The sequence below is a fragment of the Benincasa hispida genome, chromosome 3, assembly GCF_009727055.1.
Source record: "Benincasa hispida cultivar B227 chromosome 3, ASM972705v1, whole genome shotgun sequence".
NCBI classification, from domain to species: domain Eukaryota; kingdom Viridiplantae; phylum Streptophyta; class Magnoliopsida; order Cucurbitales; family Cucurbitaceae; genus Benincasa; species Benincasa hispida.
This window is the reverse complement of record NC_052351.1, coordinates 25,319,397-25,391,485: the sequence shown is the minus strand read 5'-3', so window position 1 is coordinate 25,391,485 and position 72,089 is coordinate 25,319,397. Positions and strand designations below refer to the sequence as shown.

At 36.2% G+C, this 72,089-nt stretch overlaps 4 protein-coding genes and 1 pseudogene across 4 annotated transcripts; 3 read left to right on the top strand and 2 right to left on the bottom strand.

Moving 5' to 3' along the window:
- The first annotated feature begins 25,442 nt into the window (after positions 1–25,442).
- Positions 25,443–27,806, top strand: LOC120074549 (cytochrome P450 71AU50-like). The gene is made up of 2 exons (XM_039027705.1): positions 25,443–26,330; positions 27,192–27,806. The coding sequence occupies exons 1-2, from the start codon at positions 25,443–25,445 to the stop codon at positions 27,804–27,806; spliced, it is 1,503 nt and encodes a 500-aa protein (XP_038883633.1).
- Positions 27,807–30,485: 2,679 nt separating this feature from the next.
- On the bottom strand, positions 30,486–32,558 carry LOC120074598 (annotated as a pseudogene).
- Positions 32,559–43,120: 10,562 nt separating this feature from the next.
- Positions 43,121–45,323, top strand: LOC120073797 (pentatricopeptide repeat-containing protein At4g39620, chloroplastic). Its single transcript, XM_039026643.1, has 2 exons — positions 43,121–43,547; positions 43,860–45,323. The coding sequence occupies exons 1-2, from the start codon at positions 43,191–43,193 to the stop codon at positions 45,036–45,038; spliced, it is 1,536 nt and encodes a 511-aa protein (XP_038882571.1). The 5' UTR covers positions 43,121–43,190; the 3' UTR covers positions 45,039–45,323.
- Positions 45,324–45,694: 371 nt separating this feature from the next.
- Positions 45,695–56,921, bottom strand: LOC120073798. The gene is made up of 6 exons (XM_039026644.1): positions 56,503–56,921; positions 56,043–56,381; positions 55,895–55,941; positions 55,663–55,725; positions 46,072–46,204; positions 45,695–45,929 (listed from the first exon to the last, which is right to left on the bottom strand). The coding sequence occupies exons 1-6, from the start codon at positions 56,591–56,593 to the stop codon at positions 45,913–45,915; spliced, it is 690 nt and encodes a 229-aa protein (XP_038882572.1). The 5' UTR covers positions 56,594–56,921; the 3' UTR covers positions 45,695–45,912.
- A 921-nt stretch (positions 56,922–57,842) lies between these two features.
- LOC120074467 (glutathione hydrolase 1-like) lies at positions 57,843–68,039 on the top strand. The gene is made up of 7 exons (XM_039027599.1): positions 57,843–57,987; positions 59,980–60,302; positions 60,743–61,258; positions 66,631–66,866; positions 67,033–67,297; positions 67,398–67,535; positions 67,681–68,039. The coding sequence occupies exons 1-7, from the start codon at positions 57,897–57,899 to the stop codon at positions 67,978–67,980; spliced, it is 1,869 nt and encodes a 622-aa protein (XP_038883527.1). The 5' UTR covers positions 57,843–57,896; the 3' UTR covers positions 67,981–68,039.
- Positions 68,040–72,089: the final 4,050 nt, after the last annotated feature.

Below are 72,089 nucleotides of genomic sequence, written 5' to 3'. Positions count from 1 at the left end.
GACATAATATATCTACAGTGAGGGGAGTGCAACTACTGGCCTTTAGTGAAGTGCCTGGTAGTTAACAAATGGTGGTTAATTAGGTTAAAGAGTTTAGTCTGTTTATCTCGGATCATTGGAGCCCATGATCTGTAGGTCCATGAGGTCCCCCTAATAGCTCATATCGGACTAAGCCTTATAACAATGTGACAAACGAATTTGAAGTGTTCATATTCGATTTTTGGAGAAAAACATTAAATATGTATTGTATATTTAACCTAATATTTAATTGTGAATTAAACATAAAGAGAGAGAAAATATGAGATATTTAAATAAGATTTAAATATCAAGATTATGAATAGAGATTCATATTCATTGGGATTATTGTTGGATTTAATATTTAATTAAATTATTTAATATTAGTTTAATCCTAAATTTGGTTATTAGAATTAATTTTGAAATTAAATCGAATTGGTCAAAATCACATTAAAAGTCAAATTGTTAACTAGGTAAAAAATATAATGAAAGTCAAATTGTTGACTTTTGACTTTTAAAGTCAAAAAGTCAATTTTGTTGATTTTGGACTTTGAGAGTCAAACTTTGACCATTGACCAAGTTAGTGGAAAGATCCAATCAATTATGAGTGGAAAATGCCAACTTTTGCACTGCTAAGTATTGTCTTTATTTGAAAACACTTGCCTCACTAAATCCCATTGAGTTAATGGATTTTTTAGTGCAAATTATCATCAAACTCAAAGTTGCATATTTTGCATGTAATGGTTTTTAAAAGGAAGAGTTTATGATTGTTTAGAACGCTTGGCCATAGTGGAAATTGATGAGATTATGTGATAATCTCATGACAATTTTATCTGAAAGACTTAACCTTTTCATCTCCAAATTAGTCACTCACTGGATTCCACCATCCCGTTCTAAGGTTTTAGAACAGTCAGGAAGACTCCCTGGTGGTCTACGAACCATTCGTGAGGAGAATTGAGCTAATTTGGAGAAGATTCAAAGTCTACACAGATTGTATTTTTACTTCCCCTTTTACTTTATTTAATTGCATGCTTATCATTTGTGATTAACCTAATTAGAAAGCTTTAGATCCGTTTTTCTTCCATTGCACATGTGTTCGTTCCATCAATTGGTATCAGAGCATGCTTAAAGTACTCAATTTTGGTTATTTTTTTACATATGGTGAGTATTGATTCATGTGATGAATTGTTGGGTGTTCTCAAATGGATAATTTCGGTTTTTGTATCCAAATTCTCTCTTGGGTTGTAATTATTATTGTAATTGCCCGGTGAATTATGGGCTTTAATGTGTCATGAAGAGTCTGTAAATTTGCTAGAGTCATTAGAGTCATTTCTAGGTTGTTATTACTTGGATTTGGAAAGTGGACAGCTTCAAATTTGGGTAGAAATTCTCACAGACCCGGATTGACTCCCTACACTCAGTTTTTGACTCGTGACCCGACTCGGAGTGGCGATCCAACCCACGAAATGAAGCACTAACGCGTATAATAGCCCAAACCCGCTCCGACCCGACCCCATTGAGGCCTAACATATGCCAGTCGTCCCGCGTCAGCACCAGCGCTTGCTCTGTCCGCTCTAGCTGTTGACCCGCATGCCCGGTTTGGTGGGCTCAGCTGGGTCCAGATGGTCTGGACCAGTCCGGTTCGACTGGTTTGACCAGTTTTGATTGGTTTTGGGCGGCTTTGCAGTTTTGAAGGCCGGTTCAAGTGTTTTTCAAGTGGTTGGAGCTAGTTCAAAGTGTTGGGAGGCAGTTTGTTTCTACTTATTATTGTAATAAGTGTTGCTTTTAGCTAGCTTAGGATGACAAAACCAGTCCATTTTAGTGTGTTTATTTAATTATGCATTGTGAATGTACGAATTAAATAATTCATCTATTGTGTGCATATTGTATGCCATGTAGATTTAAAACCGCACCATATGATAAGCATGTAGAATGCATTGCAAGAATATTATAAATGTTATAATATATAGTATGCATGTGTAGGATTCCATGGTTTTTTTATATAAGTTTTTATATTAAATGTATGGAATGAATGTTTATATAATTTTTATATAAAAGCATGTTATGGATACAAAGCATGTCTATTATTTTGTAAGTTGTTATAAAATTGGATTAGACATTAAATCCATAACAAAGATAAGTTTCATGCTCACGTAGGTTAAGCACCTATTTTAGTAGTTAAAATAGGTCAACATCTTGTAAAATACGATTTTATGAGCACAGTGAGCGGTGTGAGGTGTTAAAATTAGTTTTTCACCTAGATATCATAGGTTAAATCCAATTATAAATGTTATACTTGGATAAACCACATAGACTTGGATTGTTTAATTAGCCGCAATATTCTTAAGTAAAGATTTACGCAAAAAAAATAGAACACTTCAGTGGGAGATTAATAACATATAGGATATGTTGTTTTTAGCTCTCACATCCCTAAGAGGTCACACCGTGAGATCTGTGCAACACTTCATTTCACCCTGGAAATGACCTCCATTCGAAAAGTGTTTGCATAAATTAATAGCAAGGTGAATAAGGGAAGTAGTTCAATCAAGGCCTCATTTTTTTCTTTCTGCATGTCAAGGATTTTCATATCATCTTGTCGTTTGCTAAAAAGAGCTTGATAAGAAGGATCACTTGACACACGTTAGATATCGTTGTTATCATTTCCTACCAACACATCATACTCTGTAATCTCACATGACAAAGTGTCAAATGAGATGTTACTAACAAGAGTTTTGACATCTTCTTCTGAGTCGCTGTTGTCTTCAGATTCATCATTAGACAGTGTTAGAACATAGCTTTTACTCTATTCTTTAGAAAATTTGGACATTTTGCTTGAAAGTGCCTGAAACGCACTTGAAATATGCATTATTTGCCTCTTATTTAGAAACATTTATATTAGAATTAATGTGTTTCCTAATGTTTTCAAGGAAATTATCATGAAAATAAGTATTAGAAGTCAATTGGACCAAATCGAGAAGAAAAATCAAGAAACCCTAAAGAAGGGCAGCGCAGCACGTAGTGTAGCAGCACTCTCCCATATGCTTCAAACCCAATGGTACGATGTGAACCACGCGCTAGGCAATATCGCGCTCACATTAAATTTAGTGACTCACTCCACTAAATATAGCAAGGGAAGTATGGAGTCGATCCACAAAGAGCTGATTTGGATTTCTCAAATTTGAAACTTATAGAATGTAATCGGGGGGAGGGGGTTTGTGAAAATCGTAAATTGCGCGAAAATTAAAATGCATGGTGTAAATTGAGAGAATTTTCTGTAAAAATATCAATTGAAAAAAAACACTTACCTTGGGTCATTATAGTTTATTCCATTCCCTTTTCAATTCTATCATAGACTAACTCATACAGTTAATATGAGATTTTCCAATTGAAACTTAGCCTACTCGTTTAGAATCCTAACCAATAGTCCATAAAATCAAGTTAAATTAATGAAAAGAGAGAATCCTCCACTAATATATAAATCAACAAGTATTAAGATTAAGGACAATGCTAAGCCAAACAATCGATTTTCATCATCTAATCAATTATTTGAGCGAGAATTATCTAGATTATAAAGTAATACTTATTAAATAGAATCCCAATTTAACTTCACAAACTTATTCATCCTTTCTTCTAGGTGATTATTACCTAATAATTACAAATTAAGGCCAATCAAAGAAATCAACCACGCAAACATAGCCAATTTTTCAGATTATCCCATGCAAGATAGATTGAATAATAAATTCAAGATAAATTCTCATACAAAAACGGAATGGAAATAAACTACAAAATCCAAGCTAAGTACTTATCCTTTAGCCACAAATCATCTTCTACAAGTTCTATGGTGCTCAAAGGGGCAAGAAAAATCAATAATCTGGTCAAATGAGAAGAAAAAATCGAGTAAAAACATAGTGGCATCTGTGTGCTTCGATGTGTGTTACCTAAGCTCAAAGTGACGGTTTATTTATAGAAGTTTTTCATAGGGTTGCAATGCTACTTTGTCTCCGCGCGTCCGCCTTCATGTTCGTAGGCATTGCAACACTGCCCTATTCTTCACAAAATCGTTGGCTACTACCTTTCAGCATTGCAAAACTCCGGCTGGGCAAAATTAAGCAATTTCTTGGCCTACTTTCTCCATTTGTTCAATTTAGCTCCTATCTTGGAAATTTTTATGTTTTTTTTATCCTGAACACTTCATTCAACCTTTTGTACACTTACATCCTATAAAACCATCCATTTAAACACATTAACTAGCTTAACAATCCCAAATTAAATAGAGGAAGATCACACAATTTTAGTGTTATCACTCGAGAGCACCTGTTTTACGATCATCTCAGAGCACCGAAGCATTAGGTGAACATCACTATGCTCAATCAAAGCGTAGTGCTATGTTGCAACAGATGGACGCGAGCGGAGAAGTTTCAAAAGGACAGCTTCATGGTGCTATCCTAGAGCGTCGCAATGCGGACTTTCTTTTCTTTTTGAAAATTTTGTAATTTTTGGAAAGATTTTTATATACATTCTAGGGTTTTTATTCATCCTCAATCTCGAAATTCTAGAGCCCTAAAGTGTGCTTTTGTTGTAAAAAAGAGTAGAGATGTGAAGAAAAATTGTGGAGGCCATTCGAGGTCCCAGGGTCAAGACCAAGGCGTTTTTGGACGAGTCAAAAAGAAGGAGGCTTCAATAGTAGTTTCTCTTCAATTTCCTTTCTTTCTTTACTGTTTATGCATGACATTATGTATGCAAATATGTGGTTGAGAGCTATGAGTGGCTAAAATTTTTAGTTTTAGGGTGTTGATGTTGTTAATTATGAATTTAGGTTAAGTGTTAGTGCTTTCATGGATGATTGTTAAACTTTATGCTTTTCAATGATATTGTGATTACTTCATATTGATTGGCCTTTATACATGTTAGGTTGAATTTTTGATGGATTGAATATTTAACGGGACATATATCGTTGAATCATTATTAATCTCACATAAAATAGTTAGGTTAGTAGTGAAAGTTGATTATGACATTGTTTAATGTCCTGCTTCTTAATTTGATATCAAAAAATTAGTTATCACTTAAGTTGGATGAGAATAGGTTATTCTTGATCTATGTTTCTACACTTAAACATATTGTTTCAACATTATTCCATGAATTTTCTAAAATAGACCTAATGAAGTAATTAATGGATTCAACATCCTAAAATGCTTGAACTTTTGGATTTTCAAAATATTTTAATTGTTTTTCTTATTGCTTTCAAATTATCACAAACTCAACACAGTTTTTTATTCCTTAGCTAAAATTGGCATAATTCTAAATAAATAAGCACAAATTGTTAATTTGATTTCTGTGGACGATACTCAACCTCTTAAACCATTTTAATTACAATAACTTGACCACGTGCACTTGCATGGTTGCATCAAGGTTTTGGCACCGTTATCGAGGATCAAAGATAACAGTTTGCTATTTAATATTCAAGAATTGGAGATATTCTAGGCTAAGACTTATTTTTGTTCCAATGTTGGTTGGTGTTTTCTTTTGTGCACACCCCATGGGCAAAGACACTACTGTTTTGCCTTTTGACTCTAAGATTGAATGTACTTTCAGGAAGAATATAAGAATTGGACAAGAAGCAAGTGAGGAAATATTGAGATTGGTGTCCTAATTCTCCCGGAGTCTCGTAGTTTGTAATCTATACACATTGTTATGAATAAAATAAGAGTTATTTTATTTGGCATTTACTCATATCCAATAAACAAAGCTCTATGGTTAATGTATGTAAACTTAAGCATATATATGAAAGTGAATCATGCCTTAAGTGATAACCTAAAAACGTATGTAGTATAAGGATTAAGGAGGGATACCTGATCTTTGTGACACTATGGATACGACCCGCTTTGTAGAGATTTGCAAGTGTTGTGAACTACTACAGATGGTAGATCCTGACCATTCATCTGGAGACATGCGAGCGGGGGTGTCCTATACAAAGAGTTTGTATAACACCAGACCACGAGATGATTAGCCTATGTATATAATACCGTTCATACTTAAGACTTATATCTCACCTAACGATAGGTGACATGACCTTAATCCTAAGTGTTTTGGGAGTTCCTGCCTTTGAGGGCAGTCCTTTGATTAGTATGGGTGAAAGTGACCAGATTGCCAACACAGCATGCCTAACTTTTTGGGGATTTGTCTGATTTGGGAGCTGGAAACTTATTTATACAAGATGGAATTCACTTCTTCCCCAAAGCAAGGGTAAGTAGATAGATTTCTCTCTTAAGGGCTGATTCCGGGTCTTGAACATAGTGGCCACAACTTCTCTTTGAAAGAGAGGACTTAGCATAGTATGACTATGACTTATATTCATTAGAGGGATCAGTGGTACATAAGAAGTTAGATGTAAGTATAGAGACATAACGATTATTGGCCTAGCTGTACTTACGAGCGATCTATGAAAAGTTATCGCACTTTTGATTGGTTGATATGGACACATAATATATCTGTAGTAAGGAGAGTACAGCTGTCAGTCTATAGTGGAATGCCTGGCAGTTAACGGGTGGTGGATCCCATGACTAAAGAGTTTAGTCAGTTATTCACGTACCATTGGAGCTTCAAGCTACAGGGCCATAAGTTCCCCTTGGTAGCTAAATAGATTCAAGTTGAGAATCAATTCTTAGTGTTGATTTGAAATGTTCAAATTGACAAGAGGAAATTCGATTATATGATATGATCCCATTACCTTCATCTTTATGCTCACACAAAGGCCATTATCTTCTCTTCATTAATTCTCCAAGCATGAGCTGCAAGCTATGCACTTCACCTCTTTGCATGTTCATCTGTAATATATAAAAAAGATTGGAGTCATTTGAGAAGAATTAATACAAAATGTTTAGAGAAAAATTACTGTAAGAAGAAACTGTTTTTCTTATTCGGCTGCTCTAGGTTCTTCATTGTTCTTCACCTTTTCAAGTTGTTCTTGAGTCCCACAACTCTATCTAAAGCTCCAAGAGGATAGTAGGGAAGGCTTTGAGGTAGTTCACGGTGATTTCTAGTGAAAATTGTTGTTGTACACTCAGTTTCTTGGAGAGTTCTTCAAAGGTAAGATCTTAAAACCCTCTTTTTAGAAAAGCATGCTTTAGTTTCTGCCAAAATTCAAATTTGAATGCTTATGGATCCTTGATACTTCCGCTGCATGTTATTTAACTCTTTCAATTGGTATCAGAGCATCTTTTAAGCATTCAATTTGGTCTAATTTGGTGTGGTAGGTGTTTTTCATGAGATGTATGAAACTATAACACTGCTATGGTTTTCTGAGTTTTGGCATCTTAATTCTCTTTAATTTCTCAATTAAATTTCTAATTGGCTCTTGTTTGATGAGCATTTATGTATTAGTAAGAGTCTGTAATTTATTTAGAGTCATTATAGTTGAAATTAAGATGTAATTGAAGAAACAAGCGAAGGAGGTCGAGTTGTGGTTCCAGTTTTTTAAGCTTTTGCTCAAATTTGTTGCTGAGGTCCAATTGCTAAATGATCGTTTAGCTCCAGACATTACACGATGAGAAGAAAAGCTAGACGATCGTTTAGCAATAGGCATTGGTCGTTGTGATGTTGAACGCTAAGCGATCGTGTACCTGTAGGAGCTAAGCGATTCATGAATCTGCTATACGATAACGCTACGCAATTGTTTAGCTTTGTCGTGGGAACTAAACAATACGTTGAATTTGTTAAACGATGGCGCTATACGATCGTTTAGCTACGATGTGTGCTAAACGATGCGATGAAGTGCTATGCGATAGCACTAAGCGATCATTTAGTCACGGAGCTAAGCGGTTGTGTAAATAAATCCTAAGCGACGTGATGATGTTATATACAATGGAGTTAAGTGATCATTTAGCTGCGACAGAAACTAAATGATGACATGAATACGTTGGGCGATGATGTTGAGCAATCGCTTAGTACTATGCGATGGAGCTAAGCGATTGCACGGCGATGGAACTAAGCGATCGTCTAATTCTATGCAATAGAGCTAAATGATCGTTTAGCTTTTAGCAAACACTAAGTGATTATGTACTTCCTCTCAATATAAGGCGATGACACTAGACGATTACCTTCAGCGCTACACGATCTGCCTTAGCAGCACTTTGAGGTTGAACCGAGATCAGCTGGTTCGACCGGCTTGCTCAAGGTCCAATCTGGTTCAGCCTCTAATGGTTTAGTTGGTCTGGTTCAGATTTTGTTGATCCGGTTCAGACTCATACAGCCTGGTTAAAGATGTTTGGGTTCAATTTGGAGCGGTTCGAGCGATTCAAAGACGGTTTTGAAGCTATTTGTAATAGTTAGCCATTTGTTTGCTTGTTTATGCCAAAATGAAAACCATAATAGTTAGTATTTAGTTGTTTATGCATGAGATGTATGTGATAGTTAAATAATTCATGTATATGCATATAGTATGCCATGTAGATTTAAAACCCCACTGTAGGTAGCATGTTACATGCATTGAAAGTATATTATAATTGTTATAATATATAGTATGCATGTTAGAGTTGTCTTTAATATAATAATTATATTAGATACCTTTGTTGAATGTTGTGGATGTTAAGCATGTCTAAATTTTGTAAGTTGTTATAAAATTGATTAGACGTTTAAAATCCATAACAAAGAACAGCTGCATGCTCACTTAGGTTAACAACTAATTTTAATCGTTAAAATAGATTGTTGCCTTATAAAATACGGTTACAAACTCATATCGGTTCATAAACCTGTCTAAGGCTGGGGGTACTTAAGTTGACGATTTACAGAACACCTCCTACCTAGGGATTATGACTGAACAATTAAGAGTTGTTAACTAATTTTATGAGCTTGTGTGAGCGATGTGAGGTAATAAAATGATTTATCACCTAGACAATATAGGTTAAATCCAATTATAAGAGTTATATTTGGAAAAACCACTTAGACTTAGGTTGTATGAAATTAGCTGTCATGCCTACTAAGTATATTACCCAAACATTTAGAACACTGCAGTGGGAGATTAAAAATATATTTGATATATAGTTATTAGCTCTCACGTCCTCAAGAGTTCACATCGTAAGATCCATGCTCGACTTCTTGTTGACTTTACCTCGACTGCTCCATACGGAAAGTGTTTGCATGGGTCAATAACAAGGTGAATAAGGGAAGTGGTTCATAGTAAGTGGGTGAAGGAAATGTGTCAACATTGTCTTACGATCTTCTCCATTAGTTTGAACTGTGAGATTCCTATGTTACACCTGCTGCCGTTTTTATGCGCACTAGCTAGTCGTTAACCGTGTCGATCCCTACGGAGGGTTGTAGCATAGAATTCGGAATAATCCAGGCTTCAGTAAAATGAATAAGGTCTTATAGTTACGTCTTTGATATTGTCTTCTATCTCAAAGGCACATTCATACCATTCTATAAGATCTGAAAATGGCGGGTCACGCTTACAAGAATTGCTAAGTGTTAGTTAAGATCTTGACCGAAAATGATAACCAAAAAGAACTATTGCAATATGAGTTATTCTAGATAATAGTATTTGGTCAAGAACTATCTTGCTTCTGTGAAGGAATTCGTGACTACCCCACGGTAGCACTTGTTCTAAATCACTTAAGTATCCTTGCAAATAAATAAGGATTTATTGGGTACTTTATTAGTTTTACTAAAATGGATTTAGATGCATATTTAATAGAGTTTGTTTAAAATGTTTCAGCAATGTCAAACTCAATCATACAATTGCTTGCTTCTGAAAAATTTAATGGAAAGGGTTACTCGAATTGGAAATCAAATATCAATACAATATTAGTAGTAGATGATTTGAGGTTCGTGTTAACGGAGGAGGGTCCTCCAGTTCTCAGATCAATGGCTACCCGAAATGTTCAGGATGTCTATGATAGGAGGCTGAGGGCAAACAAAAAAGGCCCAGCCTATATCTTGGTGAGTATATCTGATGTACTCAACAAGAAACATGAGGTCATGCCCACAACTAGTGAGATCATGGCATCATTACAGGAGATGTTCAGGCAACCGTCATCGTCTGTTAGACATGAAGCCATCAAATATGTGTATGTAATACGTATGAAAGATGGGAGCAATGTAAGAGAACACATTCTCGACATGATGGTCCATTTTAACATCGCGGAGGCTCACGGGACTATGATGGACGAGATAAGTCAAGTGAGCATGATACTAGAATCTCTTCCAGACAGCTATCTTCTATTCAAGACAAATGCTGTCATGAACAAAATCACTTATAACTTAATGACGTTGTTGAATGAATTTCAAACTTATCAGTCGATGATGAAACTCAAGGAAAACGAAATAAATGTTATTTCCAAATTGAAAAAGTTTTACAAAGGGTCCACGGTTGGTATGAAACCCGTTGATGATAAGAAAGTTGGTCCTTCTTCTTCTGAGATAAAACCATTCAAATGAAGACGAAAGGAAAAGGGAAAAAGAAAATCGCTACGAAGAAAAACAAAAACAAAACTCCCAAGGAAAAATGTTTCCATTGTGGAGAGGTTGGGCATTGGAAGCGTAATTGCCCAAAATATCTGGCTGAAAAGAAAGCAGAAAAGAATAAATAAGGTAAATATGATTTACTAGTTGTTGAAACATGTATAGTGGAAAATTCTCACCTTACCTGGATATTAGATTCAAACGCGGCTAATCATGTTTGTACTTTTTTACAGGAAACTAGTTCTTGGATAAGACTTTCTGAATATGAGATGACATTCAAGGTGGGCATAGGGAAGTCATTTCAGCTGAAGCAGTGGGAGATGTGAAGTTGTTTTTTAGAGATTCTTTTATCTTACTCAAGAATGTGTTCTTTGTACCTAAGATGAAAAGAAATCTGATCTCCATTTCTTGTCTTTTAGAAAATATGTACAGTGTATCTTTTGAATGTAATGAAGTGTTTGTTTATTCAAGAGGTGTTCATATTTGTTCTACTAGGCTTGCAAATTACTTATACATATTACAACTAACGGAAGCAAAAGACATTTTAAATATAGAGATGTTTAAAACGAATGAGACTCGTAATAAAAAACGGAAAATTTCTCCTAACGCCTATCTTTGGTACCTCAGGCTGGGTCACATTGATCTCAACAGAATTGAGAGATTGTTAAAAAACGATCATTTAAATCAGTTAGAAGACAGTTTCCTACCTCCATGTGAATCATGTCTTGAGGGAAAATGACGAAAAGATTTTTTCTGACAAAGGTCTTCGTGCCAAAGAACTTCTTGAACTTATACATTCAGAACTTTGTGGTCCGATGAATGTTAAAGCTCGAGGAGGACATCAGTACTTCGATAGTTTTATTGACAATTACTCTCGATATGGCTTTATTTACTTAATCAGTCACAAGTCTGAAACTCTTGAAAAGTTCAAAGAATTTAAGGCTGAGACTGAAAATCAGTTAAGTAAAAGAATTAAAACACTTCGTTCTGACCGAGATGGTGAGTATATGGATTTGTAATTCCAAAACTATCTAGTAGATCATGAAATTCAATCCCAACTCACAGCACCTGGAACATCACAACAAAACAATGTTGCAGAAAGGAGAAATCGAACCTTGTTGGACATAGTTCAGTCTATGATGAGTTATGCTCAATTACCTCAATCCTTTTGGGGATATGCAGTACAGACTGCAGTTTATATTCTGAACATCGTTCCGTCCAAAAGTGTTTCAGAAACACCATATCAACTGTGGAAAGGACGCAAAGCGAGTTTATGCCATTTTCATATATGGGGTTGTCCAGCACACGTATTGGTACAGAATCCTAAAAAATTGGAAACACGTTCGAAATTATGCCTGTTTGTTGGATATCCCATGGAAACAAAAGGAGGATACTTTTATGATCCCCAAGAAGATAAAGTGTTTGTATCGACAAATGGAACATCCTTGGAAGAGGATCATATTAAAAATCATCTACCTTGCAATAAACTAATATTACAAGAACTATCTAAAGATACTACAGAAAGATCAACAAGAGTGTTGATCAAACTGGTCCATCAACAATGGTTGTTGTCCCGTCACGTCCATCCCAAGAGTTGGGAATGCCTCGTCGTAGTAGGAGGGTTATTCAACAATCTGAACACTACATGATTTAACAGAAACTCAAAACATCATACAAGATGATGGTTTGGAGGATCCATTAACCTTTAAGAAGGCAATGGAAGATGTTGACAGGGAACAATGGATAAAAGCTATGGACAATGAAATTGAGTCTATGTACTTCAACTAAGTCTAGGAACTTGTAGATCAACCACAAGGTGTTACACCTATAGGTTTGATAACTGGCAGAAATGTCAGTTATTATAAGCCTTTTATTTAGAATTATGAGGACTAACAAGTAGAAAATGCGGAGATAATACTTAGAATTTGTGAAAAATTGAGTTTTGCATCAATTAGCACCTAAATCCTCACTAGCCCCAATATTATGCGTTATCCGTGCCAAAGTATCTATTTTTGTAGCTATCGCAGGAATCAAACACATGCGTTGGAAATAAGCAATCGCAGACAAACGCATGCGCTGAAGCCAAGTGACCACAAAGACAAACGCATGCGCTAAAAATCGAGCTATCGCATAAAAGAATGCATGTGGTGATCGCATGCGCCCATCGCATGGAAGTTGCAGTGATCAATCAAATGCAGTGATCAATTGGAGATTGCGACCACGGAGTGACAACCATAATAGAAGAACAATTACAAGATGGGTAGAACGCGTTGATACTTCAGCTGAATCAAGCTCGGACGCGTACCTTGGGAGTATCAACAAGATAAGACGATGTGACATTGCCCATACCGCGACAAAGGCAGCAGTGAGACATAACGCAATCATGATAGTTGTCGGCATTTAAATCCTATAAATAGCCCCTTGGACCTTCATTTCGGGACATCCGAACTTCTGCCTTAAGGTAGAGGTTTGCGATCACAGATGAGAGCATGAGCGAGATTTTCAGTGAGAATTCTTCATCTCCACAAACCAGACCGAGTGACGATCGGAGCTTTCGCCAGAGATAGAGCTCGAGAGAGACATCTCCACCATTCATCCATGGCACCATCGACAGCCTTGACACAGAGTCTTTCATTCTCTTCTAACCTCTATATTGTATTACATTTTAGCTTAAGATATTAAGACATTTTGTAATCAATGTATATCTTGATTCCTTCAATGCCATCTTCTTCATCATCTTTATCTTTATCATCATTTACCTTTAGCGTTTATTTATCAAAGGCGATCGCATACTTAATCGTGTAGCCTAGAGATAGGACGAATGTAGCAACCCACCGAGAGGGGTGCGTTGTGCAAGTATAGTGAATTAATCCTCTTTGCTTGGTGAAAAGTTGTAGCAACGCTTGTCTATGGGTTGTTGCAATGCTTTTCTATAAGTTAAATAGCCACGTCTAACTTCCTGAAAAGGTAAGAGATGGAACGCACTAAAGCAAAGTATGCATTGTTCCTAGAGATAGGCACAATCTTATGCTCGACGTAACCATCTATAGAGATATAGTCATGTGGCTGACCACCAAGACGTGTGTGATGCATTAGTGTGATGAGCTAGGATTACTCGAGCGATTTAAGATAATAAACATTACTATGTGTTGATGGTTGTTGTGTATCTACCTATTCTCATTGCAAGTCTTCAGGAGTAGGAGTAGTGTGTAAATCCATTAAACTTCTTCTTTTTATTTTTTTTATCGCATAAAATGCATTGCTTCACAAGCATTATTGAGTGACAAGTCCCTGTGTTCGACCTCGAATTACTCGAGAAACTTGCGTTCGCGTTATACTTGGCGCGAGCGTAAGAAAACTTGTGATAGGAACGCATGGTCATTGCATACTAGATTAAAGCATCTTCATTTCAACACATGACCTCAGACGCATGGGCGTAAACGCATAGCTTAAGCCATGTCTAACGCATGATTGCATGCACAACCCCATCCCTAATTTTCCTTCCAACAAGGTTGTAAGTGGATCTACAAGAGAAAACGAAACCAAACTAACAAGGTACAGACCTATAAAGCCAGGCTCGTGGCAAAGGGTTTTACCCAAAGAGAAGGAGTTGATTATGAAGAAACTTTTTCTCCTATTGCCTTGATTAAATCAATAAGAATACTTCTTGTCATTGCCACATATTATGACTATGAAATATTGTAAATGGATGTCAAGACAGCTTTTCCGAATGGCTATCTTGATGAAAGTATTTTTATGTCCCAACCCCCGTATGCTTCACACATTCAGTCTTTCTTCTCCCACCCGACTAGAGGGACTGAGAAATTAATAGAGTACAAAACTTATAACGTGGACATAGAAAGTAAAATAACCCTTTCTTCTCTAGCTCTGAGTATCTTTCGTATGAAATTCTACGATGAGGGGTTTGTCGAAAAAGGATAGGAACAGAAAGTCTGTAAGTTTAATCGATCCATTTATGGATTGAAACAAGCGTCCAGATCCTGGAATATAAGATTTGACCGTACGATAAAATCTTATGGTTTTGAATAGAACGTTGACGAACCTTGTGTCTACAAGAAGATAGTAAACAAAACTGTAGCATTCTTAGTTTTATACGTTGATGATATCTTGCTCATCGGGAATGAGACAAGTTTTCTTGCTAACGTAAAGAGATGGTTAGCATCACAGTTCCAAATGAAAGATTTGGATGATGCTCAGTATGTTTTAGGAATACAGATCTTTCGAGTCCGAAAGAATAGAACATTGGCACTGTCTTAGGCATCTTATATTGACAAGATTTTGTCAAGGTATAATACGCAAAATTCCAAGAAAGGTTTATTACCTTTCAAGCATGGAATTCATTTGTCCAAGGAACAATGTCCTAAGACACCTCAAGAGGTTGAGGAGATGAACAGAATTTCATATGCTTCTGCAGTTGGGAGTTTGATGTACGTTATGTTATGTACACCCCCCGACATATGTTTTGCAGTTGGAATTGTCAGCAGGTTCCAATCCAATCCTAGATACGGTCATTGGATCGCTGTCAAAAATATCCCCAAGTATCTTAAGAGAACAAGGGACTATATGCTCATGTATGGACCTAAGGATTTGATCCTTATAGGATACACTTATTCTGATTTTCAGACTAGTGTAGATTCCAGGAAATCTAGCTCAGGATCAGTTTTCACTTTTAACGGAGGAGCTATAGTTTGGAGAAGCATCAAGCAAAGTTGTATCGTTGAATCCACCATGGAAGCAGAATACGTGGTTGTATGCGAAGCTGCTAATGAAGCAGTATGGCTATGTAAATTCTTAGCTGATTTGGAAGTCATTCCAAATATACACCTGCCTATTACACTATATTGTGACAATAGTGGTTCAATTGCTAACTCAAAGGAACCCAAGAGTCAAAGGCATGGAAAACACATTGAAAGAAAGTACCATCTCATCTGGGAGATCGTACATAAAGGAAACGTGCTCGTCACAAAGATAGCCTCTGAAGATAACCTTGCTGATCCATTCACCAAGGCCTTCTCGGCTAAAGTTTTCGAGGGCCACCTAGTTGGACTAGGACTCCGAGTAGTGTAATCTAGGGCAAGTGAGAGAATGTCTATGGTATTATAGATACCCTAGTTTATTGTATTTTTTCTATTATGTATCTCAACATTATATTGTATATATTTGTTCTCACTGGAGTTTTAGTCCAAATGGGAGATTATTGGGAATGTCCTAGAGCTCGCAATTCGTGTTAAACATTCTATTTTATCAATAACAATGACTTGTTGATTTTACATCTTATTATGAAGATCCAATAAACGCATCCTTGAATATAGTCTGAATGTTGTAATTTTATGTAGTGACATAAACAGGATCAAGTTGACAGTATATAGCCTAAATGGTCTAATAAGTATATGGATGAAATTGGATATCTCATCCTGGTAACATTATTGGATGCAGCCCACTCTGTAGTTGTTACAAGAAGTTGTAAGGTGCTACAAACAATATGATCCACAAATCATTTGTGTTAAGACATGAGAGTGGGAGCATCCTATGCAATGAGTTTGCATATAGACTAGACCAAGAAAATAGTCACTTTTCTTTATAACGACCGTTTACTGTTAAAACTGATTATTTCATTTATTATATAACCTAAGTTAACTTGATCTTAATCCAGAGCTAGCTATGAACTCCTGTTTGTTCAAGATTATTCTTTGATCTGAAAACAGTGAGAGTAGTTCAACAGCACTGCTCAAAAAGCTTACCATTTTGGGGATAAGATCGGATGAATAACTCGGGACATAGCCTTGCAAGATGGAATTCACTCTTACCCTATTTAGGGTTAGCAGATAGGTTGTTCTCTTAAGTACTGACTCCAGATCTTGAACAATCAGGGCCCCGCCTTCTCATGATAGAGAAAGAATTTTATTCATAGAGATTATGAATCAGAATTGTTCATTAGAGGATCAGTAGGAACTTAAGGAACAAAACACAGGGGTAAAACGGTATTTTTGACCTAGCTATGATTACGAACAACCTGTGAAGAATCAACTTACTGATTATGGTTATTAAGTGGAGATAATATATCTACAGTGAGGGGAGTTCAACTATGGGCTATAGTGGAGTGTCCCATTAGTTAATGAATAGGGGTTAGATCGGACTAATGAGTGTAGCCAATTAATCTTGAATCGTTTGAGCCCATGATCTATAGGTCCGTGAGGTTCTCCTACTAGCTTGTAAATGGATAAGCTTTAGAGTAGCTTGAGAAATTAATTTGAAACGTTCAAATTAAATGAAACAAGAGAATATATATTTAAATATGATTTAAATATATGAAGATGATTATTGTGAAAAAATTAATTTAATATTTGATAATAAATTAATTATTATTTTAAATTGATTTATATGAAATTAATTTAAGAAAATCATTTTTCAATTAAAATAGTTTTGAAATCATTTTGTGATTTTAAAAAGGAAAATGAAAAATGGAAATTGGTTTTTGCATGTTGTACAAAATGGAGAATGAATTTTTTCCATTATCTTAATCTTCATGCTCACACAAAGGCCATTATCTTCTCTTCATTAGTTCTCTAAGCATGAGCTGCAAGCCATGCACGTCACCTTTTTACATGTTCATTTGCAATATATAAAGAAGATTTGAGTCATTTGAGAAGAATTAATACATAATTTTTTAGAGAAAAATTACTGTGAGAAGAAACTATTTTTCTTGTCCGGCTGCTGTGAGTTCTTCATTGTTCTTCACCTTTTCAAGTTGTTCTTGAGTCTCACAACTCTGTCTAAAGCTCCAAGAGTATAATAGGAAAGGCTTTGAGGTGGTTTACAGTGATTTCTATGAAGATTACTGTTGTACACTCGGTTTCTTGGAGAGTTCTTCAAAGATAAGATCTTAAAACCCTCTTTTTAGAAAAGCATGCTTTAGTTTCTGCCAAAATTAGTGAATTTGAATGCTTATGGATCCTTGATACTTCTGCTGCATGTTATTTAACTCTTTCACGATGTGATGTATGAGATACATCAAGTGGAGGATTAATGTAAATGAGATTTACATTAAGTACCATGAAATAGAAAAAGAACTATGGTTTATATGTTTTATGAGATGAAATATTAAAAGTATAAGGTATAAATATAATATGGTAAGTTGATTATCATATATATTTACAATAATATTAATTATTGGATAATTATATATTTTTTTTCTCTAATAACCAATTGAATAGGAGGTTATTGGTGGTTTCATGGTAACCGTGAGATAAAAGGAAAAATATTTTCCTAAATTTAGTAGTTTTCGAATTGAGATTCGCAAGAGTTGATATTCTTGGAAAGACTCACGGAAAGGCTGTCAAATGGATTAGATTCACTAAATGATAACTGAAGAGAGACAAAACGATCGTGAAGTGACACTACACGATAGTTCACTCAGCTAGCCATTAGCTAAACGATCGCAGAACATTTGTTAAACGATCGGGCATTCATCTATACGTAGACCATTGTCATCTCCCACTTGCTCAATCGTTTACACGATTATTCTTCCTCCGGTCTCTTCCTCTAACCAAGTCCACACAAAGTCTACACTTCTGGATTCTCACACCGAGAATACCAAGGTAGCCATTGTGGTGGTGTCTAAATCAACTCGACTAAGTCAAGGTTTTTGGAGGCCGATCATTGCGTTCGGGGTGTTCGTGTGGTAGTGGTTGATTAATCGTGTTGTATTACGGTCGTAGTGTTCGAGCGTTCGTGAATTGTTATCTAGGAGACTAAATGAGTGTTCGTGATCAAGGGAGGTTGAAGATGAGTCTTCAAAGTTATGATATTCTATCCCTTGATGTTCTTTAAGCATGCTGTAATTTCGTATTGTGCATGACTGGTTAGTTTCCATTTCTTGATTGTAATTGTTAATGTTCAAATACAAATTGAAATTGGAATGATCTTTCAGTTGCTCATAGAAATCCTCATGTCTGATTTCCTTCAGGAAATGACCGAGGAAATGGAGAAAGCAATCAAAGATTACTTCCAACCTACTTTCCCTATAGCTCAACCTGGGATTGTGAATGCATCTATCATTGAAAACAATTTTGAGTTGAAACTATGGTTGATCCAAATGGCTAGGGAAAATGCTCTTAGAGAACGCCCTACTGAAGATCCTCATAAGCATCTTAGATCGTTTCTTGAAACTTTTGGAACATTTAAAATTAATGGAGTTACTAATGATGCTATAAGGCTAAGACAGTTTCCTTTTTCTTTACAAGACTAAGCTAAGGATTGGCTGGAGACGATCCCATTAGAAAGCATTACCAATTCGGATGAGCTAGCTTAAGTATTATTGAACAAATACTTTTCTCCTACCACGTCTTCAAAATTGAGGTAAAAAAATTGTCACTTTCTCAACAACCTGATGAACAATTATTTTAATGTTAGGAAAGACACAAGGATCTTCTTAAGAGGTGCCCACAACATAGATACTCAAACTGGTTGCAAATTAACCTATTTTTTTATGGGTTGAATGGCAACACTAAATCCATCCTCGATGTGACTGTTTGGATATCTATTTTCTCTAAGATTGCTAATGAGGTTTATGCCATTCTAGAGGACATGGCTATTACAAGCTATAATTGGCCAAATGAAAGAGCCTCCACCAACAAAGCAGTTGGAATATATAGAGTTGATGAGGTGTGTGCTATTAAAGCTCAATTGACCACAATTACTAACACTTTAAATGAATTGGCTATAGGTGCTCAAGCATTAAATTCACCATCCATAGCTTCTCAAGTGGCTATAGTTGCTAAAGTTGCTTCTCACCAGACTTTGGACGCATAGGAAACTGAGACAACCAATTATAATCAATTATGTTGATAGAGGACATTGTAGAGGCTAACAACAATTTCCTACTCATTACCATCCAGATTGGAGAAATCATGAGAATTTTTCCTATGCTTATGTGGAACTTCTCTATAGTTTTGTTCTCTCTTTGCTAGGGACTAGCAAATTTTTAAATTTGGGGTGGTGAAACACATTTAAAATGTGTGTTATTTGCCTATTATTTAGAATCGTTTTATTAGATTTAATGTTTTTTTAAGTTTTTTTTATGGAATTATCATGAAAATAAGTATTAAGAGTCGAATGGACCAAACCGAGCCACAATCGGATGAAAAAGAGAAGAAAAATCAAGAAAACCTTAAAAAAGAGTTGTGTAGCGCATGGTGTAGCGACGTTGCCCCATATGCCTCAAACCCGAGAGCATCTATTTGTTGATCATCTTATAGTGTCACTACAATACATTAGAGTGTCGTTGTGCTAGGCCAGCATCCCTACGCTCAATCGGGGTGCAGCAGGGTTTTCTTGAACCTCCATTATGAAATTCCAAAGCCTTAAAGTGTGCTTTTGTTGTAAAAGAGGGTATAAAGTGTAAAGAAAAATTCTTAGAGGTCGTTTGAGTTACTAGGGTGAAGATTAGGCATTCTCTGACAAGTCAAAAAATAAAATCTAGGCATACGGAGTAAATTTTCTTAGTCATCCAATATTTGTCAATAATTTTTCTTGAAGTATTTGTAATGAACTGCAATTGTGTGTTATTGCTATTTACATTTCTTTTTTTTTTTTACATGTACTTGGACATAATTGTTAATGGTACTAATTGTTGTTAATTATTGTATGATAATTAATCAATGATACCAATTATTATTTGATTGTAATCTGATTACTATCTGATACTAATTCTTAATGTTATTGAGTACAATTGATAATGCTTACCGTTTTATTATTATTTGATATTAGTTGTATGATTACTATCTTATCTTGATTGCAAATGATACTTATTTGTCATATGATTATTGTCTAATTGCTATTTGATATTAATAATCATTTCATTGCCGATGATATCGATTACTATCAAATAGCAAAGTTGCTATTTGATTACTATCTAATTGTTTTTTTTATTATTATTATTATTATTTGATATTGATTGTCAATTATGTTTATTGAAATCTGACTGTTTACTTAAAAGATAAGTTATTGATTGCAAATGAGAGAGTCCATGTCGCAATTAGATTAGACATCAGCTTCAATACATCCAAAACAATAATCAACCCATAAATCAAAATCCTTATATAAAACACATTCACAAAGTTGCTGGAGAAAACCATACCCTAATTTTCCTAGGAATAATGCAATGCTAAATCATCAAATTCACAGTTCCATTAAGCATCATCTCCAATTTTAGAACAAACCCCTAAAAAAATATAAGAAAAATCATGAGAAAGATCTAAACAAATCAATGGTCCTTCCCCAAACGGAAAAGAAAGTAAAACAAGAACGAATACTCATATGGGAATTATTATTCTGCCACGATTTTTTTTCCTCTGCAAGACGACTGCATGCAATATCGTCGGACATGGTTGAGTATGTATGAAGAAATTGGAAAGAAAAAAGAAAAAAGAAAAAAATCAGAACAGATCTTCGACCCCTGAATCGGAAATCTCGAATCGACAACGATGGCGAATAGTTTAGAGAGAGAGAAACTCGCATATGAAGAAAAATCAATATTAAATGAGATTCTTTATGTGATCGCAATTGTGAACAAGAGAAATTGTGAATCAAACGAATTATTGAATCGTGATTTTAGGGTTAGTTATTGCAAAATGTTGAAGGAAACACGCAAATGGAAAAACGATGGGTGAGGATCGAAATTAGTAGTTTTTTTAATAATGAGGGTAGTTTTGGAATAAGAAAAATCAAATATCACATCCCTAATCTAAACAACGTGATTTTACGATTTTCTAGATATTTTTCCCTGCAATATTTTAAATTTGATGATAATAGTATATAGGGCTAGTTGTATAAATAGAATTCAAGTCCAAAATAATAGAATATGTAGTACAAGGATAAAATAATTGCAAAACTCATACCTAGCCACCATTTTGTTCGTTTCTTCCCGATTTTCTCAAATTAAAAGCTATCACTGATAGCTTTTATCAATTGCTATCGATGATTTTTGCTATCAGCGATAGCTTTTAATTTGAAAAAAATTAATACAATCTTAAAATATTAGCTTTTAATTTGCTATCAATTATCAGTAGCTATTATTGATTCATTTTCATCCATTGAAATCAATGTTGAAATATTACTACTTAAGGCTATCAATGTCTATCAATGATAGATTTATAAATAGTGATCAACTTTGAAAGAAGACAAACAACTTTGATTATCATAGTATCACTAATAATCTTTTATCATGACTATCATTGATAACAGCTATCAGTTCTTATCACTGATAGACTTTCATCAATTATAATCAACCTTGAAATATTAACACTTAAGGCTATTAATGATATACTTCTATAAGTGGTTTTCACCTTTAAAAGAAACTCGATATATAGATATCACCTAAGTTTTATCACCGATATCACTAACATCACTCATATTGTGGTTATCAGTGATAACTTCTTTCACTCATAACATCACTAATAAGATGCAATCAATGTTCTCACTAATAACATGCTATCAGTGATAGTTCTCTATCACCGATAACGTACTATTAGTGGTAGCTTCTATCACCAATAACATGCTATCGGGTAGCTTCTGAAGACTTTTTTGTCCCTTTCTTGTCCTTCCCAAACATTTGTAAGTCCATTTTCTTTTCGATGATAGCTTCTATCACCGATAAACATGCTATTATAACTTCTAGGCATTCCACTTACATTTTAGTTCGAGATTCAAGTTTATTAATTAAACTCACTAAGTTAGCTATCAATGATAGATTTCTATAAGTGGCTATAACTACGAAAATATAATCAAAGATTAAGCTATCAATGATAGAAAATATTAGTAGCTATCACTGATAAACTTTCATTTGCTATTTATATTTATTATTTGTTATAATAATCAAACTTGATGATTGCCTTGTTGGTGTTAAGTCACTTGTGAATTGAGTACTTTCAAGTCCTGCGTACAGAACTCAGCTTCATAATTCTTGTGAAAAAAGGGGGAAGAAGAAAAAATTCAAATAGAGGAAGAAAAATTTTAAAAATAAGAGAAAGAGAAGAAGCAAAAACTGACAAAAGGAAAGAAAATTAAATAGAAAAAAGGAAGCAAAAACCAGACAAATGAAAGAAAAACTAGGAAAAAAAAAAAGAAAGGGAAGAAGCAAAAAATTGGAGAAAGAAAATAAAATAAAATAATAAAAAAAAATAAGAGAAGAAGCAAAAATTAAAGAAATGGAAGAAAATAAAAATTAAAAAAGGAATAAGAAGGAACCGAATAAAGAAAATAAAAAAAAATAAAAAAAGAATAAGCAAAAAATTGAAGAAAGAAAAGAAAATTTAAAAAAAAGGAAAAAAGAAGAAAAGAGAAGAAAAAATAAAGGAAAGAAAAAGAAAGGGAAAAAGAAGGAAATGAAAGAAAATAAAAAATAAACGAAATAAGTAAAAATCGGATAAACGAAATAATAAAATTAAAAAAAAAAAAAAAGAGAGAGAGAGAGAGAAGAAGCAAAAGTTGAGAAAGAAAATAAAATGAAAAAAAAATAGAGGAAAGAAGAAATATTGAAGAAAATAAAGAAAATAAAATAACTAAAGAAAAATGGTGTAGAACCAAATAAGACAAAGACGAAATTAGAAATTAAAGAAAAATAATATAGTTTTAGATTTTTTTTTTTTTAGAGTTAGTTGTTGCAAAATGTTGAAGGAAACACACAAAAGGAAAAATGATGGGTGAGGATCGAAATTAGTAGTTTTTTAATAGTGAGGGTAGTTTTGGAGTAAGAAAAATCAAATGTCACATCCCTAATCTAAACAACGTGATTTTATGATTTTCTAGATATTTTTCCATATCTGCAATAATTTAAATTTGATGACACTAGTATATAACTTTAGTTTGTTACCTGGTGCAATTTTCTTTTTTAAAAACTAGTTTCCCTAACTCATGTCTTACATTTTTATTTTTATTTTTTTTTAATTTTGAATTTGAGAACCTACATAGTAACACCACCAGGATCTTCCCCCACTATTCTCCGGTAAAAAAAAAAAAAAAAAAAAAAAAAAAAAAAAAACACTCACTTAAACTTCTTTTATTAATTTTTTATTGTATATAAGTTGTTAGAAAATTTTCACAAATAGAAAAAATGTCAAACTATTTATAAAAATAACAAAAAAAATATTGATAGACACTGATAGACTTCTATAGCGTCTATCAATGGCGTCTACTTCTATCAATTTTTATTATTGAGACATTGATAGACTTCTGTCAGCCTCTATAAAAAAATATTAAAATTTTACTATTGTGTATAAATAGTTATCTTTATTTTCTATTTTTTAAAATCTCCCTATTTATTATTGTAGTTTAAACTTTAATTAGCATGAATTATTAAATACCAAATCATGTGAAATAAAAGTTTTTACTTGAAGAAAAAATAAAAGAATCGCTATTATTAAATACCAAATCATGTGAAACAGAAACGATTGAATTAAATAATGTGCAAAATTAATTTAGACTACAAAATTATATCCATACTAGTTTCAAACCTGATTGGTTGCATTACAGAACACGTATACTATCAATAGTCCAAGATCTTATTTATTAACCACAATTGATACAATAAAAATTTTAATAAAACAAGTCACTAACTTTTCATACGCATTACAATAAAGACAGGAAAAAAAAACACTATATTTTACTAAATGATTTGAAATAAACTTATTTGTTAAATTAAGCTCAACTTAACATCTATACTTATAATTTAATTAATAATAGAACGATAAGAATTATTGGTATTATTGAAGAAGATGTGGAATGGAACGTACGATATTTTCAACATTAATTTTGATTTGGGACTTTTGAATAAAATCATCAAATTTGCCGGCCATGTTCAGAAAAGTAAAGATAAAGCCGAGACAAATTTTCATTTTCAATGGAAAGATTTCTTCTTAATTTCTTTAATAAACTATAGATTTTATTACAAATTTGTTTCTTAGGATTAGAAACAAAAATTAGAATTTAGTCTATATGGTTTAAAAGTTAGATGACTCTTTTTAAGTTTTTTTTTTTTTATTTTGTATGGATATAATTAGATTGGGATGTACAAAATCAAAGATGAATGTAATTTAGAATGCATCCAAGTATTACACGAGAAAAATTTTCATTTTCAATGCACATGATTTCTTCTTATTTTTTTAATAAAAATATATTTGTTATACATTTGTATTGGAAAATTAGGTAGAGCATTCTAGTCTACAAGTTGTTGAATTACAACCATCCTTTATGTATTTCATTCAATTATCTAATTATTCTTTAACCCCGTGAAAAGACCCTTCTTACTTTATAATATATATATATATATATATATATAGTTTTACCTTTGTGCGAGTGATTAGTGTTAGATCACAAACATTCGATCACAAGAAAGGACATCATCCATCAATTTATATACCAAACTATAATTTCAAAAAGAGCAATGTTTAGGTGCAACCTACTGCACCTAACCCATGTTTCCTTTTTCTCTACACGTAAAAATTAAAATCATTTTTTAAAAAATATTTACCACATGACAATTTTTTTTTTTGGAGAACTGTTTGGATTGCACAAAGATACATAGCCATCTAAATTTATTCTCCTCCAAAAATACTCATACGCAAAAGAAGAAAAAACCCAAAGAAACACCCCGTCATTCAACTCATCCATTATTGTTAATATTGAAGAAAAAGACGTAAAAAATAAGATAAAGATGTCGTGATAAAATATGACGAAGATTTCCATATGATTTTTTCATATAAAAATAGAAAGAGTTTAATAACGAAGTTTTGTTCTTTACATCCAATTATAGATCTTCTTATTATATATTGGTATTCATATATATCTTTTTTCTATTTTTAAAAAAAAAATATATATCACACAAGCCAACTCATTTATTAAACTCAACACATCATATCTCATTTCAAATCCAAGTCCAACAATAGAGATCTATGGCTTGGATTTTGGTAGTCCTCACTCTTGCACTGCTTCTTCTTGCTTTTCTGATCTCAAAATCATGGCTATTCAAAAACCAAATCAAATCCAAGAAATTAGCTCCTGGGCCAAAAGGGTTTCCCATTCTTGGGAGCCTTCATTTGTTAGGAAAGCTCCCTCACAGAAATCTTCACAGATTATCCCAAAAATATGGACCCATAATGAGCATGAAACTAGGTCTTGTTTCCACAATCATAGTCTCATCCCCACACGCCGCCGAGCTCTTCCTCAAAACCCACGACCTTATTTTTGCAAGCCGCCCCTCTTCCCAAGCCTCAAAGCACATCTCTTATCAACAAAAAAATTTAGTCTTTTCTCCATATGGTCCTTATTGGCGTAACATCCGTAAAATGTGCACTCTTGAATTGCTTAGCAACCTCAAAATTAACTCTTTCATGCCCATGAGAAAGCATGAGCTTGGGTTGATGATTGAGTATCTTAAAGAGGCTGCTCATAACAAAGTTGTTGTGAATCTCAGCTCTAAAGTTACTTCTCTTACGACCGACATCATTTGTTTGATGGCTTTTGGGAAGAAATATGAAGATGAAGAGTTTAATGAGAGAGGGTTTAAGGCTGTGATACAAGAAGGTATGCAATTAGCTGCTGCGCCTAATTTGGGTGATTTTATTCCTGCCATTGCTTGGCTTGATCTTCAAGGATTGACTCGTCAAATGAAATGTGTTCACAAGGTGTATGATGAATTTCTTGAAAAGATTATTAATGAACATCTTGAGGTTAGAGGTGGAAAGAAGACTAAGGATTTTGTTGATGTCATGTTGGACCTTATTGATTCACAACAAACTGAGTATCAAATTGATCGTTCTGCTATTAAAGCTACAATGCTGGTAATTAAGGCTCTATTCAATCTCTCTTTTCAATCATTGTCTCAATCTTTCAACATAGAAGAAATACATATATAATATTAACATAACAAGTGGGTAGGTTTTTAACCTCTGAATGAAATCTGAATTGAATTTAAAGGATGAGTATCTGCTTTAAACGTACTTATTTGAAATTGGAAGAAAAAAATTTAGGTGTCATCTAAATTTCACTGTTTCTATGGAATTCAGATACTTGTCCTACAAAAAAAATGGTTATGTGTTAACATTTAATGTTACATTTTCTCTCATAAAAGACATTTAATTTTACATAAAATAATCTTATCCCTGATTATTGCACTAAAAAACAGTATATTTATTTCTCATCAGTGCAACATGTCTCTTTACAAATAGGATAGAATCTATTGATATTAATGTAGGATCTTTTGATATTTACAAAGGCAAAAACCATGTGAAGGTAGTCTAGTAGTATAAGAAATTTTCTTATATATTCTTAATCATTAACATACTTGTCAAGGTCGGCATCTAAATTATTGTTATCAATTAATTAATTTTATTATTTTGAAACACAATAAAAGCATATACTAAAAACAAGGGGAAAAAGGTCGTACCATGTCCTAAACAGACAATAATCACTATTATGATGGACAAAAGTTGAAAGTAATTAAATGGATACAAATGGTATAATGAACCAAAAATAGGAGCCAAAGTATAAAATTAAGAAATTAAATCCTACATATTAATATTGGAAAAACTTTACTTAATTACCAACAATAGTCTTGTCTTTTATTATTATTATTATTATTATTATTATTATTATTATTATTATTATTGTTATTATTATTATTGTGTCGTGGGTTTTTGTAGGATATGCTTGCAGCAGCGATGGACACTTCAGCTACAACAATTGGATGGGCAATGTCAGAGTTGATTAAACATCCAAATGTAGTGAAAAAATTGCAAGATGAATTAGAAAAAGTGGTGGGTTTACACAGAATGGTTGAAGAATCGGACTTAGGAAGCTTAGAATACTTAGAAATGGTAGTGAAGGAGATTCTGAGACTGTATCCACCAGCTCCATTATTGATTCCACACGAATCTCTTGAGGATTGCACAGTCGATGGCTTCCATATTCCTAAGAAATCAAGAGTTATAGTAAATGCATGGGCTATTGGACGAGACCCAAGTGCTTGGATTGACCCACACAAATTCTTTCCTGAGAGGTTTATTGGTAGCCAAATAGATGTAAAGGGCAAAGATTTTGAATTGATTCCATTTGGAGCTGGCCGTAGAGGGTGTCCTGGAATGCAATTGGGTTTAACGATGGTCCGATTGTTGCTAGCTCAACTTGTTCATTGTTTTGATTGGGAACTTCCAAATGGTATGCTGGCTTCTGAATTGGACATGACTGAGGAGTTTGGATTGACTTGTCCAAGAGCACAGGATCTTATGGTTATTCCTACCTTTCGTCTTAACAATTAAACTGCTATTATAGACTTATCTTCAATGTATATATACGTAAGGAGTGGTAATGGTAAAGATGAGTGGAGACATGCTTTAAATATATGAATGATAAGCAGTTGCAAGAATAACAAGAATTATTTTTAGCCACCTATCTAGAATTTAATATCTTACATGAAATTATTAGTTTTCTTGACACTCAAATATTATAGAATCGGGTAGATTATCTCGTGAGGTTAGTCGAAATGCACGTAAGCTGACCTCCACGCTCACGTATATAAAAAAATTACATGCTCCTAATAACTATTGATAATAAATTTGAGATACTTTTACACCTTCTCTTTAATATCATAAGCCAATATGTTTGGCTCATAATTAGACAATATAATTACTTTGCCTTCAATTAGAGAACATTACCTTTTTTGACAACAATTGTTCTACCAGTTGTTACAAGTTCAAGTTCTCATAATATATAAGAATTTCATTCAAACTCTCTAAACTCTAATTGTTACCCTCTATACTATTAATTTGACTTAAACATTGAATTCTAATGTTGTGGATGTGCGTTTTCTCATCTATGCATGTCATCTGTTCTTGGAATCAATAAATTTTAATGATTTTATATATTCGAGCTTAGTTCCAATTTGACATATATTGATTTGATTAAACTCCACGACCATTTATAAGTTGTGTTATTCATCACTCAAAAATCTACTCTGAAGAAGTTTGACTCAAATAATACCTCAGATTTCACTTTGTTTATAACTAACATTTTGTAACGATCAGCTAGTATATCCTTATAAATACCATCAATTTCAAATTCGAATTACACATAGAATTATCATCATTTCTTAGTTTTCTACAAACAAATCTGTAAACAATCTTCATTAAATAAAAGAATTCAAATTTTCTCATGGACATAGACATTCTTACCGAACCACGTAAACATTGTGTCTCTTTCTTCTTTCCTAATCTTTCTTGTTCAATTGAGTAATTCTTTACTGTAAATTGTGCATCAATCTTTTACATTACAAATCGCATCAAGTAATCAAATAACCGAGTCAATCGTGCATCGATTCATCGTTATTGAGGAAGTCCGAGTACATCATTTTCACCTTCGAGTTGCACCGAGTATCGTTCAAGACCATCGAGTACGATCGAGTATTAACTTTGTTGTCATCGAGTTGCATCGAGGATTTAACAGAGACTAGTCAGACAAAAAGGGAATTCTGATCGAAGATCGAGTAGCAAGCAATCGAGCATCAAGTTTCAAGTATCGAGAATTTGACAGAACTGATTTGAACCATTTCTTCATCTTTTCAACAGTGATCTTAAGTATTTGGACTTGTGAAAGGTTTTCACCCAACATACTCTTTTCTTTTATTTTCTTACTCAATTATTAACCATAATATATACTCTACTAGTATAATCTAAATCATGTAAATCTACTTATTGTTTCTACTTACTTTCTTCTTCTTCTTTTCTTTGAGCAGAGAAACGATAGAAATCATGTAAGGTGGCTAGCTAACTTGGAAAAAAGCGGATATTTTTTAATGAATGTTAAAAGAAAAATAATATATATTTTAGTCTCTTAATCTAGTTTTTATTTGATCTATAAATCAAATAAATGTTACACTTTTAATTCTTTAAATACTATTTTAAATTAGTTCTTAGATTTCACGATATTATTACACTAATTTTACGATTAAATTTTGATTTTCATCTAAATTTCGTCTTTAGGATTTCAAGATTTACCATTTTAATCTCAATCTTTCATCAAATACTCATCTTTCAGCTTTTGAATGTCTATGAATTAACTTCAAAGAATTTAACTACTTATAAGTAAATTAGTTTCCATTAATTTTTCATCATTATTAAAATTTTCACATCATAATTATTTTCAATTAGTTAACTAAAAGTTAACATCAAACACCAAAATGAACAAACATTAGAAAAAATATGACCTTCTTTTTTTTATGTCAAAGACCAGAAGCTATGCGCAAATTCTCATTGGATCTTTGAACTTCTTGATCTTCATTTCTTTAGCGATAGACAACTTGAGGGAGTGAACCCTATGAGATCGATAGACAACCCGTAAAAGAAGTTGAAGAAGGGTTTGGGTTCCGAAGAGCTACCAGAGCAGGGGGTTTTAACAAAAGGATATTCTTAAAGAAAGCCTTCCCCCTTTTTGCCGGCCCCATATGGATTCAGCTTAATAGATTCCGCTTAGGGGTTTATGAGAGATTGATTGATGGACCTAAGCTAAACAACTAAGATTTCAGTTTTGAGGTGAAGAGACAGCCCTCGTTACTCTCGGGTTTGTCGGACTCTTTTAGCTTGAGCGAGTGCAATTTATATCATTCTCAATTTAGGAGTAAATAGGAAAGGGCTTTTTGCCAAGTTTCAGAGGGGGTAGTGGCTATTACACTTTCTTTCTAAAAAGGTTTGAAGAGATCTGACTCTAAGACTAAAACTGTAAAATATTGAAACTTAGGGACCAAAAGAAAACTAAACGACTTAAAACTCAAAAATTAAAAAAAAAAAAAAAAAAAAAAAACCACAATTGTTTATCTCTCTGAATCAAATAAAAATTAAATTCAAAATTTATGGACCAAAAGAGTACTTTTTTGTAATGTTTATCGAAACTATTACGATTTTATTACATAATTAACTTAGTTTAGTATAAGGGAAAATGTAAATTCAAATGTGGAGTCGATAAACAGGAATGACGATAAGATCATGAGCTCTAGGACAAGTCAACCCAAATTCTTCAGTCATGTCCAATTCATCAATTGACATACCATTGGGGAGCTTCCAATCAAAGCAATGCACAAGTTGAGCTATCACCAAACTAACCACAGTCAAACCCAAATGGAATTAATTGAAAATCTCTTCCCTTTACATCCACTTTGCTACCAATAAATCTCTCTGGATAGAACATTTCTGGATCAATCCAAGCACTTGGGTTCCGTCCAATTGCCCATGCATTCACTATTATACGTGATTTTTTTGGAATGAAAAAGTCTTCAACAATGCATTCTTCAATAGATTCATGTGGAACCAACAATGGAGCTGGTGGATACAGCCTAAGGATTTCCTTCATTACCATGTCCAAATATTCCAAGTGAACTAAATCAGATTCTTGCACCATTCTATCCAACCCCACCACATTTTCTATTTCATCTTGCAATTTTTTCATTACATGTGGATGTCTTATGAGCTCAGGAAGTGCCCATCCAATTACTGTTGCTGCAGTGTCCATTGCAGCACCAAGCATATCCTATGAAGAAATAGTACCAATAAGAATATGTAATAAACCAACTCTCATTGAAACACATCCCACAACTTTATGCCATATTTTAAAAAAATTGTTTAAATGCTAGTTTAATCTTTTTACTTTTGTTTTTGTTTTTAGTTCATTCCGTCTTTAAAAGTAACTAATTTGGTAATTCTTTCACTTTCATTTTTTACCATTTGTAAGAGATTAAAATTGACGCTTTTTAAATGTTCAAAGATTAAAATGAATCAAATTTGAAAATATAATGACCTAAATGAAAATTTTGAAAGTACAAAATGAAAATGAACTAAAGTTTAGAGATCACCAAGATGAATCTTTTGAAAGTATAAATTGACCAAAATAAATCAATGTAAAAATACATGTAGAGACAAAATAGTATTTAAACTTAAAAAATAATAATAATAAATTTTCATGTGCAAATTATCACAAATGACTTTAAAAACTGTTTTAAAAAGTATTTTTATGCACTTCCAAAATCATTTTTCAAATAGGCATATTCTATTAAAAGTAAATCAACTTGACCATAGTTTAACGAAGAATTATTAAGATATTTGTCTTTCACTAAGAGATCAGAGGGTTCAAATTCTCACCATTATTATTGCTTTGACGCAGGAACGATCAATTCGATACTCATGAGTATCCACAGAGTCCATTAGATCCAACATGACATCTAAAAAATCTTTAGTTCTTTTTCCACCCATAGAGTTAAGATGTTCATCAATAATCCTCTCAAAGAACCCATCAAACACTTTGCTAACATTTTTCATCCGACGTGTCAACCCTTGGAGATCAAGTCTTGCAATAAAAGGAATAAAATCTCCCAAATTAGGAGCAGCGATTAATTGCATCACCTCTTGCATCATAGCCTTAAAACCTCTATCATCCAACTCTTCGTCTCCAAATTTCCTCCCAAAAACCATCAAACAAGTCATATCTGTGCTGAGTGACACGACTTTAGAACTAAGATTAATAGCAACACCATCATTTGCAGCCTCTTTGAGATGCTCAATCAACAATCCAAGTTCTTCCTTTCTCATGGATTTGAAAGAATTGATCTTGTGGTTACTAAGCAATTCAAGCGTACACATTTTACGTATATTCCTCCAATAAGATCCATATTGAGCAAAAACCAAATTCTTTTGGCCATAAGACAGGAATTTTGAGACCATAGTGAGGGGCCTACTTGCAAAAATAAGGTCATGGGTTTTGAGAAAAAGCTCAGCAGCTGTTGGGGAAGAGACAACAATTGTGTTTACAAGTCCCAATTTCATGTGCATTATGGGACCATATTTTTGAGACAATTGATGAAGATCTCTATGAGGAAACTCTTTTAGCAAATTGAGGCTGCCAATAATAGGAAACCCTTTTGGGCCAGGAGGTAATTTCTTGCCCTTGCTCTTCTTGTTGAATTGCCATGTTTGAAAGAGGTAGTTTGAAAGAAGTAATAGTGCAATTGTGGCCCAAATCCAAGCCATGGCATGTAATTCTTCTTTCAACTGATAATGATGATGGTATTGAAATTAAAATGGGATTTAATGAGCTTTAATTATTATTGATTGACCTATTTTTATAGGTGGTGTTTCTTCAACCTTCAATGATGGTATTATTGTTTGTTGTTTGTTGTTTTGTTTATATTTTAAAGCCACCAAGAATTTTTAAAAATTTGAGTTGTTTTAATATATGCAAAAAGTAATATACAAAATATACAAAACTTGCTATATGCATGGTCTAGGGATTTCAACTAGCGAAGTTTGGTAGGATGGTAGTGTTCAACATTATCAGATGTGAAATTATGAGATTCTCATTTTCATGCTAGTTTTTGCTAGCCTAATATATTTAGGCCCTTTACTATATTAAGTGGGCCTATCTTTTTTTTTTTTTAGCACATTTATTTGATTTCTTGTTCTTATTAGGCCCATTTTCGAGCTATTGTTGAATGAGCTGGAAGAAGGAATTGTTGAAAACGGCAGGACCTTGAACAACAAACAGTAAACTGTCAAGGCACGGTGGTCAAGTGAAGGGCAAAACTTGCAAAATAAAAACTCGTTATAGGCTGAGTCATGGAGCTCTCTCTCTTTAAGATGTTTCGTGGCTCTGCCCAAGTGTGCAAGCAGGTCTGAAAAGTGTCACTTGTCCCCGACACCCTTTCTAAACTCACTGCTCGGAACGCTGAGATGGAAGAGGAGAGGAAAAATGAAGAAATGAATTCCGTGTTACGAACTGCTGAAGGCTTCGCCTTTCATAGGCCTTCAGCGTCGAACTGTAGGGAGCAAGAAGGGCACTCTGCCACAGAACGTGCGCGGACGGAACGGGATGGGCAAACGAAACGCAGACAAACGGACCGTGTCCTCCCGTTTTCCGGTTAAAAAATAAAAAAATAAAATAATATTTCTAATTAAAAATAATCATCACACACACGCCTCGCCATGCCCGACTGGACGGCAACGCACGTGTGGGACGTCCACCGAACCCACATTGGTCTATCTCCTCACTCACTCCAAAACATGGGTACCCCTTAGGGCCCAAACCTAAAATACAATGTTGGAGTACATAAAGGAGACTTCCAACACCAAATTTTTCAATGTGGGATTCTCCAACCAAAAAAGTTGGTTCCCTCTAGTTTTGAAAGTTAAATTTTCACCCAACAATCCCCCACTTGGAAATTTAAACAAAAAGAAAAGAGATGAAAGATTTTCATCGAGCAATTTCATTCTATACAACACTATGCATAAGCAAAGGTGTCTTACGACTTGAACCTTTACATAGTGTAGAAGATTCAGAATATACTAGAGTAACCCTTGGTTTTGAACTCTATCTCTAACAGCATCTCACACCTGTCTCTTATACACATCTAGATGTGTATAAGAGACAGATACAACACTGTGCATAAGCAAAGGTGTCTTACGACTTGAACCTTTACATAGTGTAGAAGATTCAGAATATACTAGAGTAACCCTTGGTTTTGAACTCTATCTCTAACAGCATCTCACACAGAGTGTTATTAGGGTATAGTACAAAAGCCCGTGCTTTTAAGGCCTAGCACGTGAATCCCAATTTAGTGAATGCTCTAGAGAGTTTGCCTAAAAAATCCATAGAAAGCAGCCCTCACTTCCACATTCACACAGGTGAGTCTATCAAGGGTACTTCTGTAGCTAGGTACCCCACTTGTCATCAAGTATAGATCTCATTAAGAACTGAGTTCAACCTTTCTTATGCTTCAGGATATCATGCTCAGACTTTAAGTCATAGGAATAGAACTCTGTGTTTGGTTTAGCATGATTCACTATATATCACTCATGATCAGTTATTACCCATTGAACCTGTTTCTTGAGATCTCCAGTCTACAGGTTGGGTTTTCCTCACTGTGGTTCATCTTTCGATAGGCATGAGTCTCATCCTTTTTGAGGCTCTAAAAACCTTTTCTCTGGTCAATCCTTTCATCAAAGGATCTGCAAAATTTTCATCAGTCCGTATGTAATCCACTCTAACTGCACCAGTAGTGAGAAACTCTCTAATGGTACTGTGCTTACGACGTATTTGACGTCTCTTTCCATTGTAGTAATAATTCTGAACTTTTGTGATTGCTATAGTACTATCACAATGGATCAATATGGCTAGTACCGGCTTTTCCCATAAGGGAATCTCTGATAGCAGACTTCTAAGCCAACCTGCTTCTTCACTAGCTGTCGCTAGTACTATCATTTCTGACTCCATCATAGATTGGGCTAAAATAGTCTATTTCTTGGACTTCCAAGAGACAACTCCGCCAACTATATTAAAGATATAGCCACTTGTAGCCTTTGAATCATCCGAAAGAGAGTTCCAATCAGCATCGTTGAATCCTTCCAGGCAGCAAAAAACTTTTGATAATGTAATCCTAGGTTTTGGTTTTTCTTTAAGTATCTCATGACCCTTTCTATAGCATTCCAATGATCTTTACTAGGTCTGCTCTACAAAGTAATCTTACAGCATAAGCTATGTCAGACCTAGTACAGTCGGCAGCGTATCTAAGACTACCTATGATGCTCGCATACTCAGATTGATTAACATTGTCACCGGTGTTCTTGAACAACTTGACACTAGGGTCATAAGAAGTACAGGCTGGTTTACACTCAAAGTAATTATATTTCTTTAGAATCTTTTCTATATAGTGAGATTGATCCAAAGAAATTCCCTTTTCAGACCTATTTACTTTTATGCCTAAGGTTACACTAGTTTCTCCTAAGTCTTTTATGTCGAAGTTCACACTCAATATTGATTTTACGTCATTTATGACGTGCAAGTTCGACCCAAAGATCAATAAATCATCTACATATAGATACAGGATAGTGCAGAGGTTATTATCAAACTTATAGTAGATGTATTTGTCACTTTCGTTGACCTTGAAACCTTGGATAAGGTTGTCAAATTTTTCATGTCATTGCTTAGGAGCTTGTTTTAGTCCATAGAGAGATTTTTCTAATTTACACACCTTATTTTCTTGACCATGGACAACAAAACCCTCAGGTTGTTCCATGTAAATATCTTCTTCAAGTTCACCGTTTAGGAAAGCGGTTTTTACATCCATCTGATGTACTACGAGGAGGGCAACGAGAGAGAATAGGACGGATAGAGGTAATTCTAGTGACAAGGGAAAAGGTTTCAAAGAAATCTACGTTTTCTCTCTGTCTAAAGCCCTTCGTTACTAACTTGGCTTTAAATTTGTCGACAATCCCATCAGGTCTAAGTTTCCTCCTTAAGATCCATTTGCACCCTATTGCCTTACATCTTGGGGGTAGATCTACTAAGTGCTAAGTTCTATTTGACTCAAGTGAGTCCATCTCATCATTTATGGCTTCTTGCCATAGGTTGGCATCTACTGAGGACAGGGCAGCTCTTAGATCTTTAGGGTCTTCTTCTACACTATAGATCAGGAAGTCATTTCCGAAATCTTTGGCGATTCTAGCTCTTTTGCTTCTTTTAGGTTATGGGTCAGTTTCCTCTCTAGGGTTAGGATTTCTAACTAGGGTTATACCACTTGATAGGATTTCTAACTAGGGTTATACCACTTGATCCAGAGCCCCCACTATTCCTTGATTTAAAAGGAAACCTATCTTCAAAGAAGTCAACATCATTTGACTCAATGATCACTTGGTTCACTAGATCACAAAACCTGTAGTTATATGTAAAAGGGAAATTGAAAGAAAGATTGTGTATATTCTTTTTCTAACGATTATATATATAAACTCGATATACAAATTCTATAAACACGAAATACAAATTCTATAAACACGAAAATGTAATTCTAAAATTGTCTAATCTTGGATAAATTATAAAAATCACTCCTAATGGTTAAAATTTCATCCTTAAATTTTGAATTTTAAAAATAAAGTCTTTAAAATTTTATGCTAGTAAAATTTTGTCCAAGGACAAACATCGGTTAACCACTTTGTGTTTGAAATAGTTGTAGGAGGTGTGGGTTTGTAGTCTGTAGATGAAAAAGTTGGGAAGGGGTAGGTATTTTTTAGGTTAAAGAAAATATAAGGGAGTTAGGGAATGGTTTTGTTGGGAAGTAGAAGGGCAAAGAAGTAATTCTAAATAGTTAAAATTACTTTTGATATTTTCAAAATTACTTGAGAACATGTTTTAATCCTTCAAAATTAGGAGTGTTCAAATAACTTGAGAACCCGAACAACTTGGACTACTCAACCCAAATTATAAAGGTTGGGTTGGGTTTGGTTAAATTTTTTCTATTTTTGTTGGGTTGAATAAATTTTTTTTTAAGTTGACCCTCCTGAATTACATATATACTAATAAAAAAAAATATATTTCTTTTAGGATTCATAAATTTGTGGATATTAAATGTTTTTCTTTCATGAATGTTTGTCTTTGTTTAAAGTTTGTAATAAATATCATGACTATTTGGTATTTAATATTTGAGTTTTATGCGATAGGATTTTCTATTTATAAGTTTTTCCAATAATTATAATAATAACCTGACAATCCAACCCGAGTTTTAAGTGTTAGATTGGGTTGAATTGGAGATCCTATTTGGGTTTTTTAGGTTATCAACCTATCCAACCCAAATGTTATCTGGGTTGCACGTTCTCTGTGGAGTTCAAATAGTTGCCCAATTAAAATTTGTTGTGTGGTTATGACATTTAATTTTACATTTTCTTCCAAAAGAAGACATTTAATTTTACATCAAATAATCTTATCCTTAATTATTGAACTAAGAAACAGTATATTTACTGTTCTATCACTGCAACATGTTCTTAGAAATAAGTTGAGATCTTTGATGTTAATGTGGGGTCCATTAACATTTATGAATATAAAAGGAGAAAGACGGTTATCTGATGGTACTAAAAATTTGCTTAATACTTGTCAAGATAGGCATTTAAATTATTATTTATTAATTAATTAATTTTATTATTTAACATTGTTTGTGGAACACAAAACAAAGCATATACTAAAGCATATACTAAAAACAAGGGGAAAAAAGGCAATACCTTGTCCTAGCAATAATTATTATTAAAAAAATATTGATGATTACACCCCTCTTGTCTGGTGTGGTAAATATTATCGATTATAATGAGAAAGAAGATTTAAATACTACTTTTGTTTATGATTTTTATTTTTATTTTTATTTTTATTTTCTTGACCTTTGTACTGTCAAAGCAGATCATATTTATAATGTCACAAGGATAAGGTAACCAGCTTTATTCATCTACCATAGACCGTTCAAGTTATCAGTTAAACATGATCCACCTGTATTCTCCAATACATGTTTAAGTTACATCTAATAACCTTGGATCTTAGTTTATTAGTTTTTTGGTTAATGCAACTATATGTCAAATAAAATACAACTTATTTTATTAGATAAATAATAAGTTTGTACAAATACAATTACAAACCACAAGACCATGAAATTTAAGGTATCAACCCCAATAATCTTCCATCTGTCCTAAAGCTAGTGGGTGCAAAGTAAAATTACAGGATATAGTACACAAAACAAAACAAAACAAAACTAAGGCATAAATTACACGTCCAGTAAAAATCTCTCATTTGTTATAGACTAGATGAAGCTTGTCTTGTAGACCCATACACTCCAAATGACCCTCAAGCACTTTAGTTTGTGAGAGCTTTTGTAAATGGATCAGCAACATTGTTCTCCAAAGAGAATTTTGTGACAACCATGTCCTCTCAATGAACAATCTCCCATATGAGATGATACTTGCGCACTATGCGTTTGTCACGCTTGTGGCTCCTAGGTTCCCTGATTAGCCACAACACCACTACTATCACAATAAAAGGTGATGGACTTTGAGATGTCTAGAATAACTTCCAGATCAATCAAAAACTTCTTAAGCCATACAGCCTCATTGGTAGCTTCACAAGCCATATTCTGCCTCCATGGTAGAGTTAGCTATGTAACCTTGCTTAGTGTTCCTCCAGACTACAGGTGAGCATTGATCCTGAAGTGGATTTCCTAGAATTCTTATCAGTCTAAAAATAAGAGTCAGCATATCCTATAAGGATTAAATCTTTAGACCCATACACAAGCATGTCGTCCCTCGTTCTCCTAAGATACTTGAGTATAATTTTAACTATTGTCCAGTGATCTAATCTTGGATTTGACTGATATCTACTGATTATCTCTACTGCATAGCAAATGTCAAGTCTAATACATAACATCGCATACATCAGGCTGCCAACAGTCGATGCATAGGGGATCCTTCTCATCTCCTCAACTTTTTGAAGTATCTTAGGACACTGTTCCTTAGACAAGATAATTCCATGCCTGAAAGGTAATAAACCTCTCTTGGAATTTTGCAGCGAACACTTGAGAAGCATCTTGTCAGCGTACGATGTCTGAGACAAGTCCAACGATTTGTTCTTACGATTCCTGAAGATCTGGATCCCAAGAACAAATTGCGCCTTTTCCAAATCTTTCATTTGAAATTGCGCCGCTAACTGCTACTTTACATCAATCAATAGATTTACATCATTCTCAATTAGTAGGATATCGTCTACATGCAATACTAGGAAAGCTACTGAACTGTTGATGATTTTCTTGTAGACACAAGACTCATCAACATTTTGATCAAAGCCATAAGATTTGATCAAAATATCAAACCTTATATTCCAAGAACGAAAAGCTTGTTTCAGTCCATAAATGGACCATTTAAGCTTACAAACCTTTTGTTCTTGACCTTGGGAGATGAATCTCTCTGGTTATTACATAAAGATGGTTTCCTTAAGATTTTCATTTAGAAAGGCAATCTTAACGCCCATTTACCAAATCTCGTAGTCATAATAGGCAATATACAGGAGTATTCGAATAGACTTTAACATGACAACAGGTGAGAAAGTTTCCTCATAGTCAACTCTCTCAACCTGGGTATAATCCTTTGCTACTAATCTAGCCTTAAAGATTTGCACCTTACCATCTGCACCGCTTTTCCTCTTGTAGATCCACTTCCTGTTGGTGTTGATGTCCTAAATCTCGTGGGTCCTATAGTTTGTAATTGTTATGTACAAACAATTTTATTTATTTAACAAGATATAAGATGTTTTATTCGACATTTAGTAGCATGAACCCAGAAACCAATAAACTAACATCTAAGGTTATCATCTGTAGTTTGGAGACTGTTGGGTTTTATGCCCTTAAATTCGTAGATAGTAAATGTTATTAATTTACCACCATCAATAAAGAGTCATGGATGCTCAATCAATAGATGTTATTGTTTGTATTGTTGTTTAATTTGTCTTAATTACCCTAAATTGAATAACTAACATCCAAGGTTGCCTTATGAATCTTGAACAGATTATAGATATACATTAAATTGTGATCAGATAATCTAGACATAGTAATTAAGTTTATTAAATAAAAATATATTATATTAGTCTATAGAGAATCTCAATACTAAAATCAAATAAAATAATTTTTTTTACTCTAAAAAAAACATCAAACGGTTTTTAAAGCTAAAAAATTAGGCATGTAAATTGGACTATTAGGTAGTTGGATGGTAGATTTGGAAGACGGCATCAAACGGGAAAATAGCAATTGAAAAATTTAGAAATTTTTCAAGGAATTTTTAAAATAGATATTTTTCAAAATTATCCTCTCATTTTAGATATTTCCTACAAATTTTTAGTACTTTTTGGACTATTCTAATTTTCGGTTTGGTCAAACTTTTTGCTACATTTGCAAAAGTTAAAAACAGTAGACACAGAAGGAATTTTAGTAATTGTTTTTACTATTTGATTGTATTTATACAAATTATTCTCTCTTAAAGTTAAAATATTTAGAAGCAATTGAGATGAAATGCTTTGAAATCATAAGTGAATAGTGTAAAATTCTTTCCTATGCTTTTAATGACTTCAAATGAAAGGCTTGACTAAATTTGCGTCACTAATCAATTGAATATTCATGAATACATATGAAAATAAAGGAAAATGAGTTATATGTTGGACATCTAAAGACAAACCATGCACTGAACCTAGAGATGAATTATGCGACAAAGCAGTACTTCACAAAGAAAAACGAGAAATTTGAAAGCAAGTCATGCGGTGAAGCTATTTAGTAACGAAAATGAGAGTCAAATACATCTAAGGGGACCACCGACAATTGTAAAATTGAATGTACAAAAGTTACCTGAAGCGTCTGTCATTATCCTGTGTGACAAAAGTGGAGTTGCGTCTAGCTCCATAAATACCACTGCTCAAAGAAGAAAGATATTCATTCTAAGAGGAAGAGTCAATGAGATTTGAGGTCTTCATACACTTCTGGAATTGGATGGAATTACCGGACACACACCACTGTACTGGAGAAGAAGACTCGAAAGAGGATATTCTCCATCCTTCCACCGCAGAGCATAGAATAACATCCATCTTAGATCACGGAGAACATGAGAATGACACTAGCAATCATCATCTCTTCCATTCATCTCCTCATCTATCATTTTTTTTATTTTGTATTATGTTTTCCATTTCTATTCGGTTCATCTTATATTGTAACGAAAATTGCTTACTTTAATATAGATCATGACTTCATCTCCATATTCTTCGACTTTTACTTTTCTTCCCATGAGTAGCTAAATCCTTATTAAGTTGGGATGAGTTAATCCTCATTCCGACAAGATTAATAATTAAGCAAATGTTGATTTGGGTAATGAAACTTTAAATCCAACTTGTGATTTCTTTTCATCATTGGAATCATGATATAACAATTAACTACTCAAGAGAATAAGTGGGATTTCGTTCAACCAAGTAAGTGACGTGTTTAGAGATAAACATTTTTTTACGTTCCAAGTAACATAAGCATGCATCATGGAGATATGCTTATGTGTCTAACTCACCAAGAGGTGGAGTCCGAAAGGTAATGAACATGAACACAAACACAAGTTTATCATTAGGTTCAAAGGTTTAAGAATTGTTTATTCCAACTCCTTTTTCTCATTTGTTCTTCTTTCCTTGATTCACTTATGTGCTACACACTCACCATTACACGTTCATCTCTACACTCTCAACACTTTGCATGCACTTGTTCAGTTTATGCTATACATATCATCACTCACACCACCCTTAATTAATGTACACGCCCCTACAATCATTAGTAAAGAATCATTGACTGAGTTCGTCTCGTGTTCAACCTCAGTTCTTACTAAAACTACCTCCTAACTGGTTTATTTGCATATCCTAATAATTATTGAATACAAAATTAATACATATTCAAAATATTTTGGTCGTTTCTCTCTAATAATTTGTTGGCTCGTTTGTTAAGCGACATAAATTCCTTTAGTTTCTTTAAAATGTAGAACTTGATTCCACTGTAAGGGCAGATTTCCTTTATTTACATTAATTCTACTCTTCGTTGTTGCAAGTTCAATCGAGAATATAAAAATCTCATTCTCATTCTCTGAACTCTTACTTTATATACTAGTAATCTAACGTTTAACGTGGTTGGTGTGTGCACTGTGCAGCTTTCCAAATTAACGAATTTATAGTTGAAGCATGTACAATTCAAATAAGATTTTTATTTCTTTATTATAGCATCATTTTAAAAGTTTTAATTTGACTTTATATATTTTTTTTAACTTTGTTTAAATTTGACTTTATAGATTTAATTAAGCTTTACAATCATATTGATCCTATTTGATAATTAGTTGATTTTTATTTTTTATTTTTAGAAAAAGTATTTGTTTGTTCTCAATTTCTTACCACAGTTTTCATGTTATCTAAGTAAAATTGTTGAATTTTGAGACAAATTTTAAAAACAAAAACAGATTTTTAAAAATTACTTTTTAGTTTTTAAAACTTGACTTAGTTTTTTAAAGCATTAGTAGAAAATAGATGATGAAGCAAAGAAACCGAGAGGAGAAATGGTTGCTTACTGACTTAGTTTATAAAAATCAAATAATTACCCAATAGTATTTTAAAAATGGTGTTTCTCATCACTTAAAAATCTAGTTTTTTTTTTTTTACTCAACTCTTAACCATAATATGGTCAACTAATATCATTACCCAAAAAGAAACCTTTCTAATGAAAGAGAAAAATTGTAAATATGATAATGTTGGAGACTAAATTACAACTTTTAAAATTATAGGAGTTAAATAAAACACTTATTCAAACCTTAATCTTAATTTTAGTTTATAATTAACATTTTCAATAGAAGTATAGTCTCTATTAATGTTGCAAACATATTCACTATGTCTTTTTCTAATTACAGGGAAAATTATTATTTTTTAACCAACTTTAACTTAAATTTATAATTATTAAATTTTATATTTACTTGAAATCAATACATGGATCCGTAGCGCAATGGTAGCGCGTCATTGGGTTCACAATCTTCGTTTTATTTCTGATTTTTTCCTACACGTTTGCTTTAGTAAATTATTATCTTTAACTTATCACTAACTCCAATAAGTGGATCCGTGGCGCAATGGTAACGCGTCTGACTCCAGATCAGAAGGTTGCGTGTTCGATTCACAAGGGGTTCAATTCTTTGTTCTCTTTTTTTCTTCTTTTTCCAACGTCCTTTAACTTCAACGAATTTACAAAACCCACCCCTCCCTTCACTGGATTTTGCTATCCTCTCCCCGTCGAACTCCAAGATAATCTCTACATGCTACATACAATGCCCCTTTCATTTTCTCTGCAATTTTCTCCCATATTCACTCCATCTTCTTCTTCTTCCTCAAATTCCCAACGCTCTCGGCTATGGCTTCCACTCCCTTCGTCTCTGAAGAGAGCCGTTTCGACCCGAGTGGTCTGCATTTCAACTCGACCCAATAGGAAATCTGGGGCTAAGACTGACAGATCGGAGGCTGAAGAACTCGTTCGCGGTATAATTAGAAAGTTCAGCGACAAAGAACCATTGCTCAAGACACTGGACAAGTACGTCCGTGTTATGAGAACTGAGCATTGTTTTCTTCTATTTGAGGAATTGGGGAAAAGGGATAAATGGCTTCAGTGCCTCGAGGTTCGTTTTTCTTCTTTTCAACTCTGAATTTGGGCCTCTGGGTATTGGATTTTCAAAATTGGATAGATGGGTAATGATGAAAATGCTCAAAGGCAGAGTTGATTGAATTTGAAATCGCGGATATGAATTTTCAATTTATGAACATTACACACCTCCTGATAAAATGTAAGAAATTAATGGAATTTTCACTTTAGTTCAAGCTCTATTCAGGGATAGATGAAGAATGGAGAGTCTATATATTTTGGGTGGAATTAAACAAGCAAAGAAAGTGCAGTTCTATTGAATGTTTTATTGGTGTATTTTCATTTTCAGGTCTTCAGATGGATGCAGAAACAACGTTGGTATATTGCTGACAATGGGGTTTATTCTAAACTAATATCTATTATGGGAAAGAAGGGCCAAATTCGGATGGCTATGTGGTTGTTTTCTGAGATGCGAAATAGTGGGTGTCGACCTGATACTTCTGTGTACAATGCACTTATCACAGCACATCTTCATTCTAAGGACAAAGAAAAGGCTTTAGTTAAAGTCCTTTGGTATTTTGAGAAGATGAAAGGGATGGAACGATGTAAGCCAAACATTGTTACTTACAACATTCTTACCAGAGCTTTTGCTCAAGCTGGAAAAGTGGATCAAGTTAATACATTGTTTAAAGATCTTGATGAGAGTATTGTTTCAGCTGATATATATACATATAATGGAGTGATGGATGCATATGGGAAAATTGGGATGATTAAAGAGATGGAATTGATGCTTGCTCGCATGAAAAGCAATCAAATTAAACCAGATATCATATCTTTTAACTTGTTGATTGATTCATATGGGAAGAAACAGTTATTTGACAAGATGGAACAAGTGTTCAAGAGTTTGTTACAATCGAAGGAGAGGCCAACACTGCCTACTTTCAATTCGATGATTACGAACTATGGGAAGGCACGGCTTAGAGAGAAAGCTGAAGAGGTTTTTAGGAAGATGAAGGATATGGGATATGAGCCAAGCTATGTGACTTGTGAAAGTCGAATCATGATGTATGGTCACTGTGACTGTGTTTCTAAGGCTAGAGAAATCTTTGATGGAATGGTTAATTCTGGGAAGGAGGTGAGAGTCTCAACACTCAATGCCATGCTTGATGTTTACTGTATGAATGGTTTGGCCTTGGAAGCCGATTTGCTTTTCGAGAGTGCGAGTAATATGAGGGTGTTTCCAGATTCAACAACATACAAGCTATTGTATAAAGCTTACACCAAAGCTGATATGAAGGAACTTCTGGAGAAGCTCTTGAAGAACATGGACAAAGCTGGCATCATTCCAAATAAGAGATTCTTCCTCGATGCTTTGGGAACGGTTGGATCTTCACCAGTAAAACCAAATCCTGCAAGAACTAAAACAGGTTCAAGAAACTCAGGTAGTAGAGTGGAAAAACCAATATCTTCAAGAACTAGAACGGATTCAGGAAACTTGGGAAGTAGAGTGGAAAAACAAATATCTTGAAGAAGTAGAACAGCTTCAAGAAACTTGGAAAGTAGAGTGGAAACCCATGCTCCAGAGTTAGGCTTAGCTTAAGAATTTTTTGTAGTCAATCTACATTCTTTAGGAGCTTCTTGACTTCTCCCATTGGAATATGGAGAATGGTACGGCAGTTCTACAAAAATTACAGGAATGTTGAGTGTTAAAGAAGCCAAAATTTTATACATATGCGTGTACTTATTTTCCCATGAAATTTTATCAATTTGATCAGGTTACGTACCTCACAAAGTTGGGATGTACAAATAAACATGTAAGACCTTTTTTTTTTTTTTTTTGGGTCTTGTTAGCGATTTGAAACTGCGTGTTTTAGTGATCACAAAAAATCTTTACAAATAAAGACCAGTCAAGAATGACAAGGAATTTGTTGAGATGACTGACTCGAAATTGGGACCAAAATAGAATGTTTTATTTTTTTTTTAAATGATCGTGTCTTTGACATTTTGCTTGTGTCATTATTGGCAAAAATTATCGAAATGATTTTATTGTACATGCTTATAAGATTCTCAACCCTCGACTCTCATTTCTCATTTTTTCACTTTCAATCTTAGCAACTCTTATTATTTATTCTTCACTTTCTTTCAATATAAAGAGAGCAAAAAGCAAGAGCCAAGAACAAAAAATGAGACCAAACGAGTTGTAAGATAAGAAAGAAATAAGAGTAACAAGAATGAGATCCCAATGTGCATACACAATAATTCTTAGTTATACACATGTAAGAGTAGCTTTTAACAAGTACTCAAAAGGTTAGAACATCAGGTAAAACGATGGTCGGGATGATCGCATTTGTTTCACTTCTATTGACAAGCAGTCAAGTGGCCTTGAATCAACAAATCAACCCTCAACCCTCTTCTGATTCTGCACATTATAAATTTACCCATTAGAAAAATGTAGAAGCATCATCTATATATTCCCACCAACTTATTTGCCCTAATCGTTAACATATTTCAAAGTTGGCGTCAAAATACTCTATGTATAGAAATGACATAAATGAACATACCATGGATTGCTTCCATGTTGTCTTCCCTGTAAACACCAAGGGGGGATCCATGGATAGACACAAGCATCTCACCCGGCTTTGGCAGTCTTCGAGTTTTTGGTGTCATCCCAATGGACAATCTTTGGTTATTCACCTGTGGAACAAGAACTAGTAAGCTTATAGTAGAATACACTAAATAGAGGCAAAAACAGCCTTAAGATAGTTTTGTTGAGACAATTCTTCAAACGAGCCTGAGATGTTACTAAATGTAAGCTTTACATGTTTTTTAGTAATAGCCATGCTGATCTTTGTACTTGGGATTCATCTTTGCAGATTCCTTCCATGGGGTCAAGATTTTCCCTAGGATTTTCTAAATCTCTTTCTGTCAATTAATGATTTTTATCCATAACTACAAAAATTATAGTGGTAATGATACTTGAAATGAAACCAGCACTTCCGTCATTCCCTCTACAATCTAGTCTAGTCACACTGCAGTGATTCTTTTTTACGCCCTAAATTATACTTTTAATGATAAATGGTTGACTATTGCCTCCCAAGAACTTTTTTGCCTTAGCCCGAAAATTAAGTTCTCACTACTATTTGATAACATTGACGAATAGATGATGGCAGAGAACATATACAAATATTTACAACTTTTATCGTGATATTGACATCCATAGGATCATTAACACTGAAGACACGAGTAGAAATAAACAAATCCAAAAAGAAGCGCTAAAAGAGAGAAGAAAAAACAAAACTATAATTCAACGTTACATAAACTAGTATTTTCAAACTTCAAATAGCATCCTCCTATTGTAAAACCAAATACTTATTCATAACAAAGTTCAAACCAATACTGTAAAACCTATACTAGTTACAAAGCTCATATCCAATTTACCAACGAGTATACGAAGGAGATGTCTTCATGAGTTCAGCTTGTGAGCCTCAACTATCCTCACTGAAAAAACCATCACCCTGACCCTACTTTGGTTGTCTGAAAATTCGTAGGATATCAAATCCTTGGTAGGTGAGGTGGTCACTATGTGTTGAACTCATTCCTTATAAGTTGTTTGCACTATTTACATTGGACTTTCTTAACCACTAAGCCTAACCAATGGTCAAAATCCCAACTTATGACTGCATGTATCCAAACCTATGAAGCTCAAGATTGAGCCAATAAATTCCAGATAATTGTCTATGATTAGTTTATAGAAATAAGTTAGCTTAGTGTCATGCGGTTAGCGTATGAGTTGACCAACCGTGCGGCACTTGGATGCTCTTACTTGTCTAAGAATGCACCAGGTAAGCCTTAAGAAGAGATTTAGCCTATTCAAGGCACAAAGGAACTCACTTGAGAGGTTTTAAGATGAGTAGGCAAGGGGTCTTGGAGTTTGAGTGAATGAGAGCTTTGTTGAATTGTCCAAGGAAGCAAATGAACCCTACTAGGCTATTTATATACATGTCCCACCAACTTAGGGGTTTAGAACCGACCTAGGAGGTCGGTTAGGACACTCCTAGACACTTCTACATGTGTCTTTGATACATCTTAGGCCATACAAGCCATTCTAGAACCTATCAAGTACATACATGAATATTCTAGACACTTCTAGTCTATTATAGACCCTTGTAGGGTGTTCTAGAGTATGTATATTTGGACTGAACGTTGAAACCTTCCAGCACGATCTAGACTCTTCCGGAACCATCCAGCACGTTCTAGTACCTTCTCAGGTCTTCTAAAGGCTTCCGGGACTGTCTTGCATATTCTAGTACCGTGTGGCACTGTCTAGGGCCTTCCAGACGCATCTAGGGCGCTCATGAGGGACGATGGCACTGCCCAGCGCCGTCCAGGTCTATCTAGCCCCGTCCAAAGCTCCAGAAAGCTTCTCGGGCCGTCTGGAGCACTCTCGAGTCGCCTAGCATCATCTAGAGGCGTCTGTTAGGTCGCGTGCGCAGGGAGGCGTGCGCGTCCGTCGCTCGCGTGCGGGATCGCCTACTTAGGTGTTGCGCACGCACATGCTGGGCGCGTGCGCGTCTGGACTCATGCACGTTGGGCCTTCGGCCGCACACCTGGACGATGTGTGTAACGGTCATGCTTGTCCAGGGCCTGTTGCCCATGGCCGCATGCCCAATCCAACCCTTTCTAGCTTACTTTACATCCTGTATTGTATTAGTGTAGTTAGCTTGCTTTCTTTACATTTTCATTGTAAGTGACCACTCGCCCTTTTGCATATGCAAGGGCGCCAGTTGGCTTTTTGTTCAGAATGCACTATATGGGGATAAGACTAACCATCATTTCTCATACCCGGAGTAGTACTCTATAAAGCCGTTGTTGTCGCTTATTGCTTTCTAGTCTACTACAATCTTCTTTCTTTATTCACACTCATAAATCTTCTTACGAAAACCTTTTCTCCAAACCCGTTTTCTAAAACCGTTTTCCCTAAAACGGGGGTGGAGGTTGCAAGAGGCACTCGGTGTGCCATCGGCAGTCCGTAATCGAGTTGGCTGGCTTGTTCGTTGAGCGGGAACAAGTGCCGCACAGTCGCTAAGAGAAGCTTCCGAAAGAGCGATTGTGACAGTTGGTATCAGAGCCAAGGTTGGCTTATAGAGGAGATCAGTGATCATGTCGGCGACGAAGAACCTGAACAAGTCCCATGTGGACAGATTGGTAGAGATGGAAGAACAAATGCTCTACCTGAGAGAGGTCCCAGATAATGTTCGTTTTCTTGAGACTCGGCTACAAGAAGTTGCCGAGAAAGCCGATGGAATTGATGCGGTGGTAGGCCGCCTAGACGGATTACCCGTCAGAGAATTGATGATGAGGGTAGAGACCCTCGAGACCAAGACAGTACGGTCCGCAGCTTTGAACGAGGCGATAGCTCCTCGGGCTCTGTTGCCCACATAGAGGAGCGTGTCGAAGAGCTGGACAGCTCCCAAAAAGCAATACTTCAGATGGTAACTGACTTATCTGAAGACTTTCGATCGACCCTGGATGTCGTCAGAGCCGAGATAGCGGATGTGAGTGCTAGAGTGAATCTCACCATCCGAGCGGTAGGGAACCAAGCCCCACCTGGGGGGAGCAATGGCAGTGAGCCGAATAAAAATCCCAGAACCGAAACCCTTGTGGGGTGCGAGAAGCGAAGGCCCTGGAAAATTTTATCTTCGACCTTGAGCAATACTTCAAGGCGACGAAACACAGTGACTGAAGAGTCGAAAGTCACAATAGCAACGATGCATCTAGTTGAAGATGCGAAATTTGGTGGAGATCACGATTTACAGACATACAGGAAGGACGCTGCACTATTGATACTTGGGATAGATTGAAACAAGAACTTCGTTCGCAGTTCTTCCCTGAAAATGTCGAGATCTTGGCTCGACGAAAACTTCGAGAGCTAAAGCAAACAGGTAACATCAGGGACTATGTAAAACAGTTTGCAGGACTTATGTTAGACATACGAGATATGTCTGAAAAGACAAGGTCTTTTGCTTTGTGGAAGGGCTGAAACCGTGGGCAAAAGCAAAACTATATGAACAGAGAGTACAGGATCTCCCCTCTGCCTACGCGGCAGCTGAACGGCTGTACGACCTTAGCACTGACTCGCAAGATGTGAGGAAACAATCAACTTCCTCCAATGGGGGAAACAGAAACAGCCGTTCCAGTCCTCCCCGACCTGGGGGGAGACAAGAACACAGGGGGGACCGTAAATCCTCCCAACCGAGATCTAGGAAACAACTGGCGCGGGGCCGCCACAACAGCTAACAATTACAATCGCCCCTATCTTGTTTCATATGTAGAGGGCCCAACAGGGCGGGCGAATGTCCAAATCGAACTGCGTTCAATGCTTTTCAAACCACAAGCCTCTACCTCCGAAGACAAGGCTGAATTGGAGGAGACGGTAACGAACCAAGTGGCAGAAATTGAGAATCCCACCAGATGGGGGCATTGAAATTCCTATCTGCACTTCAGAAAGAATATGGGAAAGTGACGGAGCCACTTGAGAAAGTCTCATGTATGTGGACGCTTGGGTCAACCAAGATCGGCCAAGACCACGATGGTTGACTCTGGGGCTACCCATAACTTCATAGCTGAAAGGGAAGCTCGCCGCCTGAACTTGAATTGGGAAAGAGATGCAGGGAAGATGAAAGCTGTGAATTCCGCAGCCCTACCAATTACGGGAATAGCGAAGAGAACTCCAGTAAAGTTAGGGATTGGAAGGGCTTCGTTGACTTCGTAATTGTCAAGATGGATGATTTCGACGTGGTACTGGAATGGAATTTCTGCTTGAACATAAAGTCATACCAATGCCCCTTGCCAAATGCTTAGTCATTACCGAAATCTACACCGACCGTAGTCCAAGCCAGTATCAAGCAGCCAAATGGGTGAGAATGATCTCAGCCCTCCAATTGAAAGGGGCCTGGCCCACGACGAACCCAGTTCATGGCCATCACCGATAGAATCAGTTGAGTCCCCTGAAGAAGGAGATCCCCCAAGACGTTCTATTTGTCTTGGAAGAGTATCGGGACGTCATGCCAAAAAGCCTGCCCAAGTCCTTACCCCCACGAAAGGGGATTGACCATGAGATTGAGTTGTTGCCAGGGCAAAGCCGCCTGCCAAGAATGCATATCGGATGGCCCCGCCAGAATTGGCTGACGCTTCGGAAACAGTTAGACGAGTTTGTTAAGAGCGAGGATTTATTAGACCGGCAAAGGCTCCTTATAGAGCCCCAGTACGTTCCAGAAGAAGAAGGATGGGACCTCCGGTTGTGCATCGACTATCGGGCCTTGAATAAGCTCACAGTCCGCAACAAATATCCCCTTCCTATCATCACTGACTTATTTGATCAGCCTCACGTTTCTAAGTATTTCTCGAAGCTGGACCTACGGTCTGGATATTATCAGGTTCGAAATGCTGAAGGAGACGAACCCAAGACGACCTGTGTCACGAGATATGGAGCCTTCGAATTCCTCGTGATGCCCTTTGGCCTCACCAATGCTCCCAGCAACGTTCTGTACCCTAATGAACCAAAGTGTTTCACGAATACCTCGACAAATTCGTCGTAGTATATCTTGATGACATTGTGGTCTATAGTGCCTCGTTGGAGGACCATCGGCGTCACCTCCAACTAGTCTTTTGAAAAGCTGAGGAGAAATCAGTTGTTTTGTAAGAGAGAGAAGTGCTCCTTTGGCCCAAGAGCGCATAAATTTCCTCGGCCACGTGATTGAGTGTGGTCGGATTGGTATGGAAGAGGGCAAGGTGGCCGCAATTAGAGACTGGAGGTACCATCTCCGTGACCGAACTACGATCCTTCCTCGGACTAGCCAACTACTATAGGCGGTTCGTAGAAGGATTCTCGAGAAGAACAGGGCCGTTAACCGAACTGTTGAAAGAAGGATAGCCAATGGAGCTGGACTCCTGAATGTCAAGCCGCCTTTGAGGGCTTGAAGAAAGTGATGAATTTGACGGGCCGTCCTCGGAATTGCCGACGTGACCAAGCCATTTGAAGTAGAGACTGATGCTTCTGACTTTCGCGTTGGCGGTGTTCTCCTCCAAGACGGACACCCCATCGCGTATGAGAGTAGAAAACTAAATGATGCAGAACGGAGGTATGCCGCCTCGAGAAAGAGATGTTTAGCAGTAGTTCACTGCTTGAGGGCCTGGAGACAGTATCTCTTGGGGGCCAAGTTCGGTGTCAAGACCGACAATAACCTCCATTTGTCACTTCTTCAACCAACCGAAGTTGTCGTCCAAACAGGCACCAGGGTGGCAGGAATGTCTAGCGGAGTTTCGACTTCCAATTCGAACATAGACCGGGGAAGAGCAACCAAGCGGCTGACGCTCTTAGCCGAAAAGAGCGAACATGCGGCCCTGTGCATGTTCGCCCGCCTACAAGCAAGTACGTTGAGTTGCAACAGTACGAGAAACGTCAAAACTCACTTGACAAATATGAACAGCAGCGCAGGCCATCTTACAGTTGGCCAGGGAGGGGAAGACACGCCAGTTCTGGGTGGAAGATGATCTACTATACACCAAAGGCAATCGCCTCTACATCCCCAGATCCGGGGAGTTACGAAGGTCACTGATGAAGGAGTGTCACGATACACCGTGGGCAGGACAATAATGGTTGGCAGAGGACTTATGCCCTTCTGAAGCAGGCTACTATTGGCCAAGTCTTCGAGACGATGTCATGCAATTTACCAAGACTTTGCCTTGTCTGCCAACAAGAATAAGGTTGAAAGGGCGAAATTAGCGGGTCTGCTGAACCCCTACCTGTGCCCTCTAGACCGTGGGAGAGTGGTCTCTCGACTTCATCACCCATTTGCCCAAGGTGGGAGAGTTTGAATCGGTCCTTGTTATCATCGACCGGTTCTCGAAATATGCCACGTTCGTCCCAACGCCGAAAATGTGCACAGCCGTGATGACTGCTCAGTTGTTCTTCAAACACATCGTGAAATTATGGGGTGTCCCCATGAGCATTGTTAGCGATCGGGACGGAAGATTCACTGGGACATTCTGGACAGAATTATTCAGAATATGGGATCATCACTGAATATCTCCTCTAGCTATCATCCCCAAACCGATGGACAGACGGAACGCTTCAACAGTATGCTCGAGGAATATCTGCGTCACTTTATCGACGCTAGGCAGAAAGAACTGGGTCCAGTTGTTAGATGTGGCTCAGTTCAGCTTCAATAGCCAGCAGAGTTCCGCGACCGGAAAAACACCCTTCGAAAATCGTGTGCGGCAGACAGCCACTCATGCCACACTTGGTGGACCACCCTTATGCAGGCAAAGTCCTCAGGCACATAACTTCACTAAAGAGTGGAGCAAACCTCTGAGATCGCTCGCGCCTACCAGAAAAGAGCATCGAAGAGGATGAAGAGTGGGCTGAATAGAAGCGGAGGCCCTTGAGTTTCAGCTGTGGGACAAGGTCCTGATCAAGCTACGACCGGAACAGTTTCGTTTCCGAGGCCAGAGAGACCAACGGCTAGTAAGGAAATATGAAGGTCCAGTGGAGATAATTTGAGAAGGTCGGGAGAACCTCATACAGGGTTCAGTTACCCTCATGGATGAAGATTCATCCTGTCATCCATGTGAGAGTATCCTGAAGCCCCTATCATTCCGATCCCGAGGACGAACAGCGAAAACATGCTAAGACCCCACCGGTCACGATGAAGAGTTCTGCTGAGAAAGAAGTTGTTACAAATCCTGGATAAACAGTACGCGCCGTATTGGAAGACCCAGACGTGAACTAACAGAGTTCTTAGTGAAATGGAAGGATCTCCCCGACGAAGAGATCAGTTGGGAGGGGCCGAAGACTTGAAGAATGCAGCTCCAACCATTTGCAGGTTTTGAACAAGGTCGGTTGACGGGGACGTCAACCAATTAAGTGGGGGAGAATGTAACGGTCATGCTTGTCCAGCCTTTTCCCATGGCCGCATGCCCAATCCAACCCCTTTCTAGCTTACTTTTCACATCCTGTATTGTATTAGTGTAGTTAGCTTGCTTTCTTTACATTTTCATTGTAAGTGACACTCGCCCTTTTGCATATGCAAGGGCGCCAGTTGGCTTTTTGTTCAGAATGCACTATATGGGGATAAGACTAACCATCATTTCCTCATACCCGGAGTAGTACTCTATAAAGCCGTTGTTGTCGCTTATTGCTTTCTAGTCTACTACAATCTTTCTTTCTTTATTCACACTCATAAATCTTCTTACGAAAACCTTTTCTCCAAACCCGTTTTCTAAAACCGTTTTCCCTAAAACGGGGGTGGAGGTTGCAAGAGGCACTTGGTGTGCCATCGGCAGTCCGTAATCGAGTTGGCTGGCTTGTTCGTGAGCGGGAACAAGTGCCGCACAGTCGCTAAGAGAAGCTTCCGAAAGAGGCGATTGTGGACAATGTGCACGCCGCTTGGCCATGCATACGGCTGTGTGCTTGGCCTCGCGCACGCTTGCACTGATGGCCATGCGCAGCCTGCTATCTTGGCGCTTAGCTGGATGCCTGTCCGGGCATGTGTCTGCCTTGGCATGCAAGGGCATGCCTATTGTCACACCCCACGAAAATGGCTTTTCAAATCGCGCCAAATAGAAGGCCAAGGCTCCTTTAGCACCGCCAAGAAGGAGTCATGACCCGTCGAAGGCCTCCCCAAGTCGCCACACATGGCCCATTCGTGCGCCCCTATCCCTTGTGCAAGCCCATCATGAGACGCCCAACATGTCGGCATGCCAAGGCACAGGCACGCGAGGGCATGACAAAGCAGACGCAGCCCGAACAGACGCCCAACCAAGCGCCTAAGACAGCAGGCATGCGCACGGCCATCAGCGCCAGCGTGCGCGAGGACAGGCACGCAACCGTGCACACGGCAGAAGGCGCAGCGTGCGCGAGTCCAAACGCCCACGCCCCAGCATGAGCGGGCCTGCGTGCGTGCAACACCCAGTCGGGCGACCCCGCATGCGAGCGACAGACGACTCCAGATGATGTGCTAGCGACCCGAGAGCATCTCAGACAGCCCGATAAGCTTTTAGGAGTCTCTAGACAAGGCTAGACAGACCTGGACGGCACTAGACAAGGCCAGTGCCCCCTCATGAGCGCCCTAGATGCGTCTGGAAGGCCCTAGACAGTGCCACACGGTACTAGAATATGCAAGACAGTCCCGGAAGCCTTTAGAAGACCCAAGAAGGTGCTAGAACATGCTGGATGGTTCCAGAAGACTCTAGACCGAGCTGGAAGGTCCCGACATCCAGTCCAAATGTACATACTCTAGAACACTCTACAAAGGTCTAAAATAGACTAGAAGTGTCTAGAATATTCATGTATATACGTGGTAGGTTCTAGAATGGCCTTGTATGGCCTAAGAAGCATCTAAGACACATGTAGAAGTGTCTAGGAGTGTCCAAACCGACCTCCTAAGGTCGGTTCTAAGCCCCCGAAGTCGGTGGGGCATATGTATAAATAGCCTAGTAGGGCTCATTTGTAAAGTATCCCTTGGACAATACAACAAAGCTCTCATTCACTCAAACTTTAAGGACCCCTTGCCTACTTATCTTAAAACCTCTCAAGTGACTTTCTTTGTTTGAATAGGCCAAAACTCTTCTTAAGGCTTACTTGGTGCACTCTTTGACAAGAAAGAGCCTCCAAGTGCCGCACGTTGGTCGTCTCAAACGCTGACCGCGTGACACTATGCCTTGGCATGCCGACCTGTTGGGCATCCGTGATGGGCTTGCGCCAGGGATAGGGGCGCACAAGTGGGCCATGTGTGGCGACTTGGGGAGGTCTTCCGACGTGTCATGACTCCTTCTTGGCTAAAGAAGCCTTGGGCCTTCTATTGGCACGATTTGAAAGGCCATTTTGGCGGGGTGTGACATTAGACACCCTTAAGTATTTAAAACAAAACACCCTTAATTATGGGAAAAAAAAAAAACATCAATAATTGAATGCAGACTCACTACCACTACAGTAATTATATTCCTTTGACCCCGACCGTCTATGTGCCTAGACAATTTGAGTGAAAAACACCACCAAATATTGAAAAAATAACAATAACAGACAACTATACGATATTAACATGAAAAGGCTAATGCAATAAGTGATGTACAAAAACCATGAAGATACGAACCCCAGGAGTTTGGAGAATGTCTGGCATGCCAAGCACCATATTATCCGAGGGCTCCTCCAAAACCTTAAATCAAGAATTGTCAACAAATTTATAAGTCCATGCCAAAGGATATTCCACAAATCAACAACATGAAACAAAAGATATGGACAAGAGAAATCAGATTTGTGAGCTCGCAAGGTATCACTCGTTCTACTACTATACAATTTAAGATATCAAATGAAAAATTACTTACGAAGTTCGGAATTTCCAGGTTCTCAACATTGAAAGGATTTGTTTTCACTGCCACCAGTAGAGAAAAGGTGAGTAGCAGCAAAGAAACATCATATAAGGGAGCACTTACCAATTAGTTTTGCGCACCAAAATCCAAAATCTACAGATACCTGATTTACTGGAAAATTCGAATCCATTCAAAGATCGCACTCCGGCAGAGCAGTTAGGATAAGCTGTGGACAGGCGATGAAGGAGAGAAGCGTGTATATCTATTCTATCAGCTGGATTGGAGTGTAATTCATCCTCTGCATTCTTCCATTGTACTTCAATTTCTCCTTCTTCGCCTCTTCTCGAAATGGACAAGCTTGGAAGTTTTTCTTTGAAAAATTGCAATAGAGGAGTTTGCAATTGCTCTTGGTTGAAATACGAACGAAGCAACCGCAATTCAGTAATCAAACGCTCGATCTCCACATCCCGAATGGCACGGATTGCAGCAGCATGTCGTTCAACTAAACACAAACGAAGGCGAAAGCAGCGGAACAATTATGTTAAATCCGCAGACAATTTGTCACCAGAAGAAAATTCTGGCTTTGGGAAAAAGGATCGGAATCACTACGAATTTCAACATACCATCCTCGTCATTCGCTGCTTCATCCTTTGCTTCTCGTACAGGCGAAGGGCTGCACTTCTTAACTGTTTTCCTCGCCTTTCGCCTTCCCATTCTCAGCAACCAGTCTTTCTTGATTTTACTGGACTACTCACGTTGCAGCATTCTGAGACGAATCACGTCACTGGATTTTCATAAATGAAAACAATACAAATACTTTCAAACCCTAATGTAGTGCACAGTGAAATTATTTAAAGTTCGCAGTGAGTCTCCAAAACTTGAAGAAACAACCGCCCGGAGACGGGAATAAATGGATTAAACTACGTCGGTTAACTGCCGCGAAATCTCCCTCTTCCTCTATTTCAGCTCCGGCGAAGGACCAATGCTAAGACGTGGGGAAGATTGGGCGGAGGAAAGATACAAGTTTGAAATTGAATAACGCTCGTGACAGGATGCGAATAACGCGCGTCGGATATTACAGTTGGGCCTAAAATGGGCCGTCAGCCCAGAAAGTGATGAAGTTCAGCCCAACCAACCTGCTATTTTCTTAATTTTGGAATATTAGTATTACCATGTATACAATAAAAATACCCACAAATTTCAGAAAATAACAAAAGAGAGAATGCCAATTGCAAAAATGGAATCCTCAAACTTTTTTATATGTCCACATATCATGTACAATGAATGTATATCGCTGCATAAAAAAGTATTTTATTATGAATAAACAAGAAATTAGGAATTATCCATATAAATCATATTATTGATACGGATCTTTTCCACATCATCTAAAAAAAAATGAGAGAATCTTTTGCTACAATAGAAACACAAATGATATAGATTATTTAATAATCAAAGTCGAGTTGTTTTATAAAAAGTTGACATAGTTCAATTGACATAATCATAATCACAAAATCTGTGGGTTTGAATCTTCCTACACCCTATTATACTTCAAAATTGAAAGATCAAAAATGTATTTTTCGAGTTTTTTTTGTTTTTCCTTTTTGTGATTATTTTATTTAAGAGAGAAAATGGTAAAAATGAGACAATTTATGATGAAGCTTTCCCTATTATGAAGCCTTTTTATATAGAGGAGCTACAAATTCGGCCAAGAGTGATCATGTCATTATGCATCCAACCATAATAGTGTACAAAGCATTAATAAAGACATTAACAAACAAAAATGGAATAGTAATGAAAGCCAAGACTAGTGTAAAGAAAATAAATGAATGGCAATGATGTGTTGTCAAATTTCTTTAGACACTTGTCCTTCAACCAAAAATTACAAACACTTAGTTTGCACATTTGTTATGTTAGGTGTCTCTCTCTCTTTTATTGTAAAATCATTTGACAGGAAAATGAAGGAAAAGATGAAAATCAAATCAAGAAGTACTTGAGAGTGAGAAGAAGACTTGAGAAAATGGTTTGGATTATTTCTTGGAACAGTTCTTATTACTTCAAAGAAGATTACAAAGTATTACAAGAAAGTCAACAAAATGAGCCTAAAAGAGGTATTTATAAACCCTTCTTCAGCTATAATTGGAATGCTTTTTTAATTAAACAATTTCTTTTCTTCTCATGAGATGGAATTTGGTCAATATATCTTCACAAATGATCATCCAACATCTTTAGCTAAAACAATTAGAGGAGCTAGAAAGAAAACCAGACACTTTAGTTTCCAATATCCTCGATCGAAAATAAATTATGATGAACTATTTGGTTTAAATCTAGATCTATACATAGATATATAGTAATAAAATGAGCAAATGAAATGTTTTAAAATTTAATTTAAAGTCATAAGAAGATCAAAAGTTTTAGGAAGATTATAGTTTGAAGGACAAATATCGATTTATATCTCTGAATTTTGGGAATTGTATCAATTTAAACTCTAAATTAATAATGGTATTAATTTAAAGTATGAAGTTTCATAAATGTATCAATTTAAACGTTAAGCTAATAATTGTGTCAATTTAAACTCTGAACTTTCATAAATATATTAATTTAAACCTCAAGCTAATAATTATATCAATTTAAACCCTAAACTTTCATAATTGTATCAATTTAAACCCTTCATTATGCTTTATTTAGATACTCTTATGAAAGTTCAGGATTTAATGATACAACTTCCAAAATTAATGGTTTAAATTGATATATATATGAAAGTTCAGAGTTCAAATGAATACAACTATTAGTTTGGGGTTTAAATTGATAGAATTCTCAAAATTCAAGGTTTAAAACGATACCACTCTCAAAGTTTAGAATTTAAATTAATATAATTATTAATTTATGATTTAAATTGATACAACCTCGAAAGTTCATTAGTATAAATTGATATTTACACTACTTTGAACTTATGTATTCATGTGACTGTGTGGGTATTATATCTCTTTCATTCATGCTTATGTTGGGGTGAAAAACAGTTTTTTCCCTTTTTTTTCTTTTGAGAAAGAGAGAGAAGGGCGTTATTTTTATTGGAATTTTAACGGATCTTTTGGATTACTAGATGGGTCAATTTTGAGAGAGGTGAGAGAGCTGTGGGTGAAAAATATGAAGAGTTCTTTTCAAATAAGTTACCTTTGAAATTACCAATACGAAGTCATTTGTTTTATGTGAATCAAAGACTCTCATAGATTAGCATTTAGATTATCACATTAGTGTTGCAATAATATAAGATGCATAAATATCTAGAAGTATTCGAGTATCTTAGGATGCTCTTGCAGGCATCTTTAAGAGTTTTTGACAACTTCGAGTTTATCAAGTAATTTCTAACTTGATGACATTATCTTCCTACTTTTTTTTTTTTTTTTTTACGTATCTTCATATATGTCACTCTTCATTATATCTTTTTTCTTAGTTATATCATAGTTGCTTTTTTTCTAGAAAGATATCCAAATTCAAATTTAAATTAATATTTATTTTATAAAAAATCTTAAATTAATACACATTGTTTTGTTGAGGAAATAATATATAAAAATAATATAATTTATATTCATTCAAATTAATAAAAACAAATATTTAATACAAATCCAAATTATATCAAATCAATTTTTAAATTAATGAATAGTCATAGGGACATTTTCTAAAAAACATCATTAACTATTTGATTGATCAATTCTCATGGGCTATATCCTATATGCTTTATATCTAATAGACATTTGGAACCTTCCATTTTTGGAATGATAATGGATACTCTTTACTAAACTATGATAGAATTCGATCTAGTTCAATAAGCATTTCCTCCAGAAATGTTTTGCGTTTTATAGGTACCAAAATAATATTTATAGAGATTCTATCCTCAACAAATGAGCTGTTTTAAAAACTAAAACAAAATTTAAATCTTTTTTTTTTTTTTGTGTTATCTTTAAACATAGTTTGACCAACAAGAAACTGCCAATGTTTATGCTGCTATTGATGACTTACTTATCCTTTTTTAGATATCAAATTGATTAATACTTAATAGTATTCACTAAGAAATTCATACTTGTTTTCATTTCTGGCTACAGCAATAATGCTCATGTGTTGGCTTAATTATGTTCTTGTTTCTATCGTGCTGCTGATTCCTACCTCCATAGCTCGGCCCGAAGTTATTGTCGCAAGCCATGGTGCAGTTGCCACCGATGACCGTCGATGTTCCAAAATTGGTGTGGATGTTCTCCGTGAAGGAGGACATGTCATTGATGCTACAGTGGCTGCGGCTCTCTGCCTAGGGGTTGTTAGTCCAGCATCGAGTGGCATTGGTGGAGGAGCTTTTATGTTGTTCAGATCAACCAGTGGAAAGTCTCAGGTTTTCGATATGAGGGAGACTGCACCTTTCCTAGCTTCTGAGGTTCTGTAAATTGTACTCCACTTGTTCCTTTACTTTGTCTGATTTCTCAATTCACCTATAATCTTGCTCATTTTATTGTTGTAAAAAAACTCATATTGTTCATTCATCTATGAAGTTCAAATGTTTTACAGTGCACAGAGGCATTAAATAACGTTAGTTAAGTAGTTCATGGTTAAAAATTAAATTACAAAGACTTTATTCTTGTGGCTAAGGCTTTTGAACCAAAATGGGGATAGAAACCAAGAAATATGGTTGTAGTGAATGTGTTAAGACCTTATATCTTTCATCATCAATCTGATCCATTAAGATTTTTAGAATACTTCTTTACATGAACATATAGGCTTAAAAGTCTGATGAATGATAAATTGTAATATGTTGGTTGTACACAACTTGATGAATCAATCAATCAGTCTAATAAACCTCCTTACATTCATATACAGAATATGTATGATGACAATGTCGCATCAAAAGTAGTTGGGGCCCTTTCAGTTGCCGTTCCAGGGGAACTTGCAGGACTTCACGAAGCTTGGAAACAACATGGAAAGCTTCCATGGGCAAGGCTTGTTCAACCAGCTGAACGCCTTGCTCGTTTGGGGTTCAATATATCTCCAAACTTTCATATGCAGATGGTTAAAACAGAATCAGGGATCTTTAGAGATGAAGGACTTAGGAACTTATTAACATCAAATGGAAAATTGTTGAATCACGGAGATATTGTTTACAACAAGAAACTGGCAAAAACTCTAAGAACTATTTCTAGGTTTGGTGTCGAGGTCTTCTATAATGGTTCAATCGGAATTGACATGATTAGAGACATTAGGAAGCTTGAAGGGTTACTGTCAATGAAGGACTTGCAAAGTTATCGAGTTAAAATAAGAGTCCCTATCTTATCCCATATGATGGGTCTCGAGATAATCACTATACCTCCTCCTTCAGGAGGTTCTGGAGTGATCCTTGTAAGTTTGTGATAGAACCCAAATTATTTATATATCCATTTAACAAAAGTTGCCAAGGAACCCGAGACTTCCTCCCTCTATAAGCTCATAGAGCATTCGCAATACAATGCAAAAGATATCCCTAGCTAACCCCTTCACTCTCCTAAATAATCTTTCTTGTAACTAACCGAATCTTTCCTCATGGCCCTACAAAATCACTCATAGCCCATAACTAATTTTATTCCCATATCTCTCAGCCATTTACATTTAGTTTCCCTCTTTTATTTCTTTTTCTCACATATCTCTTAATAATTGGGGGTCTATCACTACTTGCCCTCCAAAAAACCACCTAGTCCTCGAGGTGAAATTAGGGGAATTACTCTTTGATCTGCAGGCCATTTTCCCACATCGCTTCCTTTGGAGGCATGTCATTCCATTGCATTAGGACTTTAAAATTAGTTGGGGATACAACCAATGTACCGACCTCTCGCACACCTAAAACAGTAACCGAATGTGGGTGCAATTGTCCATCTTTCTACCACATTGGAGGAGTCGCGATCCTAGGTATCAATGTGTCGATTGCCTTCTATAATTGGGACACATGGAACACTAGGTGAATACCTACATGAGTGGGAAGTCCGAGCTTGTATGCCACCGGACCAACTTTTTCAATGATTTGGAAAGGGCCAAAGAAACGAGGAGAGAACTTCAAGTATTTTTGGATAAACAGAGAGCTTTAGCGATAAGGTTTGAGCTTGATGTATGCCCAATTAGAAATTTCAAATTCTACCTCTCATCTTTTAGCATCCGTAAGGGATTTCATGCATTGTTGTGTTGCTTCTAGTGTGACCTTCAGCTGCTTTAACATGGCATCTTTATCTTTCCATAGCATGTCCACTTCCCCCACCACAGCAATCCCTGCTTCATACGATACCAATGGGGGTACGTGGCGGCCATACACCACCTCATATGGTGATTTCTTTATAAATGTATGGTAGGAAGTATTGTAGTTATATTCTACCCAGGCTAGCCACTTTGACCATTTAGTTAGTGTTTCCATGGTAAAACAACGTAGATAAGCCTCCAACCCACGATTGACTACTTTTTCCTGGCCATCGATTTGTGGGTGTTACGACATACTGTCGCTTTAATTAAGTTCCCATCATTGTAAATAACTCTTCCCAGAATAGGCTCGTGAACACCTTGTCTCTTTCTGACACGATGCTTCTTGGTACACCATGTAATCTTACTATTTCCCGAAGGAACACCCCTGCCACCGTGGTTATTGTAAAGGGATGTCGGAGTGCGATAAAATGAGCATATTTCAACAATCGATCAACCATTACCATGATGGAGTTGTACCCTTCTAATTTTGGTAATCCATCAATGAAATCCATGTTAATGTTGTTCTAAATCAGCTCCGGTATAGGAAAAGGATGGAATAATCCCGCTGGTGCTGAAGACAAATACTAGCTCGTTGACACTTAGCTTGTTGACAAACCAAGAAATTGCCCACAAAATCATGTACTCGAGCTTTCTTTCCTTTCCAAAAAAATTCTTTCTTGAGGTGTTGATACATTTTCACTGTTCCACTATGGCCTCCTACCGGGTTGTTATGGAATTCTTGAAGTAGTGGGGGAATTGTCGGTGATGAAGGAGGCAACACGAATCTTTGTTTGTATAGTAATAACTCCCCTTTCAAAGAGTATCCTTGAGGGTATGGATTTCCAGCTTGAATAGCTTCTCGAATCCTCCATAGTTCGTCGTCTTGATCGACCTAACTGGTGAAGACTATTAGGTTAATACCATCCACAATGCTCAACAAACTTAGTTCCATTACTGTTGGCATTCGAGATAATGCATCTACTGCAGAATTTTCCAGCACCTTTTTATATTCAATCACAAAATCATACCTGATCAGTTTCGCCACTCACTTCTGATACTCATCGACGATTATACATTGCTCTAATAGGAACTTAAGGCTTTTCTAATCCGTGCGCACCGTGAATCGACGACCTAGTAAATAAGACCTCCACTTTTGAATGGCCAAAATGATGGCGATTAACTCGCACTCATATACTGCCTTTAGTCGATGTGTTAATGGCAAAGCATGGTTGTAATAAGCCGATGGACAATCCTACTGCACTAAGACGGCCCCTACGCTTACCTCCGATGCATATGTCTCAACCACAAACGGTTATTTGAAGTCTGGCAACCCCAGACAGGAATCTCCGTCATAGCTTGCTTTAAAGTATCAAAAGCTCTTTAGGCTTCCTCGTTCCAGTTAAATTTATCTTTATTGGGTTGTTGTGTAAGTGGGAATGCAATTGAGCCATAGTTAGCCACTAACTTTCGATAATATCCAGTTATCCCGAGGAAGCCTCTCAACTGCTTAATCGATGAGGGTGTTGGCCACTACACCATAGACTCTATCTTTGAGGGATCAATTGTGACTCCATCCGTCGAGATTACGTGGCCTAGCTATTCAATTCTTTAAGCTGCAAAGGTGCATTTTTTAAAGTTAGCCGCTAGCTAATTTTCCACCAATACTTGCAGCACAAAAGACAAATGATGTACATGGTCATGAGCAGATGAACTATAAACCAGTATATCATCAAAGAATACCAATACAAATTTACGTAAATAGGGACATAAAATATCATTCATTACCGATCGGAACGTTGAAGGGGTGTTTCTCAATCCAAATGGCATGACCAAGAACCCGTAGTGACCGTCATGGGTTCGAAATGCCATTTTGTGGACATCCTTCGGTGCTACTCGTATTTAGTGATACCCAAATTTTAGATCCACCTTTGAAAATACGTGGTTCTAGCAAGTTTATCCAGTAGCTCATCAATCACTGGTATTGGATAATTGTCTGTCATCGTTACCTGGTTGAATTCTCTGTAATCAACACAAAACCTCTAGCTACCGTCTTTCTTTTTAGCCAATAAGTCTGAGCTAGAAAATAGGCTAGTGCTCGACTGTATGACCCCGTCGTTAACATCTCTTCTACTAATCATTCAATTTCATCCTTTTGGAAATGTGGATAATGATATGGGCACACATTTATTGGTCCTTCCCCTTACTTTAATTCAATTGAATGGTCGTGATGCCGCGTAGGTGGGAGTCCTTCAATGGGCTAGAACATTGATCAATATTTCTGTAGGACCTCCTGGATTTCGTGGTAGCTATTATCTAGGTCAAGGTGTGGGATTCTCCCTCTAGTTGAGTTTTTATCGTATTCAATTCTAGGAAAATTCCTTGGCCCCCTTCTTTCACAAATTTCAGCATGGATTTAAAGGAGACTTGTGATTTTACCAGGCTTTTGTCTCCTTTGAGGTGCACCTTCCATTTGCCAATTTGGAAATCCATTTTGGATGTATTCTAGTCACATTCGACTCGTCCCAAAGTCATGAACCATTGGACATCCAAAACCACATCAGCGTTCCCTAAAGGCAAAGGAAAGAAATCATTAATCATAATCAGATTAGGGAGATTCGGTACCACTTTACAAATTTTGGTTGTTCGAACGAAGTTCCCCGTGCCCAACATATTGCCATAGCTAGATGTAGGTGATTGCAATAGCTTGATGTCGTTACCAGCTCCTCATCGATGAAATTATGGAACACTCCACTATCAATTAACACCACCACATTTTTGTCTCCTAACATGCCCCTTAGCTTGACGGTCCATAGAGAGCCGATTCCGGTCAATGAATTTAGTGATAGCTTAGCAACTTCATCTTTAGTAGAATCCATCACCAACGTCTCCAAGGTAGCAGGTGGAATTTCTTCGATTTCCTCAATCACTTTGTTCCCCTAGGTAGTTAACTCTTCCTCTTCTTTGTCGTGGTGAACTAATAAGTTTAGTTCCTTCCTTTTGCAATAATGACCTGGAGTGTATTTTTCATCACATCAGTAACATAAGCCCTTATCTCTCCGGTTTTGCATTTCACTATCGGATAATTGCTTGAAGGCAGACTTTCCATTTACATCACGCAGAGTCACTAAGTTTGAGGGGGTAGTCGCACTTTGACTAGGGTTAAGGGAGATGGTTCGGGTCGTCAGGTTGCTGGAATTTTTCTGACCCAAAGTTGGACTAGTATCCGATGTGGTAGTGGAGCCAGTGACTTTAGATGGGCTTGGGCTTCCCCCTTCCCATTTCTTCTTCTAGGCCTCCTCTGTATCTTCAATTAATTGGGTCATCCTCATCTTTTCCTTGATCCCTATAAGTTTTAACATCCTCATCTCAACCTGAATGTCTTCTTTGAGCCCACTTACAAATTTGCTCTCCAACGTTTCATCAAACATATCCTTCAGAGGTCCCAACATTTGCTCAAAGCGACGCCGATAAGCTCTATTCCGTCTTGCTTTAGGGTAGGAAATTGAGTTCGTCGATCCTCCTCTTTCACTGGCAGGAAGCAAAATAGTAGCTACTTCTTGAACTTGGCTCAAGTGTCCATCGACGTCCGTTCCTCTTCCCATTGATTCCATTTGAGCGCCTCTCTTTCCAGGCATAATACTGCCACCTCAATTTTATCTTTCTTCGATAGTCGATTAACAACAAAGTAAGGCTCTACTCAGTGAAACCACCCAAGTGGGTCGTCTTCCACCTGGCCTTTGAAAATCGGGATTTCAAGCTTTCTTAGTCTCATATCAAACAGAAGTACGTCCCCTCTCTCCTTTTCCGACAGGCTCCCTTTTTTCTCACCCTCCTCATTCACCGATTGTTTTCTTTTATCTGTCACTATACGTTCTGACGAACTCGAGTTCCCATTATCGCCTGGAGTTCCCCCTCTTCTTGACCATGCTTCTAGCACATGCACCATTTTTTGCTCCATAGTCTTTCCCAAAGCTTCCAATCTTGCTGCCATGGATTTTTCCGCCATTTGCTGCTTTCGACGAATCGTTGATCCATCCTAGTCTCCATACCAATCTATAATAGGATCAATTGTTTTTCGAGAGTAGACATTCTAGCTTTCATCTTCTTCACCATTCCCCAAGGAACGAAGGCTCTGATACCAAAATGATAGAACCCAAATTATCTATTCTCCTTTTTGGTAAAAGTTGCCAAGGAAGCCGAGACTTCCTCCCTCTACAAGCTCATAAAGCATTTGTAATACAATACAAAAGATATCCCCATCTAACCCCTTCACTCCCCTAAATAATCTTTCTTGTAACTAATCGAATTTTTGCTCATGAGCCCCACAAAAGTACTCACAGCCCATAACTAATTTTATTCACATATCTCTCAGCCATTTACATTTAATTCTCCTCTTTTATTTCTTTTCCTCACGTATCTCTTAATAATTGGGGGTCTGTCAGTTTGTTGTCTTGATTAGTAGTTTTGTTAAAAGTTTATTTTGTTAGTAACACCACATTCTACTGCAGATGCTTAATATTCTAGCTCAATATAAACTACCTTCAGGGATCTTAGGCCCTCTTGGTATCCATCGGAAGATTGAAGCAATGAAACATGTAGTTGCTGTAAGGACGAACCTCGGCGACCCTGAGTTCTACAATGTCTCACAAGTTCTTTCTGACATGCTCTCGCCCAAATTTGCTCAACAATTAAAGAAAACCATCGATGATAACAGGACTTTTGATCCAAGCCATTACGGCACAAGGTTGGTGCTCCTTCATGGGTGGTTATATTACTTTACTTTTCCTCATTAGTATTTCCTTTTCTTTTCTAGCATATCTGTGTAAAACGTTTCCAAGTACTTCCTCTTTCATCTCCACTTTCTATCTTTGAGTTGAGTCTCTTGGTAACATGGATTATGTTTCTAACAGATGGAATCCAATCAATGATCATGGCACTAGTCACTTGTCTGTAGTCGATGGAGAACGGAATACTGTCTCGATGACTACCACCGTGAACCACTATTTTGGAGCACAGATACTCTCCCCGAGTACTGGAATAGTCCTGAACAATCAAATGGATGATTTTTCTGTCCCTGGTAATGTTTCTGCTCATAAACTTCGACCAGCACCAGCCAATTTCATTAGGCCAGGGAAAAGGCCATTATCATCCATGTCTCCTACTATTGTCCTGAAGGTTTTGTTTCGTTCTAATTTCTCAACTTGAATTCCAAAATGTTAATAGCTCTAAATCTGTCCTATAATTGAAGATTTTTGTGAAAAATCATCATCTACAGGATGGTCAATTGAAAGCTGTGGTTGGTGCAAGTGGAGGAGGCTTCATCATTGCTGGAGTAACAGAGGTTTTGTTGAATCATTTTGCAAAAGGAATGGATCCTTTCTCATCTGTGATGGCTCCCAAAGCTTATCATCAGGTTCGCGTGCTCCTTCTCCAATCCGTCTTGTAATACTTTCCTATCAATTCATCTAATCTAGACATTGTTACACTAATAGATTAGTCATTTGGAAAGTGTGAAATATGAACTTTGGAACTAATACATTTTTGGGTGAAACAAACAGCTGATTCCAAACATTTTGAACTATGAGAACTGGACCAATGTGTTTGGGGACCATTTTGAAGTTCCTGCTAAAACAAGGGCATCCCTTGCTAAAAAGGGTCATGTCTTAGAAGGGATTCGTGGAGGGGCAGTTTGTCAGTTCATTGTTCAAAGTTTTAGCTCATTGAGACAAGGTAGTGGCGTGGGGAAACTTGTGGCAGTAAGTGATCCCAGGAAGGGTGGGGCTCCTGCTGGCTTTGAGATTGTGAATTCTTGGATGTCTTTAACAACTTCCAATGATGAAGAAATGTTAGCTGAATGATTTCTCTAATGTCTTAAAGAGACGTTGTTGGAACACTTCGCTTCAATATGGAAAAAATAATTATGTCATTGTATTAAATAAAACAATGTTTAGAAGTGGAGGGGATGCTCATTTTGACATAGGATTACAACTCTAAGTCTAAACAGAAATAAAGTTATGCAGAAAATACTTCTTATGTTACACACTACACACACAAATTTAGCAAATGAACTAAAAAATATATCTTTCTAAATTGTGAGCCAACCCCATAACCAAACAAAAAGAAACCTCCCAAATATAAGACCAAAATAGGGGGGAAGCTCTCCAAATCATATTTTTATTTGAACGTCATTGGAGAAGTTGCTCAATACGACCTAGAAAATGACATAAATAAACACAGATGGAAGTCAATGACCTGAAATTCTAGCAATTGGTTTCCAAGACTTGAAGAAATTTAACCATTGGAGACCGGGATAAATGGTCGATTACACTATGCCCATGAATTGCTGCGAAATCTCTCTTCCTCTTTTTAAGCTTCGACGGAGGAGTTGTAACATCCCGAATTTCAGAAAAATTTAAGTTAATTATCTAAAATTATTGAGGTTAAATTGAATTTAATTGATTAGATATTCAAAGTAATTATCTTGAAACTATTGAATTTTGCTTCCCTTTGATTTTTTATTTTAGAGTCAACTTAAAAAAAATTAAGAAGATAATTAATTTATTGTGGTTTTGAATTGATTTAAATATTTTGAAGGATTTAATTTGTATCAAATTGATGGATCTTATGCCATTTAATTTTGGTTTTTGAAGCCTAAATTAAGATAATTTGTAAAGTTAATTGATTTATTAATTTAATAGAATATTTGGAGATTTTGGAGATATCGTGATAAAATATTTTATTTATATTTTCAAAATTTGAAAAGAATAAAAGAATTGAGATCTTTCGAAATTAAATGAGAGTGAAAAGAGGCCAAAAATCGGGGAGAAAGCAATTCGGTTTTCAGCGACAGCTTCCAAAAAATGTCGATTCCTAAAGTTTGAACTGTTGGATTGTGCTCAAATTTGGTCAGTCTGTTCGAGATATATAGAGTTTCATTTTGAACGGTTAGATTGTTGTTTGAAGCTTTGGTTTGTTCGTAATCGCTGCTGAATAAAATTTGTAAAACTAGAAATTCCCCTTCTCTCCCACTCTTGCAAACTTTCCTCATGCAAGACCCTCACTACCAGCTGCTTGCCTAAACAATTTATGTCGTCAGATAGCAACACTCGCTACCTATCTATGGTTGTCACCGTCGCTGATACTATTGTCACCAAAATTGATATTTTGGGTAAGTTTTAGAATTCTTGGAGGTTCTTGACCACCCATTAGCTTTTGACCCAAATTGGTTGATATCCTTTACGTTTCGCTTTTAGATTGAAGTTTGGGAGCGTTTCTGGTCACTCTCCAACAAGGAGAACGAGTTGTTGAATATTGGCGTGCTTTCTAGCAGGATTTACGATCGTTCAGTCTTTTTGTTGGTTTTAATTCAAGTCAATTGTTGGAGTTGGTTGTCGAGATAACTGTCCTTGACTTAATTTGAAATGAATATATTACCAGAGTTTCCGTGTCAAGCACCCTAAGTTACTTATTGGGATCTAGAAGCTAGACTTGGAGGTTGTAATACCTTATTAGGTATGTATGTTTTCTTTTTTTTTTAGTTTGATCATGTCTAAGACTGTGTGTTATGTCATGATATGAGCTGTGGAACTACCCATGAAATATTCGTATATGATGCATGATTAGACTAGTAGGGGCGATATACCATCTCATCTCGATGCACGTATATTTAAGTGGACCGATGAGTCCAATTTCATATTTGATGGTGAGCCTCCGGGCCACTAGACATGCATGAATTGACAGGTTCATGTTCATGTTACTTTTTCCATGTTTGACGGTGTGCCTTTAGGCCACTAGACATGCGTGAACCAATGGTACACGTTTCTTTTCCCATGATTGACGGTGTGCCTTCAAGCCAATAGACATTCGTGAATCTAGATACACGATTATGTTTCTTTTCTCATGATTGACGGGTTTAGGGTCCTATTTATAGAGGTTCCCAGGTTCGGTAACAAATTAGGAAATCTGAATCAAATAAAAGATTTGATTTAAAATATTATATTTTTTTATTATATTTTCTAATTTTATTCTATCCTAATTTCAAATTAAATTAAAAACATTAAATTAAATAAATTTTCAAAATATTTGGACATATTCCAAATTTTATTCAAAACCAAATTAAATTAGGGATAAAATATAAATTTGTTTCTTCAATTAAAAAATTTGGCCATATTCTAAATTTCATACTAAATTCAAATTTCTAGGTTTTTATCTCCTAACCGAATTAAATTGGAGATAAAACTCAAAATTTTTCAATTTAAACATATTCCAAATTTTATCCCAAATCCAAATCAAATTGGGATAAAATCTCAAATTAAAATTTGGTCATATTCTAAATTTTATCTCAAATTCAAGTCAAGTTTTAGCTTTTATCCTCAATCCAAATGATAAAATCTCAAATTAAAATTTGGCCATATTCCAAATTTTATTCCAAATTCGAGCGATTCATAGTTTGACTAACACATTAATTGAGGTCGAATTCAAGAACAAATATATTTGAATTCTGATTCTAACTTCATCTTTTTCGAGATTCACCCACCCGTAAGCGTGCATAAATCTCGAAAATGGACATTTGAAAGAGAAATTTTGGACCAATCACAAATTGTCACGTCATTTACTAAATTAATGGCCATATTCTAAATCATATCCTAATTTGGGACCAATTAGGAGTGGACATGTGTCTCGAATTGAAGTTGAAGACAAAGTCCAGTGACGCCACATGGTTTCATCGTGACCATTGAATCAGATAAGATTAATTTGACCAAATTTGATATTATTATTTGGGTTAAACTTCAGTTAAGCTCAAAAATAGGTTGAATTTGACCCGAATGTCAAATCAGACCAGAATCCAATTAATTGGGTCCAAAGGTCAGGCCAATGGACCAATCAAACCCAATTTAGGCCTAAACCCATGTAAGGCTCATAAGAAACCTCTATAAATAGAGGCTCTACCTCTTTATTTAGGGGGGAATTGAAGACAAAATCTCTCTGAAGATTTGAAGTCTGAAGCTCCAAGGATCTGAAGAACATAACTCCTCCAAGACTTTGAAGATCAGAAGACATTAAAGCTCTGAAGATCAGAAGGCATATCAAAGTTCTGAAGATTAGAAGACACTAAAGTTCTAAAGATCAGAAGACATATCAAAGTTTTGAAGATCGGAGTCCTTTGAAGATATAAGCATTCTGACCATGCTTGAAGATTGAAGTCCTTTGGAGATACAAGCATTTTGAAGACCAAAGTCCTTTAGAGATACAAGCATTCTTCCAAGACTTCAACTCTAAAATCATCACATGCTTTGCTTCCTCAAATCAAGCGTATGCATTCGACTGAAAGAGAATCAGTGGATCATGTATTAGAGATTGAACCACATCGCATCAAATCAACATCAACATCAACACCAACTCAAGTTCAACTCCACAAAACAAGTTTCTTTGGAAGCCTCGTGCGAGCACTAATCATCCAAGAAGATCAACAAGCCTAAAGGCCAGTCATCGAAGAAGATCAACAAGTCCAAAGATCGATTGTCCAAGAAGATCAACAAGCCCAAAGGTCGGTCATCCAAGAAGATCAACAAGTCCAAAGGCCGATCATTCAAGAAGATCAACAAGCTTAAAGACTGTAGTTTATTTTGAAAGCATCAAAATATTATATATTAGAGATTGTACTCACTTTCTACAAAATTAATACAAATACAAAGTTTAAGTTCTACAAAATAAATTTCTCTTGAAATCTCATGCGAACAAATCGGCATGCCTAGTGGGACCTCTCTACCTATCATCTCTCTTTCGTCATCCAAATCAACAAATCTACATATGGCACTAAAGAAAGTTGCATCCAAAGCTACCATCGCAAGCGACACTTGCATAAGCTCTATCATGACGGAGAAAATCTGGGAACAGCTGATGGAATCTTGTAAAGGTGGGATCATCATCAAAGAAAATCCTCTGTTCGACAACTATGCTTCTGCTA

Coding starts and splice junctions, on each gene's coding strand:
- LOC120074549 (XM_039027705.1), top strand. CDS start 25,443: ATGGCTTGGATTTTGGTAGTCCTCACTCTTGCACTGCTTCTTCTTGCT. Junction 26,331..27,191: donor CTATTAAAGCTACAATGCTG/GTAATTAAGGCT, acceptor GGGTTTTTGTAG/GATATGCTTGCAGCAGCGAT.
- LOC120073797 (XM_039026643.1), top strand. CDS start 43,191: ATGCTACATACAATGCCCCTTTCATTTTCTCTGCAATTTTCTCCCATA. Junction 43,548..43,859: donor AATGGCTTCAGTGCCTCGAG/GTTCGTTTTTCT, acceptor TTTCATTTTCAG/GTCTTCAGATGGATGCAGAA.
- LOC120073798 (XM_039026644.1), bottom strand. CDS start 56,593: ATGGGAAGGCGAAAGGCGAGGAAAACAGTTAAGAAGTGCAGCCCTTCG. Junction 55,942..56,042: donor CGAATTTTCCAGTAAATCAG/GTATCTGTAGAT, acceptor TACTGGTGGCAG/TGAAAACAAATCCTTTCAAT. Junction 55,726..55,894: donor ACCTGGAAATTCCGAACTTC/GTAAGTAATTTT, acceptor TCTTGATTTAAG/GTTTTGGAGGAGCCCTCGGA.
- LOC120074467 (XM_039027599.1), top strand. CDS start 57,897: ATGGTTTGGATTATTTCTTGGAACAGTTCTTATTACTTCAAAGAAGAT. Junction 60,303..60,742: donor CACCTTTCCTAGCTTCTGAG/GTTCTGTAAATT, acceptor ATTCATATACAG/AATATGTATGATGACAATGT. Junction 67,298..67,397: donor CTCCTACTATTGTCCTGAAG/GTTTTGTTTCGT, acceptor CATCATCTACAG/GATGGTCAATTGAAAGCTGT.